We start from the raw sequence: 71542 nt of genomic DNA, 5'->3' as shown, positions 1-71542 counted from the left end.
CAAAAGTAAAATTGTGGTTCAAAAAATGTGCACGAATTTGAAAGGTGTTCACAAAATGAAAAATAAAAAGAAAAAAATTAAATTAAAATAAAGTATAATGAAAAAGAAAAGAAAAGATAAAACGAACATGAAAGAAAGAAGAAGAAAAAAGAAAAGAGAAAACGTAAAAGAACGAAAGGAAAAAAAACTGTCTAGTAATGTTCTAGAATATTCATAAAACAAAAAGAGGGAGCCTGCCCTACTTTGGCCGGCCCAAATTCAGGTATTGAAGGAGAGAGAGGTGCGTGTTTAGCCGACAACTGTGGACCTACACGATAAATAGGAGCCGCCGCGCACGAAGATCCGATCGCCGCCGCTGCCTAAGATCGCTGCCGGTTGCCGTCCTGGCGTCTTTGCTACCCTTGCATCGCCCTTGCCGGTTGGCATCGTTTCAATCCTGCTACACATACCACGAGTGCAGCCGTCGTAGGGAACCTGCCGCTCAGCTCTAGGGGACACAAGGTCAGACCTACGATTTATGCGATGCTTTTGTCACTCGGTAGCAGGGTGTTGGGATTTGCTGAATCGGTTGTGCTGCTAGCTGACGAGTCACTAATCACGTTTGGCTAGCATCTAGTATGGATCAGTACGTGCTGTTCTTAAGTTTGTAGTAGCTGCTAATTAGTCCTCATTATTTGAAAAGACTAGTTCTGTTCCTTGTAGCACTGCTGTGTGGTAATTGATCTATCTAGTGCTAAACACTTGAATTCATCCAATTGGTCAAGTCGCTGTTTTATTTGCTGAACGAAGTATGTCTAGCTAAGCTCTATTTCGGTATCAGTTTGAAGTAAAGCTGCGTACCTGTAGTTTCAGTTTTTTTTTTAACTAGCATGTTAGCACATCTCTTTTGCTCTGATTGCTGAAAGCATTATGTAATTAGCATTCATGTTTCACGCATCGACCTCTGTTTGCACTTGGGGAAGACGGCACGGTGGCATGGCGGCGAGAATACGTGTGATTTTGCATCAGGAAATGCGCAATGAAACTTATTTTTTTAAGCACCGCGAGTTTTTATATGAAATTAGATACATATGTGTATGTACATCTATATACAGTACATTATAGGTAGTCTTAAAGGCCCACATCGCGACTTTGCCTTAGGGCCCTAAAAGACATAGAGCCGGCCCTGATTGTTGTTGACAGAACTCTTCTTAATTTAAACTGGAAAGGTGGGAGTATCATGTATAGGGAACAATGCAGCTCCTTTTTTTGGTCTCCAATAATCGTCATTAATCAAACTGTTGTTAATTAAAGCTAGGCCATGTAGGGTGGAATAAGAACATAGATTTGACTTTTTTTTCTTCTCCAAATTTTCCCATATGATTGACATGTATCTGTTGTGGTGTGCCTCTTATCAGCAAGCATCACCTGCCATGAATTCTTCGAGGAAGAAAAGTGGGATTACTGATTCACACACTCCTACCACAGCGAAGCCGCAGAAAGCATAGGTACATATAAGCCCAATTTTCCTTTAGTACGATATGGACTTTCGTTGCCAAAGAAAAAAAAAGTAACGACCTTCCGCTAATGTTAGGATGCATCACCCGTCATGGCTTGTGTAAATAAAGGGCCAACGGCTAGAGAGAAGGTATGTATATATTATTTTATTGAAAAACAGCACATGCACGTAATAACAACTTGTCACACTACATTTTGCCTTTGCCTACTTTTTTGCAATTTATCTAATTATTATGATATATATTTTGCTATTAACAACTTGTCACACTACATGGTCTGCTATCAAGGTGCTATTTATGACCTTATTTGGGAAGCCTTGCATGGCAATCAGAGGAAAAATATTGCAAACCTAATCTTAAGGGGTTATTATTACATCTTTGCAATATTCAAATTCGTCCAGTAAAGAAACTAGCTTTCAATACAGAAGTTGAGGATGGTATTCCAAAAAACTGGATGCGTGGGTAGCATATGCAGCTTCATCAGGAGCTAGGCTTACTTTGCTAGGTTCTAGTTTGGATGGTATTCCATCGTATTTGATGTCCATGTTACTTTTCAACAAAACCTTTGTTGAAAAAATTAATAAACACCGCAGACGTTTCTTTTGGAGGAAGAAGAATAAGAAGCGAGCTTATCATATGGTCAAATGGACTAGGATCTGTCGATCTAAAAGAATTGGTGGCCTGGGTTTGAAAGATATTCACAGGCAGAATATTAGTCTCCTTGTGAAATGGTGGTGGAAGTTAGAAACTGGTGATGGGTTATGGCAACGTATTGTTCGAGCGAAGTATTTCAGAAATAAAACCGTTGCGAATATTCGCAGTCGTTTCTCTGACTCCCCTTGCTGGAAAGCTATCATGAAGGTCAAAGAGGTTTATATGGCTGGGAGGAAAGTCAACATTAATAAAGGGGATTTGGCCAGGCTTTGGCATGACCCGTGGATTGATAACTACATACTAAAGGACCAGTTCCCTGTCCTGTACGACATTTGTCAAAACCAAGAGTGCACCATTGCATCCTTCGTGGCCAATAATTATAAGCTGGCTTTTAGACGTAGGCTGTTTGGTGATTTAGAGGAACAATGGTCCTAGGTGGTGTGCGAGGCTTAGAAGAAGGTTATGAATGAAAACTCAGATACTATCTCCTGGTCTCTGAATAGTAGGGGCAAATTTACTACTAAATCGGTCTATGAGTGGCTGGAAAGAGATTTATCTGGACCTAGTTATAAAATGATTTGGAAAGCTGCGATCCCCTTGAAAATAAAGATTTTTCTATGGCAACTGTTTCAAAATGCTGTGCCTACGCGCGATAACATGCGGCGTAGAAATTGGCCAGGAAACCCTGTGTGCTCCTTCTGCACAAATGTGGAAACTGCTAATCACCTCTTTTTTACCTGTCCTCTCGCCCGTACGGTTTGGGGCGTATTGGGGTTGACAGCAGGAGCCTCTTGTGCCCCCGGATCTGTTTGGCAAAGTTTAGCTTGGCTATATAAATTCTTTCCAAGTGGAAAGAGATTTTATATGATGATTGTTGCAGCCGTGTGCTGGGGGGTGTGGTGTCTTCGTAACAAAACTACTTTTGACAATTATAATGCTCGCACTCCTTTGGAGGCTGTCTTCACCGCTTGTTCTTTTATGTTATACTGGGCAGGGTTGCTGAAGGATGATGACAAGACAAGATTTCAGGCTGGTGTGAAGAGACTTGCTCAGGTGGCGGCTGCCCTGGCGGACAGGCCATATACGCATGGCAGGCGGCTCCTGGGAGATGGGGATGGTATTCAGATTGGCTAACCTGCTCAGTGCTCGCTGTAGCTTAGGCCCTATATCCACTGGGGTCTGATGCCCGCTGGATCGGTCTTTTGGTGTTGTTGGTTCTGTTCACTGGAGTTTTATCCTCTAGACAGTTTCATCTGTGTCGTGTGGTGGTTATAGTGTCGTCAGGTTTTCGCCCCACAGCTGATAGTCCGTTTCAGGGTTGTCATGCAGTGGGTTTCCTGGCGATGCACCAACTCGCTACCCCCTTTTCAGTCTCCTTTGCTTAGTAGTTGTCCTATTTTGGCTGATGCCTAGCTTGTGATCTTCGAACAACGATACCTGACTGATGTATTTCCGTTGATTGCAAAATTAATGGAAAGGGGTGTGAGCCCGGTTGGAAAATACAGAAGTTGAGGCATTTGTTGTCAACAGAAAACAAATTTTGTTAGGAAAACAGAAAACAATTAACGATAAAGGTAGAGTATGTAGTAAATAACATGGGCCTGCCTTCAGAAGGTGAGGCACCTGAAATTAAACGAAGGCATGCACACAAGACGATCGAGTCCAAAAGAAAACAGAAAGAAGCCAAACTGTTCGCGGCATACAAAGACCTGAAAGAGCAAGCAATTACTTACAAAGGCCTGGTGCAACACATCAAAGAAAACAAAAGATCTACAGATGGACACTTCATGAGAAGGTTCACATTGTGCGCAAGGCGCCTACTATGTCCAACTACAAAGTCAGAAGTCAGTTTAGATTACATAAACCATAAATTGTACTCCCTCCGTCCGGAGGGAGTATAAATTGGGTAAACCTGACCCTTATAACCTCGCTGAGAGCATAAAGCAGTACAAGAGCAATAAATATAATCTTGTTGGTACCTCGCTCTGCACAATATAGACACAAATTACTCTCCTCTTTAGAAGCCTTTGATTTAGTTCTAGAACAAGGAGGAGGTGGCAAAGAGGGAGAAGGCCCGGTTTGCGGAGGGAGATGTATGTAAATGATTTGCTACATGTCCACGGCCACAACATTGAGATTTAATTTCTTTACCACGACATACTAACCATTCATCTTGTATTTTTCAAAATAGATTATTGAGCAGCTAATGAGTGATGTCGAGATTGTACTACACAGATTTTTGCGTGCCAGCAATCAAGTACGCACAATCTGAACCCTAGTTATTGCACGTATTAACTGTATTCATCGTTCTAAATGTAGGGCCGCATATTGCAATAAATTCATACAACTATGCAAGTAATAGAGCATAAAACCACCCAAAAAGAATACACGGACCAACATAAGTACTTCAAGCCACTTGTTGATGGTTTCTACTCTATTTAGAGGTAAAGCCATATTTACAAATGCACAATTTTATCTTGCAAAGTGTTGTGTGAAAGAGAACACCCTTATTTCCCATGCATGATAATAGATCCAAGATACCAGATTAAGAAATTAAAGTTATTTAAAAGATATTTACTTATCTATTAATGTGGCTTACTGCATGTTAAACACTCCGTTCTCTTTTGTCTACAAGCCTTTTTCTAGGAAGCGTGACAAGTGTACATGTCACAAGGGACCACACAGAAGACAAGATGAAGACGAAGAGAATCTAGCGAACATGACAACAACACCTGCCAAGCGGCAACGAGGGCCTTCAGAAATTAATTCGCCATCTGCAGAAGAATATACAACACATCTAGCTGATGAGGATACCACAAACATTAATGCCAATGGGACGTTGCGCCGCTCAGACAGGAAATCAACCTCTATTGTCAAGAAGGAAGATGAGTATTCCTGCTATGACCATGAAAAGAGGCAACTTTGTGGTATGTTGCACACATCGTGTTCTATCATCATGTTCTATCATCCAGTTATATAGCATTGCTCTTTTTATAATTGTAACATGGATAAATCAACATACTAAGTGCAGGTTTGAAAAATTAACCTAAGGCATTTTTATCATCTTGGCTGTTTACCCATTCTAGTGTTTTTTCAGACCCGCACTTAGTATGTGAATTTATCCATATTACAAACTATAGATAGAACAATGTTATATAATGGATGATTGGAAAGATGTGTACGACATACCATGAAGTTGCCTCTTTTCATGGTCATAGTAAGAATACCCATCTTCCTTAATGAGAACAGAGGTTGATTTGGTGGTTGACCAACGCAGTGTCCCATTAGCATTATTGTGTCATCCTCATCACCTATATGTGTTATATCTTCTTCTGTAGATGACGATTTAGTGCTTGAAGACCTCACTATTGCTTGGCAGGTGTGTCACCGTCATGTTCGGTAGATTCCCCTTCCTCTTCATCATGTCTTTTGTGTGCTCCCTTGTGCCATGCGCACTTGTCACCCTTCTTACAAAAGCTTGTACATAAAGGAGAACGAGTGCTTAACATGCATTGAGCCACACTACTAGATAAGTAGAATAACTTGAATTTCTTAATCTGTTATGTCGAGCAAAACAAACTTATTATCCTGCATTGGAAATAAGGGGTGCTTTATTTCACACGAAAATGTGCAAGATAAAACTGTGCAATTGTGAATATGACTTTACCTCTATTCACTTGACAACGCGGAGTAGTGTTCTGATGGTCAGGTTTGTATCGAGTTCAATGTCAGTTAAACCATCAACAAGTGGCTTGAAGTACTTATGTTCGTCTGTGTATTTTTGAGTTATTTTCATGTTCTATTACTTGCATAGTTTTTTGTTTTGCAATATGCGACCGTGCATATAGAAGGATGAATATAGTTAGAATACGTTTTGTAGTATGAAAATGCAATAAATATGGTTCAGATTGTGCGTACTTCATTGCTGGCATGGACAGGTCTGTGTACATACTCCACATCACTCATGAGGTGCTTAATAATCTACTCCGAAGAATACAAGATGAATGGTTAGTATGTTGGTAAAGAAAGTAAAACTCAATTTTGTGGCAGTGGAGATGTAGCAAAACATTTACATACATCTCACTCCGCAAAGTGGGCCTTCTCCCTCTTTGCCACCCTCTCCTTGTCCTAGAACCGAATCAAAGGCTTCTGACAAGGAGATTAATCTATGTATATACTGTGTTTAACTTTTTCCACATATAATTTCTCCTAGTACCACACCTGCATTCCAACACGGTCAAAATGATCGAGTTGCAAAACCACAACACAACTACATTGGAACGCAGTAGAAATAACTAGTCATTATGTATTACCTCTAAGAGAGCAAGGTTACCAACAAAATTTCTTTGTTTATTGATCTTGTGCTTCTTTAGGCTCTCAATGAGGGATCAAGTATCATGGTTGCCATTGCAATATGGACCATGTTGTGCTCACCCATTGGAACATGGGCCATGTTGCAGTCACCTCCAGGTTGCATGACATTGCAAAAACGCGGGCCTTTGATCACCAATTGCAACATGGATCATATTGCAAAGCCTTTTGCAACATGCCACATGTTGCAAATGCATCATCTATGGCTGCAGGGGAGGGAGGAGGAATTTTTTTAGTTTTGTTAGTGTAGAAACTCTCTACCAAGTGTTCGTCTTGATAACCTAATGGAAAGGACCATTGAGCTATGCTTTGTAGAAGAAAAATACGAGGGAAGAAGAATTTGGAAGAAGAGAAGAGAAATAAAAAGTCCGATATTATGAGTAAACATGGCAGAAGACGGCTGATGGTACGAGTCAGCCGCTCGTACTACCGGTCGTAGTACCAAGGCATCGAGGAGAAGCAGCAAACTTCTAGAGTGAATGACGGAGTAGAGTACAAGCGCTCACACTCGTACTCCTGCTCGTACCGCTTCATCGCCCAGAGTTACGGAAAGTCTAACTTTCTTAGATGGACCAAGGTATGCTTGCTCGTGCTCGTACCCTGGCTCGTACTGCGAAGCTGCCCTGACTAATAGAAAGTTCAATTATTCAAGGCGGACTATGGGTGATTGTGTGTGATTTACCATTTCTCTGTTTGAGCAATTGTGTGTGATTTAACATCTGTTTTCTAAGCCTTGTCAACAACCGCATCATGAAACAATGTAAAACTTAGCAACTTTAGATTACAATTAGTTCTCCTACAATTCACATGATCTATTGGCAATGACTTGAATCTTTTGCTGCTGGTTTTTGCTAGTTGCAAATGTATATGGATTGACAGTGCTTTTAACCCAAATGCTTTTTATTATTTTTTCAGTCTATGGTTTCCATCTCACAGCAATACTTCAGACAAGGGAGCATGTCCATCAGTATCATTCGAAGGGAGCCTGAGAGGTTAGAATATTACCATCTTTGTGTTTTATTCCTGAGCCTCCTAGCTATTGGCTCTTTGAATGTATATTGCTGCTGCTTCATCCTAGCTGCAGTTATATAAGGTTTATTACCTGGTGGTATATTGCTGCTGCTTCATCCTAGCTTCAAGATTGTCCCCTTGAAACTTTGTGTTGTCCTTTATTACCTGGTGGTAGTTTGTATATTCACTAAGAAAAAGTCTCATGAAATTACAGACTTACTCATCATAGAATTTACTTGAACAACAGTGGAGTGTGGTCACGCATCACGTGTACATTGTTAGAGTTATAATATAGGTCATGTACCCCTTTGTATTTATCCCAGTGTATAAGGGGTTTCCTGCATATGTTCCACACCTGTACATGTATATATATCGGCCTATGGCCTCATGGGAATACAAGTTGCTTATTCCTAACATCGTATTAGAGCTTTAGGTCTCTTTTTTCGCACGCGCAACTCGTGCTCCGATCCCATCCCGCCGCCGCCGCGTCTTCTCTTCGCCTTGCCGTCTTCTCTTCACTGCTGCATCTCCTGCCGGCGCCCCTCCCGCCCAGCGCCGCTCCCGCCCAGGCGCCGCTCCCGCCCAGCGCTGCTCCCGCCCAGCGCCGCTCCCGCCCCTCCCGCCAGGCGCCGCTCCCGCCCCTCCCGCCAGGCGCCGCTCCCGCCGCCCTCGCCCCTCCCGCCAGGCCGGTTTCGCCCCTCCCGCCGTCCGCCCCTCCAGCCAGGCTTGCGGTCGCGCAGCCGTGCCTCCTGTCTCAGGCGCCGTTGCTGTGCCTCCGATCCCAGCCACGCGAAGGCAGCGGCCGCGTCGGCTCCGTGCGCGGCTACCCGTGCGACTCCTTCTCGTTTTCTGCTTTCCCTCGCGCAAAAAAAATGTCTGCTGCATCGGGCTATGTTGCTGTCCCTCGCCGTCCGGTGATCTTCGATGGTACTAACTACACCGAGTTCGCTGGCTTCATGCGCATTCACATGCGTGGCATCCGTCTCTGGGGTGTTCTTTCTGGCAAGGTCTGCTGTCCGCCACGTCCGGTTCCTCCGGTGGCCCCTACTCCGCCGACTCCACTGGTTCTTCCTACAGATGCTAATCAGGCCGCCAAGGATGCGGCTAAGATTGCTGATGAGGCTGCTGATCGTGCCTATGATGAGAGGGTTTTGGCTTATGAGGAGGCTCTTCAGACGTATCATGGTGCTTTGTCCGTTTATACCCAGTGGCTTGATGATGATGCTCGTGCTGCAGCTGTTCTCACTGCTAGTGTTCTGCCTCAGTTTGCTTCTGAGTTTCTGGGTCTTCCTACCGTCTTCCAGATGTGGACCTGTCTTCGTCAGCGCTATGAGCCCTTTGGTGATGCCTTATACCTTTCTGTGGTTCGTCAGGAGCATGCTCTTCAGCAGGGTGACTCTACTGTTGATGATTTTTATGCACAGAGTTCTGCTATCTGGCGCCAGCTTGATTCTCTCCGCAGTGCTGGTTGTCGTACTTGCCCCTGCTGCCAGGCTGTCCAGGCCAATTTGGAGTTTCATCGCGTCTACGAGTTCCTGTCTCGGCTCCGTAAGGAGTTTGAGCCCCGGCGTGCTCAGTTGTTTGCTCATGGCCGTATTTCTCTCATGGAGGCGCTTTTAGAGATTCGTGCTGAGGAGACTCGCCTACGTGGTGCTGGTTTGCTGGAGGTTTCCTCTGTGCTCGCTACTCGGGCTTCTTCCACTCCACCTGTTGCACCGCCCCATTCTCGCTCGAGTGCTCCGCCGCTCTTGCCCACTCCTTCTGGAGGCTCAGGTCGCCCCCGTTCACATTGTGACTACTGCAACAATGATGGTCATATTGAGTCCCAGTGCTACACAAAGCGGAAACACCTGCGCAAGGCGCGATCCTCCTCCTCAGGGACTTCGTCATCTCCCTCGCCAGCTTCAGCCATTGCTTTGACTGAGCAGGATATTCTGAGACTTAAGCGTCTGCTCGCGGCTTCAGGTTCTTCCTCGACGGGTACTGCTGGTTCTGTGACTGATGCTTCCCGCACTGAGCACCCGCCCTCTACACAGTCAGGTACATCCCCATGGGTTCTGGACTCTGGAGCTTCTTTTCATATGTCTTCTCATTCTTCCGCTTTGTCCTCTCTTCGATCGCTGGATTCTCCTGTTCATGTCTTCACTGCTGATGGTACTCCACTTTCTGTTGCTAGTAGAGGCCATCTTTCCACTCCTTCTTATTCTGTTCCTGATGTTGCTCATGTTCCTCGACTTACCATGAATCTGTTTTCTGCCGGTCAACTTACTGATGCTGGTTGTCGTGTCATCCTTGACGTTGACTCTTGTTCTGTCCAGGATCGTCGCACGCACACTCTGGTTGGGGCTGGCCCTCGCCGCCGTGATTCTCAGGGTTTTTGGGAGTTGGACTGGCTTCATGTTCCTTCTGCTGCCACCACCATCGCCAGTCCCTCCGCTGCTGTCGCCTCTGTTACTGGTTCCTTCAAGCAGTGGCATCATCGACTTGGTCATCTGTGTGGTTCTCGGTTATCGTCTTTAGTTCGTCGAGGTCTTCTGGGGTCTGTCTCAGGAGATGTCTCTTTAGAGTGTCAGGGTTGTCGTCTTGGCAAGCAGATTCAGTTACCATATTCACATAGTGAGTCAGTGTCTAAGCGTCCTTTTGATTTAGTCCATTCTGATGTATGGGGTCCGGCTCCTTTCGCTTCGAAAGGTGGTCATAAATACTATATTATTTTCATCGATGATTTTTCTCGTTACACATGGCTTTTTTTCATGACTTCACGTAGTGAGGTGTTGTCTATTTATAAGCGTTTTGCTGCCATGGTTCATACTCAGTTCTCTTCACCCATTCGTGTTTTTCGTGCTGACTCCGCTGGCGAGTATATCTCTAAGATGTTGCGTGGTGTCCTTGCTGAGCAGGGTACTCTTGCCCAGTTCTCTTGTCCTGGTGCTCATGCTCAGAATGGCGTGTCTGAGCGCAAGCATCGTCACCTTCTTGAGACGGCTCGTGCTATGATGATCGCCGCCTCTCTTCCGCCTCATTTTTGGGCCGAGGCTATCTCCACTTCCGCCTATCTCATCAACCTTCAGCCGTCCGCTGCTTTGCAGGGTGGTGTTCCTTTTGAGCGTCTTTTTGATCGTTCTCCCGATTATTCGATGCTTCGCTTGTTTGGTTGTGTTTGCTATGTTCTTCTTGCCCCTCGCGAATGCACCAAACTGACCGCTCGGTCTGTTGAGTGTGTCTTCTTAGGCTACAGTGATGAGCATAAGGGCTATCGTTGTTGGGATCCTATCGGTCGTCAGATGCGTATCTCTCGAGACGTGACTTTTGATGAGTCTCGTCCTTTCTACCCACGCCCATCTTCCTCGTTGTTTTCAGTGGAGGATATCTCTTTCCTCACCTTTCCTGACTCACCTATCACCCCCGTCGCGCCTGTGCCCCTTCGTTCTACTCCCTCTGCTTCTCCACCCCTCGTCGATTCGCCGCCACCATCTTCCCCGGTCTCCTCACCTAGCATGTCACCGGATTCTACACCTTTATCTCCGGTGACTTCTTCGTCGCCACCCCCCGATTCTACCTTGGCGATTCCTCCTTCTCTTGTTCCATCTTTTCCTCAGCATTACACTCGTCGTTCACGACCTGTGGATGTTTCCTTGGATGAGTCGTCCTCTTCCTCTCAGCCTACTTATGGCTTGCGTTCTCGTCCTCGTCCGCCTATTGATCGCTTTGGATTTCCCACCGCTGGTGCTGCTGTTCTTGAGCCGACTTCTTACCGTCAGGCTGTTGTTCATCCTGAATGGCAGTTTGCGATGGCAGAGGAGATTGCTGCTCTTGAACGCACTGGTACCTGGGATCTTGTTTCTCTTCCTCCCGGAGTCCGTCCCATCACTTGTAAGTGGGTCTACAAGGTTAAGACTCGCTCTGATGGTTCTCTTGAGCGTCACAAAGCTCGTCTCATGGCTCGTGGTTTTCAGCAGGAGCATGGTCGTGATTATGACGAGACTTTTGCTCCTGTGGCCCATATGACCACTATTCGTACACTTCTTGCTGTTGCCTCTGCACGCCATTGGTCTATATCTCAGCTTGATGTTAAGAATGCCTTTCTTAATGGTGAGCTGCGTGAGGAGGTGTACATGCAGCCACCACCTGGGTATTCTGTTCCTGATGGCATGGTGTGTCGTCTTCGTCGCTCTCTCTATGGCCTTAAGCAAGCCCCTCGCGCCTGGTTTGAGCGTTTTGCCTCTGTGGTCACTACTGCTGGTTTTTCAGCCAGTGTTCATGATCCAGCATTGTTTATTCACCTTTCTCCTCGTGGCCGGACTCTTCTTCTTCTCTATGTTGATGATATGGTCATCACTGGGGATGACCCCGAGTATATTGCCTTTGTAAAGGCCCGTCTTAGTGAGCAGTTTCTTATGTCTGATCTTGGACCTCTTCGCTACTTTCTTGGGATTGAAGTCTCTTCTACCTCTGATGGCTTTTTTATATCCCAGGAAAAGTATATTCAGGATCTTCTTGCTCGTGCTGCTCTTTCTGACGAGCGCATTGTTGAGACTCCTATGGAGCTCAATGTTCACCTCCGTGCTACTGATGGTGATCCTCTCCCTGACCCGACGCGTTATCGTCATCTCGTTGGCAGTCTTGTCTATCTAGCTGTCACTCGTCCGGACATCTCTTATCCGGTTCATATTCTGAGTCAGTTTGTCTCTGCTCCCACATCGGTTCACTATAGTCATCTCCTTCGTGTTCTCCGATATCTTCGGGGCACGATCTCTCACCGTCTATTCTTTCCTAGCTCCAGTTCTTTACAGCTTCAGGCCTATGCGGATGCTACGTGGGCTAGTGATCCTTCTGATCGCCGTTCACTGTCTGCTTACTGTGTTTTTCTTGGCGGTTCTCTCATTGCCTGGAAGACGAAGAAACAGATTGCAGTTTCCCGTTCGAGTGCTGAGGCTGAGTTGCGAGCCATGGCTCTTTTGACGGCAGAGGTGACTTGGTTACGGTGGTTACTTCAGGATTTTGGTGTTTCTGTCACTACACCGACTCTGCTCTTGTCTGACAGTACAGGTGCTATTAGCATTGCGCGCGATCCTGTGAAGCATGAGCTCACCAAGCATATTGGTGTTGATGCTTTCTATGTGCGCGCTGCTGTGCAGGATCAGGTTATTGCTCTTCAGTATGTGCCTTCCGAGTTACAGTTGGCGGATTTCCTGACGAATGCCCAGACTAGAGCACAACATGGCTTTTATCTCTCCAAACTCAGTGTTGTTCCTCCACCATGAGTTTGAGGGGGGGGTGTTAGAGTTATAATATAGGTCATGTACCCCTTTGTATTTATCCCGGTGTATAAGGGGTTTCCTGCATATGTTCCACACCTGTACATGTATATATATCGGCCTATGGCCTCATGGGAATACAAGTTGCTTATTCCTAACATACATTACTCCACTGTTGTTCTAGTTTACTTAAATTCTAAACTTTATGTATGTTATCCTACTTAAATTCTAAACTTTATGCATGCATCTAATTTTCTTATAGATTTTTTATAACTTTTATCCATGATCTGTTGTATTATGTTTGTATGTTGCACGTGAGGTCGTCCCTCCCCTCTCGTTGCCATTTGGGCACCTGGGGTAGTGGGAACACCCCATCTGCACGGGATAATCTTTCCCTAGGGTTTATTGCCCTGGTTTTTCCCACCCCAACAACCAAATGAGCCCTTATCGTGGCTACCCGGCGTGCCCTTTAAGCGGCGTGGGCACGGAGAAACACTCTTAGTGCTGTAGTGCTTGCGTGTTCGGTTACCAATGGAAAACCAAACCGACCAAATTTAGTTCGGTTAAAAAAAGTAAAAACCGATTTTTTCATTCTAGAAACTAAAATGTTAGTTGTTTTTTTTTCAACTTCGGTTTGGTCCCAGCCTTAACTCCCTTAACTCTCATAAGTGTCCCTGATTAATAGGGGACAAATACTTGTTTGCTTGACCCTTACGCAAGCTTTTGATGTGAGTACATGCCAGGAGTGGGTGCTCACCTTAGATCAGATTAACCAGGCTAGGACCGATGCAACTGACAGTTTGTCGAGCCCGCGAGTGAACCCCAGTGGGAGACCGCCGCCGGTGCTGGTGCCGATTTCGACGATGGGCACAGTTGGGGCAGTGGTGGAGAGCACGGTTGGGAGGCGCCATTGACCGAAGTATCAGTAACTAGTGCAACATGTTGTGAGTGTCGAGATGACACTCTAGCGAGCCAATAACAACATATACTTGATTCCGCACAACCTCCAGGCCTTCACCACTCTTTGTCCATCCGCCGGGCAGCCCGGTGCTGCACCTTCCTCCTCTAGTGGACCACAACTAGCTTTTCAGTGGCCCCACTCACAGCACGACCATGGTGGTGGTGACGAGTAGACCTTTCTAGGCAAGAGCCTAAGCTTGGGGAAGCTCATTCCCCTAGTTACCTTTGCATGCATATTTTTTAATTATTTACTTTTTATGTTGTCACGTTTAATTCCAGTTTTGCGTAATAAAATTTAGAGAAAACTTTTGGTTCCATCTCTTGGTATTTTTTATGAGCTTATTACAGATTTGAACGCCGCTAGCAGTTTGGAAATGAGAAGAACGCTAGGACACATGACTTGAGAAAAGAGCAAGCAAGAAGGTATAATATATGTATATTCACTTTTCTTGTAAGTTTAATTAAGTTAATACTTTTATCTGGTTGGTTGCACCTAAGCTTCATTCCCTGCGTTAGTCAAATATCATTTAGTTCCGGTTCCCATTCAATGTCTTGCTAGTAAAACTTTGATGTCAAGCATGACTTTGAAAGAAAAATCTAGTCAGAAAGAATGAGAAAGTTTTAAAGAAAATTAGGGGCTCAAATTTTGAAGAGAACTAGCACATAAGACACTCAACTCCATATAACTTAATTTGATTGACTTGATGATACTTACTGATAGAGTTGTCTAGAGGAATGAAAATTTGAGGTGATTGTGATTATGCCAAAAAACTATTTTACAATACAAGGCGCTTCAGCTTCTTGTTGGTTCCATGGCCTTGTCGCTATATGTTGCTTAACGCGCGTAACTGTTACTTCATCATCGCTCTTGAGTTATGTTGAGGTCTCCGCTCGCAAATGAAAGATCCACTAGAGTTTCGGCTCGGATTTCGGCTATGAGAGTCTGTTAACGTCTGAAGTGGCAACGGAAACCCACCGTTTGCATGTATCATTTGTTTGGCATAATCCCGTCACCAAAAATAGAAGTTCCAATGGACAATGATTGAAGGAAGTATTTGAGAGGCATGATTAGACAGTACAAGTGAATGTTAATGTGATATTTGAGTAATATGTTTTGTTCTACGCAAAACCCATGGTCATGTTTATGTTTCGAAAAGCTCCAAAATGCAAATCCATTCTCTTGAGAGAATAATTTTTCGTTTGCTCCGCACCTAGTTAACTATCAAGGTTTAACGTGTGAACTTGAAGTACTGCTAAACCATTTGTGGCTACGCAGTGAGCTTAGGTGCAATCATTCAAATGCAAATCTTTTCTTAATTAAGACCGCAAGATTTTGAGAATTGATATATTCTGTCTTCATGATCCAGTAAACCCCTTGTACTCATTTGTCAAACTCCCTTTCGCTCTTTTATTTCTCAGTTGCTCGAGGACGAGCACGATTTATATAGAGAAGGTTTTGATGTGGTCTTCACAAGGGTTTTCGATTTTCTCACGCCTTTCTAATGCTATTCTTCGAGAAATAAGAAAATTTGTTTTTACTGTTGATGTGCAAATATATATTTGGAGCACCTTTCCCTTTTGGCGAAAATCTAACAGAGCAACCAGAGCGCAAGATGGCGCATGGTACGAGTGCTCCTGCTCGTACGGTGTGGCGCCCAAACCGCTCGACCACTACCCGAACCGCTCGCTCGACTTGTCTTCTTTGTGCTCGTTCCTGTCTGCTTCTTGAGGAAAAAATACTACCTCTACTTAGTGACCTAAAATGTCATCTAAAAGTTTACGGGGGGGAGCAGATATCAGTTTTTGGAAAAAATGGTGAAGTAAACAAAGTTCATGAATTTTAAAAATATTCATAAATTCTAAAAGTTCTCATGAATTTGAATTTGGTCCATATGTTTAAAAAAATTGCACTTTTAAAAAAAGTTTACTATTTTGAAAAATTCTTGCAAATTTTAAAAAGTTCACAAAATTCTAAAAGTACAAATTAAAAAATGTTTGGAAACATTTATTTATGAGAACTCCGCGAAGGTGAAGATCATCACCTCCTCTGGCGATGAGGAGGACTAGCCGCAACAGCCGCCGCCGCCATCACATAAGCCCGTTCTCTCGCAGGACACACTATATGCGGTGACGGACACCGACTACGAGCAGCAGATGGAGCTCATGTATTGTCGCTCGCTCCTCGGCATCCACGGTCCGCCAGCGTCACTGGAGACACTCCTCCACGTCAAGTTGGAGCCCACTTTCCCTCTGCACTCCCCCTCGCACAACCTCGGCATCCAAATCGGACACCGCGTGAAGGAGGAGCGACACTCACCGCCAACACGCCTGGCTGGTGGCAGCCTACCCTATGCGATCGCCGTGAGGCACGTAGTCGCATTTGTCACTACCTCGGCGGTGGCTCCTCCTCCCGAAGCACCATTACGTCGGAGGAGTACGCCGACAAGGAGTGGCACCAGCGGGAAAGGCGCAATGCCGCACGTCGGGCGGAGTTCGCGGACTCTAACGTCCTGCCAACACATCCTCGCGGAACCAGAGCTGGGGGCGGAGTCCCTCTATCAATTTCCCCTCCGGAATCCATTCGGGAGCTAGGGTTCTTCGTTCTGGACGAGTTTCTGGTGTCTAGGCGTCTCTGATTTGAGACCAAATAGCATGTGGGTAAGTAGTTGACCAGGCGGCGGCCACGACATGTGCGCATGCTCGTACCATGCGCTGTCGAGCGCTCTGGTGGCTTCTGCGCAACTCCTTTCTCTTCTCCAATGCTTTATTCTTTTGAGCTAATAATTCTTCACATTGATTGACATGATTTTACCACCCTTGCTTGACATTGTTTCCTTAAACTCCAATATACTTCCATAAGCGTTAACCTAGTGAAAACATATAAAAGAGGTCCAGGAAGGCAGGAACACAGTAAAATCCAAAGAATCTTATGACTACGGAACATAATAAGAGGCGAAAAACAACGCAAATATTGGACTCCCCCCGGGGGGCCTTGGGGGGGGGGGGGGGGGGCGAGTGGAGATGCTGTAAAAGAAGTAACACTTGTGGTCAGAGAATGTGTGGAGCAAGCTATAGGTTCTGCCCAAGGTGGGGATCTTCAAGAGTAATTCGTTGGCTCTTCAAGAGTAAATAGCATAGAACTACTAGTTTACATGTTAGGGTTGCAAAAAACTACCAATTTTTATTTTTTTCTCAAAAACTACCAAACGCGCTGTCGTGTGGAGCTCGCCGGCCAGCAGCCATGGCGCCACCACGGAGATCCCTTCCATCGCCCTTTGTCGTACAGCGCGCGCAATCGCAGAGCTTCCTTCCAGCCCCGCCCTGGATCTTCCTTTCGCCGCTCATCGTCGTCCAGTGCGGGCCACTACGAAGCTCCTTCCATCGTGCATGCCGGCCGCCGCCTCCTCTAGCCGGCGAGCCGCGCCCGTAACCGCTGTGAGCTCCCCGCCACACGACCTCTCTCCTTTCCCTCTTCCTCGCGCTGGCTCGAGGTGGGTGGAGCAGCTCGACCAGCTCGGTCCAGTGGCACCGGCTGGAGGTGGTGGCGGCGTGGCCGGCCTCGGCGCGGAGAGGCGGGGCTCGACGTGCTCTATCCAGCGGCGCTGAATGGAGGTGGTGGCAGCGTGGCCGTCCTCGACGTGGAGGCAAGGTCGACGTTCTCATTCCAGCGGCTCTGCCTGGTGGTGGTGGCGGCGTGGCCGGTCACAGTGCGGAAGGAGGCGATGGACATGGCTTTGCGCGGCGGCGTGGGCCGGCATGTGGACGACGACCATGGTCTCTGGTGTGTTTCTGCGTAGGGAGAGAGAGGAGAAGAAGAGTGCTAGAGAGGAGAAGAAAATGGGGAGAGACACTGACATGTGGGCCCCATATGTTAGTTAATGGTCAAACACACGGTCAAACATAAAGATTGTTTAGGTGCGGGCCCGACCTATCATAAATAGGCTTAATTTTTAAACAATGGTCATTTTGGGTTTTTTGAAATAGCCAACCACCCACTTGGTAGTTCTCTGAGAAAAATTAGAAACAGTTAGTTTTTTGAAACCCTATCATGTAAAGTAGTAGTTTTATGCTATTTACTCGCTCTTCAAGGCACCAGCCTTTTGTATCTCCATTACTAGTTGGATTGGCGTGCTCCACTGCTCCGGGTGAATCACCACAAGTAGGGGAGAAGTAAGAGAGCTCGTTGAAGATGCCCTTAGTGAGGGGGTATCCAGGACATTATGTGATGCGTAACTTTATGATTTTAACCGTGTTTGCAAATTGTTGTTTGGCGGCCGACCAGTAGTTGCTAGCGTAGATGTTGTCATGGGAGCTGGTGGAGACTCATCCTATTCCATGCTAGTTTTTTTTTGAGATATCATATTCCGTGCTAGTTCCGGGAATAGTTATGCAAATACCTAAAACAACATTACATGTGTCGGCCGTGGGCATGGCCCATTAAGAAAGTGTTTTTTAATCTTGAATTATTTTATTTACAAAACTCTTTTAACATGTTGTCAAAATCCAATTTTTGACGAAATGTAAAAATATGCCGAGGAAAATGATTTTTTTTTCATGTGCATAGGTTTGTTTTTGGTATATATAAAATGAAATTTGCATGCGTGCTTGAGAAGTGTTCATGTGTAGAAAATTTATGTTTCCGAATTCTAAAAGTCAATGTATTTTAAAAAACATGCCCATATTAACTTTTAGAAAATTTATATTTCCGTTCTAAAATTATTTCGGCTTGTAGTGGCAGAGCTGCCAGCGCGGCCCCACATGGCAGTTTTGGCCCACAACCACAATGCACTGCAGCCCGACACGTTTGGCTCCCCATCGCCCAACAGATAAGGTCGCTGTCTCTCTCACTCGCTCCCCTGAAGAAAACAAAGACCTCCCTTCCCACTCTCTCCCCTCCGTCGGCTCCTCCGATGGCGACCACGCCTCACGCGGTGACCACCCTCGGCGACGTGGAGGAGCTGCTGCAGGCCTCCAGGAGGTCCATGGAGAAGGGGGAGGAGGTCCCCTGCTGCCAACTCGAGCCGGACGCAGCCATCAACGCCGCCGTCAAGCTCAAGGCCATGGTCGACTCCGACGCCGTCCGCCTCGTCAACCCGCAGATGCTGGCCAACAAGCTGCAGGCCAAGGTCTCCGTGGAAGAAGGGTTCAAGGAGATCATCGACAGGATGCCCTTCTCTCCCCGAGAGATGCAGGCTCTGGACGAGAGCATCGCCATGCTCAAGAAGACAAGAACAGGCTCCAGAACCCCTACGCGGTCGCCTACCCGGAGTCCATGGTGAGACAGCTCCCCGTTTCCCCCCATCTTTTGCTGCTGCTACTTCTCCATCGATATTCTCTGTCGGTTGCAGATTGTTCTACGTAGATGATAGCTGTACACTGTTACGTATATCCGTTCTTTTGTTATTATTAACTTAAGTCAAGTGCTAAACTTCTGTATCTGCACACTGTGTTCTTGTGCTGAATTTTGAATCGGATCCAAGAATAGTAATTTGTTTTAAACCTGTAACTGCCGCTTCGCTGAAATTTCATTGGCATCAAACTACACTACCCAGATTGCTTCTTTGTTCTGCATTCCCCTGTTAGCACTTAGCACTGCTGAGAAATCAGTTCTGGATTAAGAAAGCATGTTCCTTTTCCACCCAAGTCTAGATGTTAGAAAAAAGAAGCAGTCACCCTTTCATATCTCACTACTGTGCTTTGTTGTGCAAGATGATAGAGCAACATCTTAATAAGCATGTAAATGGAGAGTTGTGTTGTGTTGTATAATCTGCTAGTGAGGTCACAGTGGTTCTGATATTCTTTGGTCAGCTCATGCCTTGCAAAGCTATCATCCAAACAGCATAAAGATTACATTTTCATGGTGCTATCTTGTGCTTGCACCTTGCAGTAGTAGTAGGTTTCAGGCAGCAGCTTGGAAATTTTGAGCTGGTCTTTGATTACCTATTTCATTTACCTTAAATCCAAGGTCATTCAGTTCCCATTTTACCATATTTTTATTGGTACTTCTTTATTATATATATTATCTGTAACTAGCAACTTTTTTTTGTGGCTAGAATTTGCTTGCTTGCCAAGAGTACCTGGTATCAGATTACAAGTACGCGGTAGCACCCGTATCAATGTAGCCACGCTATCATTAATCCACTGCAATTATTGATTATCGTATGTAATGATGCGCTCTTGCGGATACGGGACCTCCGTCTTGGTTGTTTTGCATTGGTTATGTGTTTCTTTCTTCACTTCCCCCAAGTTGTCACTTGTTTGTAGACTAGTCCATTATGGCTTCACTTTTGACTTAACTTGCAAGATTGTGCTATAGAGAGCTCCTTTCTAGAGGTACTCGAATGTTGCTTCTTCTCAAGGAAATCTGTTCAATTTTTTTGTTCTGGTTCTTGTTCTTCCCTTCTACTATTCCTTAGGTTAACGAATTTGGTCGGCTCTTCCACATGAACTCTTAGATGATAGATGTACACTGTTATATCTCTTTTTTTGTTATTAACTTAAGTGAAGTGCTAATTTTTCTATGTGCACACTGTTATATCTCTTATGATGAAATTTGAATGGGATCCAAAAATAGCAATTTGTTTCGAACCTGTAATTGCCGCTTCACTGAAATTTTATCGGCATGTGGGAGAGTGGCATCTGTCTTGAGTCTTTTCCTTTTTCAAACTACACTACGCAGTTTGCTTCATTTTCTGCATTCCCATGTTAGCACTGCTGAGAAATCACTTCTGGATTAAGATTTAAAAGATAGTGTTCTTTCTCCACATGTCGACAATGTTAGAGAACAATCGTTACCCTTTAATATCTGACTACCGTGCTATCAATACCGAGGCCTGCCGTGACTACCGTGTTACCGATGCTTTGTGCACGTCATGACTTTTCTTACAGCTCAAAGTTATTTTTTGTTGTTGTGAAAGATGATATATAGAGCAATATCTTCATAAGCACGTAAATGGAGAGGTTGTTGTGTTGTAGAATCTGCTCATGAGGTCATAGTGGTTCTCTGACATTATTTGGTTTGCTCACGCTTTGAGCATCAGCAGCGGCAACTCTTGCAAAGCTATCGCCAAAACAGCATAAAGACTACATTTTCATGGAGCTATCTTTAGCTTCCAGTAGGAGTGTGGCTGTTCTACACCCACGAACATTGCACCCCCGCTACACCATTCCAGGAGTAGTAGGTTTCAGGCAGCAGCTTGAGAATTTTGATCTTTAGTAGGAGCACAAGATTTCGATACATCAATTCTTTACATCCAAACAACCAGTTGGAGATTGGGGAGTGGGGATTGGGTGGAGGGAAGGGTTTCACCAAATCCCTTCCCATCTCCAATCCTCTTGGGGGTGGAAAACCGCTACCGCGAAACGAGCCCTTTGTTGTTCCATCTCATTGGTGCCAATTTATTGATGATATTCGCTGGTCTCTGCACAGGAGGAAGAAGCAATAATCTCTGAGGTGCAGTCTCAACGGGTGTCGTGGGCAATGGGTCTCATGGGGCTGGAGGTTAAGAAGAAGGTGCTGGAAGCGCAGGCACCGAAGGCACTGGAGACGTTCCATGGCCTGCTTGCCGATGCGCTGGAGACGCCTTCATTCATGGGCGTTGGGAGCACAGACTACAAGTTCATCACCCATTCTGGACAGCTCGAGCTAGATGACATGGAGTAAAATTATTGAGTTACTACTAGCTAGCTACTACCATATATGCTTTGCTCGAATGTCTGGTAGACCCTGCTGCCATTTTGGCGGCCAAACCATCTATCTATCTTGGGCCAGGAGTTACTTTTGTATGTAGGTTGGGTAATGAGAGTATGTCTCTCGTCTGATTGATCACCATTTGCAGAAAGAACGGCTGTAGTTAACCGACGTCGACGTCGTGAGAACCTTGAATGGATGATGCTTTGCGGTTGCAGAATTGGATATGGAACCTTCCTGGCTTCTGTGTATCTTTACTCCTAAATACGGAGTCTGCATTTTTCTAGATTTAATGCTTTCCGGTGATGTGCATGGAAGGAGACATTTCCGTTGACTACGAAGGCGTCTTTACAATTCAATCGATCTCAAAATGATGTGTCAACTCAGTCTCTTGGAGGTGCTCACAGGCATAAAATATGTGCGTGCATTCATATTCATTGGGGTGAGTGTATTTGCATATATACGAGTGCTTGCGTACGTACTATGTTTTAAAAACACAAGAATTACCGAGAACAAGCATTTGGACACGAGATAGAAAAGACAAAACACTGTTAGATTCCAAAAGTATGTGTTACTTGATAATAAAGTAAGGGCATTTTCAACGTTGACCTTCAAATCGCCCGCAATCGGCTAGACTGCACGGTCTAGATGTGTTGTGTCATCCAACGCCGGGGCTCGTGGAGACGGCGGATGGAAGACGCGGTCCTAGGAAGGGAACAACAAGGGCTTGGTTGCCAGGCGCAACCGTAGGATAGTTTTTTTTTGTTTTGAATATGATGAAAATCGCCGTGTTTTCATGAATGTCATCCGGTTTATATAAAACCAGCCGTGTTTACACGAATTTCATCCGGTTAGTTCCAATAGTTGTTGAAATGTATGCGTGCAGCGTTGGATGACGGCCTCCAGCATCGGTGTCTACGGACTGGTCATCCCCCTGTCCGCCGACAGATGCCGGAGCAAATTTGTGGGTCAACGTTGGAGATGCCCAGAGAAGAGGGATGCGCGGGGACTTCCAAAGAATTACCTATTTTATGAGTTTATAACTCAAATCTAGTGTTTCCCTAAAAAAATACCGAAAAGTCACTGGAACCGAAGCAAGCTGCTAAGTTCGCTTCTTCGTTCCGACGCATAGAATCTGCTCCGGGTAACTCAACCGGCTCCAAGAGAGCTTCGAATCGCTTTCCCCCTACGCCAGAGAATTAGAGATGGTCTTATATATGCGGCAAGGATCCGTCCACGACAAGCTTCATTGCAGCAAGAGATCGACCCCGTTTGCTCCGGCGGCAACGCATGCACGGCGATGTCGACGTGGGCGGTCATGGCCTTGCTGCTCTCTGTCACTGCGGCGGCGTCGCAGCTGCTGCCCGTGGGGCACGCGGCGGCGCTAGGGACCCTCGGCGCCGGCGTTACGCTGCACGAAGATCAGCATCAGGTGCGCTTGCTGCCTGCTGCTGGTTGGTCTTCTTGATTGTTTTCTCTTACCTGCGACTGCTTTTGTATGTACATTTTTATAAGAGTTTCTTAATGTACTTCTTCTGCAAACAAATATAAGACGTTTAGATCATAAAAGAATTAAATTTATCTATCATCATATTTTCCATGCAAACTACTTTATAGACCGGAAAAAGGAGAAATACTACAGATAGACAAATCAGAAGCCAAAATGCTAGTATTACAATTAGGAAGAACCCCTCCCTCTTCAATAAAAAATATGCTTATAACTTTTGTCCCAAGTCAAATGGTAAAGGTTGATCAATTTTGTAGGAAATTTTATCAACAACCACAATACTAAATAATTGATTTCGATTTTTTTACTAAATAGATACTGTAGTATAAAAATATATTTTATTGTGCATTAAGTGATATCAACTTTATCTTGTTTCTTGCTAGTTTTTTTATATAAACTTGGTCAAATATTACAACGTTCCATTTGAGGCAAAAATTATAGAATATTTTGTACAAAGGAGTACATAATTAACGGGGAGTTGATCTAAAAGTTACTATACTTCGCTTAGTTGTGTGTAATCCAAAGGCAGTTGGAACATCTTTACCCAATGGGGGTTGGTGGTTAGTGTGGATGTTACACACCCCTTCCCCCTCATGGCTGCCTGGACGCGCATATAGTCTCAGTCCAACAAAAAAAAGAACCATGTGCATCCTTTCCACGAATTTACCGGTGTCGACCCGCCTGAAATCTCGTGCCTTCCACCCTATTTTGGGTCTACCTCGTCGAAATTAGTTTCCAAATGTAATAAAAAGATGCATGCTAATTTCACAGCAAACATAAAAAAAATCATATGTGTGAATCTAGCACAGTTCTTTGCAGTCATCGGAATGATACAAATTTTCATATGCAGATAATGTAATGGTTGCATGATACAATAGGTGGTGGTAGACAATGGCATGGTGCAGGTGGCAGTGTCAAAACCGCAGGGCCAGATCATCGACGTCCGCTATGTCGACAAGAGTAACCTCCTCTACTTCAGCAACAATGAGATATCGGGCGGGTATGTCCTATCTATGAATATATATGCTTCGTCGTAGATAAAGAAAGAATAATTTTTAGGCGCCTTTGAGTCACGACGACACAAAATCACATGTTTATGTTTAATTGATTTTTTACCAGGTTTAATTTACTACCTCGTCGAGCAATGAAAAGAGGTAACAAATATTCATGCTTAGTTACGACTTACGAGGAGGAGTATATACTTTTCTAAAGAAAGGTCAATCTCCAGTCCCTTTTTTATTTTCGGATGCACACAAACTAGTTAAATTTTATTGCAAAAGATAACGTACATGAAGGACTAACAAAACCAGCTTACAAAATTGAAAGAAAAATCCAAAAGATTATTGCAAAAGATTATTTTTCTGTTTTATTGCTATCCTATGGGGGGGGGGGGGGGTTATAAAATCCACTGGACATACAACCCAACAAAGACCATGGTACTCCATGCTTCAAGATGAGGGGATCACGTCTTGTTTTTTTGGGATCACATCTTGTAAGACAGTGTTGCAATACCAACCAATAAACCAGGCTTAGAAATATCACCCTTCCCACCCCCACCAAAAAAGGGTTTGAGGCAACAACATCTTTGGCGAGGACACAAGTATGTCTATCAACATCGCCAATCCGAGTGCTCGACTGATAGTGAAGGACAGTTGACAAACTATAAGCGAAGAATGTGGATCATAGGCTTTCACTAGGAGAAGGGACACACATACTCGTCCTTGACTCTGCAAATACCAAAATTCGCGGAAAATCAGATTCTTCGCTTATAGTGAAGGACAGTTGACAAACTATTCAAATGCACAGCCTCCTGTGACACGGGCTGACTCAACTTGCGGGCTTTGGAACACAGAGGGCCGGCTGATCCTACCGATCTTTATTTAGATTTTAACGCTTCTTTTTTTCCTTTTTGTATTTTCCTTTCTATTTTATTATTTTTAAATATATGAACATTTGTAAAATTCATGCAAATTTTTAAAAACATCCGTGACCATTTAAAAAAATTAATGAACACTTTTTAAAAATTCATGAACATTTAAAAAAATAATGAACACTTTTTAAAAATTCATGAACCTTTTCTTAAGCCCGTAAACTATTTTTATAATCTAACACTTTTTCTATATTTTTCAAACGTCATCAATTTTTAAAGTCATATGAATTATATTATCACATCTTCAAAAATATTCACCAATATTTTGTTAAACTCCTGGCCATTTTTTAAAATTCATGAGTATTTTTAATTTTGTGAACTTTTTCTTGGAAACTTGTGAATATTTTTATATTCGTGAATATTTTTTGTTGTTCTATTAATATCATTTTAGATATGTCAAAATATACAGTAGACATTTTTCCAGAGCCCAATGCTACCGGCTTTTGAGCCAGCTCCAAGGGCCAGTTCTTTTGGGCTTATGGGTGTGTGCCAAAATCCACTGGACATACAACCCAACAAAGACCATGGTACTCCATGCTTCAAGATGAGGGGATCACGTCTTGTTTTTTTGGGATCACATCTTGTAAGACAGTGTTGCAATACCAACCAATAAACCAGGCTTAGAAATATCACCCTTCCCACCCCCACCAAAAAAGGGTTTGAGGCAACAACATCTTTGGCGAGGACACAAGTATGTCTATCAACATCGCCAATCCGAGTGCTCGACTGATAGTGAAGGACAGTTGACAAACTATAAGCGAAGAATGTGGATCATAGGCTTTCACTAGGAGAAGGGACACACATACTCGTCCTTGACTCTGCAAATACCAAAATTCGCGGAAAATCAGATTCTTCGCTTATAGTGAAGGACAGTTGACAAACTATTCAAATGCACAGCCTCCTGTGACACGGGCTGACTCAACTTGCGGGCTTTGGAACACAGAGGGCCGGCTGATCCTACCGATCTTTATTTAGATTTTAACGCTTCTTTTTTTCCTTTTTGTATTTTCCTTTCTATTTTATTATTTTTAAATATATGAACATTTGTAAAATTCATGCAAATTTTTAAAAACATCCGTGACCATTTAAAAAAATTAATGAACACTTTTTAAAAATTCATGAACATTTAAAAAATAATGAACACTTTTTAAAAATTCATGAACCTTTTCTTAAGCCCGTAAACTATTTTTATAATCTAACACTTTTTCTATATTTTTCAAACGTCATCAATTTTTAAAGTCATATGAATTATATTATCACATCTTCAAAATATTCACCAATATTTTGTTAAACTCCTGGCCATTTTTTAAAATTCATGAGTATTTTTAATTTTGTGAACTTTTTCTTGGAAACTTGTGAATATTTTTATATTCATGAATATTTTTTGTTGTTCTATTAATATCATTTTAGATATGTCAAAATATACAGTAGACATTTTTCCAGAGCCCAATGCTACCGGCTTTTGAGCCAGCTCCAAGGGCCAGTTCTTTTGGGCTTATGGGTGTGTGCCAAAATCCACTGGACATACAACCCAACAAAGACCATGGTACTCCATGCTTCAAGATGAGGGGATCACGTCTTGTTTTTTTGGGATCACATCTTGTAAGACAGTGTTGCAATACCAACCAATAAACCAGGCTTAGAAATATCACCCTTCCCACCCCCACCAAAAAAGGGTTTGAGGCAACAACATCTTTGGCGAGGACACAAGTATGTCTATCAACATCGCCAATCCGAGTGCTGGACTGATAGTGAAGGACAGTTGACAAACTATAAGCGAAGAATGTGGATCATAGGCTTTCACTAGGAGAAGGGACACACATACTCGTCCTTGACTCTGCAAATACCAAAATTCGCGGAAAATCAGATTCTTCGCTTATAGTGAAGGACAGTTGACAAACTATTCAAATGCACAGCCTCCTGTGACACGGGCTGACTCAACTTGCGGGCTTTGGAACACAGAGGGCCGGCTGATCCTACCGATCTTTATTTAGATTTTAACGCTTCTTTTTTTCCTTTTTGTATTTTCCTTTCTATTTTATTATTTTTAAATATATGAACATTTGTAAAATTCATGCAAATTTTTAAAAACATCCGTGAACATTTAAAAAAATTAATGAACACTTTTTAAAAATTCATGAACATTTAAAAAATAATGAACACTTTTTAAAAATTCATGAACCTTTTCTTAAGCCCGTAAACTATTTTTATAATCTAACACTTTTTCTATATTTTTCAAACGTCATCAATTTTTAAAGTCATATGAATTATATTATCACATCTTCAAAAATATTCACCAATATTTTGTTAAACTCCTGGCCATTTTTTAAAATTCATGAGTATTTTTAATTTTGTGAACTTTTTCTTGGAAACTTGTGAATATTTTTATATTCATGAATATTTTTTGTTGTTCTATTAATATCATTTTAGATATGTCAAAATATACAGTAGACATTTTTCCAGAGCCCAATGCTACCGGCTTTTGAGCCAGCTCCAAGGGCCAGTTCTTTTGGGCTTATGGGTGTGTGCCAAAATCCACTGGACATACAACCCAACAAAGACCATGGTACTCCATGCTTCAAGATGAGGGGATCACGTCTTGTTTTTTTGGGATCACATCTTGTAAGACAGTGTTGCAATACCAACCAATAAACCAGGCTTAGAAATATCACCCTTCCCACCCCCACCAAAAAAGGGTTTGAGGCAACAACATCTTTGGCGAGGACACAAGTATGTCTATCAACATCGCCAATCCGAGTGCTCGACTGATAGTGAAGGACAGTTGACAAACTATAAGCGAAGAATGTGGATCATAGGCTTTCACTAGGAGAAGGGACACACATACTCGTCCTTGACTCTGCAAATACCAAAATTCGCGGAAAATCAGATTCTTCGCTTATAGTGAAGGACAGTTGACAAACTATTCAAATGCACAGCCTCCTGTGACACGGGCTGACTCAACTTGCGGGCTTTGGAACACAGAGGGCCGGCTGATCCTACCGATCTTTATTTAGATTTTAACGCTTCTTTTTTTCCTTTTTGTATTTTCCTTTCTATTTTATTATTTTTAAATATATGAACATTTTTAAAATTCATGCAAATTTTTAAAAACATCCGTGAACATTTAAAAAAATTAATGAACACTTTTTAAAAATTCATGAACATTTAAAAAATAATGAACACTTTTTAAAAATTCATGAACCTTTTCTTAAGCCCGTAAACTATTTTTATAATCTAACACTTTTTCTATATTTTTCAAACGTCATCAATTTTTAAAGTCATATGAATTATATTATCACATCTTCAAAATATTCACCAATATTTTGTTAAACTCCTGGCCATTTTTTAAAATTCATGAGTATTTTTAATTTTGTGAACTTTTTCTTGGAAACTTGTGAATATTTTTATATTCATGAATATTTTTTGTTGTTCTATTAATATCATTTTAGATATGTCAAAATATACAATAGACATTTTTCCAGAGCCCAATGCTACCGGCTTTTGAGCCAGCTCCAAGGGCCAGTTCTTTTGGGCTTATGGGTGTGTGCCAAAATCCACTGGACATACAACCCAACAAAGACCATGGTACTCCATGCTTCAAGATGAGGGGATCACGTCTTGTTTTTTTGGGATCACATCTTGTAAGACAGTGTTGCAATACCAACCAATAAACCAGGCTTAGAAATATCACCCTTCCCACCCCCACCAAAAAAGGGTTTGAGGCAACAACATCTTTGGCGAGGACACAAGTATGTCTATCAACATCGCCAATCCGAGTGCTCGACTGATAGTGAAGGACAGTTGACAAACTATAAGCGAAGAATGTGGATCATAGGCTTTCACTAGGAGAAGGGACACACATACTCGTCCTTGACTCTGCAAATACCAAAATTCGCGGAAAATCAGATTCTTCGCTTATAGTGAAGGACAGTTGACAAACTATTCAAATGCACAGCCTCCTGTGACACGGGCTGACTCAACTTGCGGGCTTTGGAACACAGAGGGCCGGCTGATCCTACCGATCTTTATTTAGATTTTAACGCTTCTTTTTTTCCTTTTTGTATTTTCCTTTCTATTTTATTATTTTTAAATATATGAACATTTGTAAAATTCATGCAAATTTTTAAAAACATCCGTGAACATTTAAAAAAATTAATGAACACTTTTTAAAAATTCATGAACATTTAAAAAATAATGAACACTTTTTAAAAATTCATGAACCTTTTCTTAAGCCCGTAAACTATTTTTATAATCTAACACTTTTTCTATATTTTTCAAACGTCATCAATTTTTAAAGTCATATGAATTATATTATCACATCTTCAAAAATATTCACCAATATTTTGTTAAACTCCTGGCCATTTTTTAAAATTCATGAGTATTTTTAATTTTGTGAACTTTTTCTTGGAAACTTGTGAATATTTTTATATTCGTGAATATTTTTTGTTGTTCTATTAATATCATTTTAGATATGTCAAAATATACAGTAGACATTTTTCCAGAGCCCAATGCTACCGGCTTTTGAGCCAGCTCCAAGGGCCAGTTCTTTTGGGCTTATGGGTGTGTGCCAAAATCCACTGGACATACAACCCAACAAAGACCATGGTACTCCATGCTTCAAGATGAGGGGATCACGTCTTGTTTTTTTGGGATCACATCTTGTAAGACAGTGTTGCAATACCAACCAATAAACCAGGCTTAGAAATATCACCCTTCCCACCCCCACCAAAAAAGGGTTTGAGGCAACAACATCTTTGGCGAGGACACAAGTATGTCTATCAACATCGCCAATCCGAGTGCTCGACTGATAGTGAAGGACAGTTGACAAACTATAAGCGAAGAATGTGGATCATAGGCTTTCACTAGGAGAAGGGACACACATACTCGTCCTTGACTCTGCAAATACCAAAATTCGCGGAAAATCAGATTCTTCGCTTATAGTGAAGGACAGTTGACAAACTATTCAAATGCACAGCCTCCTGTGACACGGGCTGACTCAACTTGCGGGCTTTGGAACACAGAGGGCCGGCTGATCCTACCGATCTTTATTTAGATTTTAACGCTTCTTTTTTTCCTTTTTGTATTTTCCTTTCTATTTTATTATTTTTAAATATATGAACATTTGTAAAATTCATGCAAATTTTTAAAAACATCCGTGAACATTTAAAAAAATTAATGAACACTTTTTAAAAATTCATGAACATTTAAAAAATAATGAACACTTTTTAAAAATTCATGAACCTTTTCTTAAGCCCGTAAACTATTTTTATAATCTAACACTTTTTCTATATTTTTCAAACGTCATCAATTTTTAAAGTCATATGAATTATATTATCACATCTTCAAAAATATTCACCAATATTTTGTTAAACTCCTGGCCATTTTTTAAAATTCATGAGTATTTTTAATTTTGTGAACTTTTTCTTGGAAACTTGTGAATATTTTTATATTCATGAATATTTTTTGTTGTTCTATTAATATCATTTTAGATATGTCAAAATATACAGTAGACATTTTTCCAGAGCCCAATGCTACCGGCTTTTGAGCCAGCTCCAAGGGCCAGTTCTTTTGGGCTTATGGGTGTGTGCCAAAATCCACTGGACATACAACCCAACAAAGACCATGGTACTCCATGCTTCAAGATGAGGGGATCACGTCTTGTTTTTTTGGGATCACATCTTGTAAGACAGTGTTGCAATACCAACCAATAAACCAGGCTTAGAAATATCACCCTTCCCACCCCCACCAAAAAAGGGTTTGAGGCAACAACATCTTTGGCGAGGACACAAGTATGTCTATCAACATCGCCAATCCGAGTGCTCGACTGATAGTGAAGGACAGTTGACAAACTATAAGCGAAGAATGTGGATCATAGGCTTTCACTAGGAGAAGGGACACACATACTCGTCCTTGACTCTGCAAATACCAAAATTCGCGGAAAATCAGATTCTTCGCTTATAGTGAAGGACAGTTGACAAACTATTCAAATGCACAGCCTCCTGTGACACGGGCTGACTCAACTTGCGGGCTTTGGAACACAGAGGGCCGGCTGATCCTACCGATCTTTATTTAGATTTTAACGCTTCTTTTTTCCTTTTTGTATTTTCCTTTCTATTTTATTATTTTTAAATATATGAACATTTGTAAAATTCATGCAAATTTTTAAAAACATCCGTGAACATTTAAAAAAATTAATGAACACTTTTTAAAAATTCATGAACATTTAAAAAATAATGAACACTTTTTAAAAATTCATGAACCTTTTCTTAAGCCCGTAAACTATTTTTATAATCTAACACTTTTTCTATATTTTTCAAACGTCATCAATTTTTAAAGTCATATGAATTATATTATCACATCTTCAAAAATATTCACCAATATTTTGTTAAACTCCTGGCCATTTTTTAAAATTCATGAGTATTTTTAATTTTGTGAACTTTTTCTTGGAAACTTGTGAATATTTTTATATTCGTGAATATTTTTTGTTGTTCTATTAATATCATTTTAGATATGTCAAAATATACAGTAGACATTTTTCCAGAGCCCAATGCTACCGGCTTTTGAGCCAGCTCCAAGGGCCAGTTCTTTTGGGCTTATGGGTGTGTGCCAAAATAAGTTGCCCCTTACTAGGCTTATTCTGGCAGCCCAACCTGAAAATTTATTTTAGAAGCCTATTAATTAAGCAATAGAAGAAAGTATAGTTTTCCCCCTCAAATCTCCCCTGATGGATCAATATCCCCCTAAACTCTAAAACCAGATTATTTCCCCCCTGAACTCTATCAAACCGGATAAATATGCCCCTTGGTGGTTTTGGGAGGATTGAAGCTGGTTTTGGTCGTGATCATGCTGACTTGGCAAAAATCGGGGAGGGAGTTCTTGTTCCACGTGTCAGGGTAGCCGTCGCCGCTGGTGTCGCCACCGAGGAGCTCCTCCTCAACGGCAGCAGGGGTAGGGGCGCGCGGCTGGGCGGACTCGTGGTGAGCACCGCCCGGGCGACGCCGTGCGAGCGGTCCCGTGGCGTGTCACCGGCAAACTCGCGTTTTTGTCAGTGGGGCGCTCAACGTGGAGGAGTTCTTCTCGGAGTGCGCGCCCGGCATGGCTCTGGCAGACGACGACGCGGCTGCGGCTGCGAGAAGAAGACATGGTCCAGGAACTCTGGTTCGTCAGGCAACTCAACCTCGGCCGATAGCTCAAGGCCTTCAAAGCATACCTCAAGACGTTGTTCGCCGGGAAGCAAGAAGGAAAAGCAGACGACAAGAACGTTTTGGGCAGAGACGGCGTCCAAAATGAAGGTCGCTCGTGACAAAGAACCTCGGTGTGGCTGCCGCCAAGCGAGACGTCGTCTGGGTCGACCCGCACGTTCGGGCGGCCAACGGAAACCTCCCCGAGACGGCGGCCTCTCTGTTCTCGCACGTGCGCCCGCGTGCGGCTGCGTCGAGTCTGCTTCCCGAGCTGGTTGTCCCTTGGTTACTGACTGATGCTACTGCTGCTATGTTGGCTTTCGAGCGGATGATGATCTGGGTGACATTTCAGGGGGCTAGAACGATGAGCTTCTGCGTGATGACCGGCTGCAAAAGGAAGAGGCCCATCCCTGCATTCGCTCCCAGGCGCACGAGCACGAACAGTACCTTAACATGCGCATGCGAGGCAGCACTCCCAGCCAGGGGAAGAAAGCAGCGCTCGCCGCGGCACGGCCGGCGCGTCTGGCCAGGGAAGGGCGAGCGTGTGAGCGAGGCTGCGGGGCCGCTGCCGAGGGCACTTGTAGACTGGGTGCATGCACAGCGGATCTCGGCCATGGCCATGGCGGCGGAGTTCGAGCTCGAGCGAGGCGACGCTACAGGTGAAGGAATTGGACAAAGAAAAAGGACAAAGGTGCGCTCGCTCACCGGGAGCTCGTAGGCGATGTTAGTGCGGCCGGGAAGCAGCGGTGGTGACGAATTTAACGCCGGCGGCCGGCAAAGGGAGACAAAAAGACGATGGAGAAAATGGGGAAATTTCACCTGAAACCGTTCCTTGCCACTGCCTAGTCAGCGTCATTAACAGCCTAGTCAGCATCCTTGGTACGAAAACCACCTTCAATTCGATTCAAAACCACCCAAGGGTGACATTTATCCGGTTTTACAATGTTCAGGGGGTGATTTATGCGGATTTAGAGTTCAGGGGGAATTTGATCCATCGGGAGAGATTTGAGGGGAAAAAGTATACTTTCTTCTAAGCAATAATACTACACCTACGAAAGGTGCTACGTAGGCCTACTTAACCTTCCATAAAATTCCCTTCTCCCCCTTGATTTTAACCGGTGTGGGCCCCAGCTGCTAATCCTGGCCCAATTAACAAATCCCACATGTAATTTGAATCGTGATTTTATATCTGAAAATTTGCAGGTATTGGGATGTAGTGTGGAACTTTCCAGGATCGGGTTATCCCAAGGGCATGAACGACATGTACATATCCTCGGTTCCTCACTGCTAGCACCTTTGCAGGCAAATTTTACACCTTGTTTTTTTCTTTCTTGAGATAAAAATGGAACGGAGTGAGTATTTGAATTTGCGCTTTCAGGTTGGATGGTACCGAATTCAGGGTGGTGTCTGCCAGCGAGGAGCAAGTGGAGCTCTCCTTCATGAGCACCTACGACCCATCACGCCTCAACAGCGTCCCGCTCAACGTCGACAAGAGGTGCGCGCAGCACTCCATCATCCCAGTTCATGGACATCATGATCTCGAAGTCGATCTTGATGTCCATCATGCATGAACCATGATCAGGCTGGTGATGCTGAGAGGCGGCTCCGGGTTCTACTGCTACGCCATCTTCGAGCACGCCGGCGGTTGGCCGGCCATCGACGTCTCCGAGGCCCGGCTCGTCTTCAAGCTCGACCCCACGACGTTCAACTACATGGCCGTCTCGGACGGCATCCAGAGGTACATGCCGGGGGCGGCGGACCGGGACGCGCCCCGGGCTGTGCCGCTGGCGTACAAGGAGGCCGTGCTGCTCGTGCACCCGTCGGAGCCACAGTTCGCGGGGGAGGTGGACGACAAGTACCAGTACTCGATGGACAACAAGGACAACCGTGTCCACGGCTGGATCGCCGGTGCCGGTGGTGGCGACGGCGACCGGGTGCCTGTGGGGTTCTGGGTGGTCACCCCCAGCAACGAGATCAAGAGCGGCGGCCCCCTCAAGCGGGAGCTCACCTCCCACATCGGCCCCACCTCGTTGACTGTGAGTGCTCGTTCTTTCTTTCTTGTGTTCCAGGAAGACACAAACGTACCCAACTGGTTCATGTCATCATGTGAAATGGCAGATGTTCATGGGGACTCATTACATCGGGAGCGACATGGTGGCGAGGATCGAGGCCGGCGAGCACTGGAAGAAGGTCATGGGGCCGGTGTTCATCTACCTCAACTCCAACCCAGAGCGGGGAGACTTCCAGGCGCTGTGGGAGGACGCCAAGGCGCAGGCGGAGGCGGAGGCGAGCAAATGGCCGTACAGCTTCCCGGAGTCGCCGGACTTCCACAAGGCAGGCGAGAGGGGCTCGGTCACCGGTCGGTTGCTGGTAAGAGACAAGTACACGAGCGGCGGCGAGGACGTGCCCGCCCGGCTGGCCTACGTCGGCCTCGCCGCTCCGGGACAGCCCGGCTCCTGGGCGACGGAGAGCAAGGTACATAGGCACGCACATATTCCAGTGAAATTCCACGAGACATTTTGGATCTGATTGTCATGGATGGTTGCCAACTTGCCATATGCTTCAGGGCTACCAGTTTTGGACGAGGGCGTCGGCGACAAGCGGCAGCTTCGCCATGGACAACGTCCGGGCAGGGGAGTACAACCTCTACGCCTGGGTCCCCGGGGTCCTCGGCGACTACATGCGCACGGCTCCGGTAACGGTGGTGCCCGGCGTCGCCATTGCCCTCGGCGACCTCGTGTTCGAGCCGCCGCGATCGGGGCCGACGCTGTGGGAGATCGGCGTGCCAGACCGCAGCGCCGCCGAGTTCTTCGTCCCTGATCCCAACCCCAGGTACCTCAGCAAGCTCTTCGTCGCCAGGGACAAGTACAGGCAGTACGGGCTGTGGGAGCGGTACGACGAGCTGTACCCCGCCGGCGACCCCGTCTTCACCATCGGCGTGAGCAACCCCTTCAAGGACTGGTTCTTCGCTCATGTCACAAGGTGCCATTGATACTTAACTGAAACCTGAGCTGCCACGTTCCCTCTGTACCTTGCAAAACAGTCGGTAACTTTTGATGGTGCAGGAAGACGGGCAACGGCGAGAACGTGCCGACGACGCGGCGGATCCGGTTCGACGTGCCCCGCGTCGCCGCCGGCGGCACCTACACGCTGCGCATCGCCCTCGCGGCGGCGCACATGTGCAAGCTGAAGGTGCAGGTGAACGGGGCGACGGGGAGGGGGCCGGCGGGGGGAGTGTTGGTGACGCCCGAGTTCGGCGACGACAACGCGATCGCGCGGCACGGCGAGCACGGCAGGTGGTGGAGCTTCGAGTTCCCGATCGACGGGCGGCTGCTCGTGCAAGGGGAGAACACCATCAGCGTCACGCAGGCGAGGGCGTTCACCGTGTTCATGGGGGTCTTGTACGATTACGTCCGGCTGGAAGGGCCCTCCGGTTGGGATTCTGGCGTCACAAGTAGTGCTGGTCTAGGCGAAATCTTGCCTCTCGGTTTGCTATATGGGCTTGTCGTGCTACCAACATTGATATTTCTGCTAAGCAAGTGATACAGTCCAAGTCCATGGATCTTTTCTCTCCCTTTTTTTTTGTATTGCAATAGTACAAGAAGGAAAAGGACCCCCCAGAAAAAGGAAAAGGAATGCAGAATGTTTAGACCAGCGCTAGCGGTCGGCCAACCGATCTCAGACAGTTGTCCGGTGCGAGGAACTCGAGCCATTGGATTGATACCTAACTCGTCCCTCCTCCTCACATACCACTGATAAAACAATAGGGAGCTCGCCTTGCCCTACGCTTGTGCCCTACAACTCCCCCGCCTCCCACCTCGCCCGCGTAAGGAAACCATGAGCCACCGGCGCAACATCGTTGGTGTCTCTTGCAGTTCTCAATTCAACTTGCATGCCATGGAGACTACAGTCTAAACGATTAACAGTTCAATAGTGCCAAAAACAATTACAAAGACGGGGACACCACACACTAAAATACCAAAATTTTAATAGACCATGACAAGTAACTAATACATTTTCCACCATCATGCTTCTACCTGCTAGTGCGACTTGAAATTCTCTTGATGTTGTGGCCATACATGGTCCTGAGGACCAATGTTCCACTGTCTTGCGAGGGGCGAGTAGCAGCACCCAACATGCCACCTCTATTGGGATCTACAATCACGGGCGCCTGGGTCCGTCTGCTCCTGTTGCCTGCGATCGTAGAGAATGGGGGGAGGTGAGGTGCGATCAGGAGGGGCGTGAGAATCAGAGAACAAATCGGGAGAACAACCTTAAAGGGGTTCATGGTTTGACGAAAGCTAGCGGTAGAGGGCTTGCGGTGGGTGTCGGCTTCAATGGATGCGCTGTCTTGGAGGAGTCGTGGGAAGAGGCCGGGCCGGCCACCGATGGGGTAGTGGCAAGTCCGGCAAGACGCCATCATCGCTGGAGAAAACCAGGCGAAACGTGATGGGGGAGAGGCGGATGAAACGGACAAGACAACAACTGAACGTGGTAGGAGGCAGGAAAGTGAACGTTATTCTTTTTCTAAGAAGTATAAGAGATGTATGGTAATGACATCTTGAAAGGACAAAAAAATGGTTGAGAGAGAACCATTTTTTTCTCCAGAAATCCTGCACGTACGGACTGTTACTGGATCGTTACGGAGCCGCTCTTCATCGCCCCTAATTTTCACTTGGGTGGGGCCTGTCACCCTTAATCCAATTAAAACATGCCAGCTCAAGAATCAGCCTGTAAACTTAAGTACACGTCCGTAGGTAGCATTTCTCTTTTTTCTCACCAAAAATAGTTTTGTTTTTTAAGCTCTTGAATAAACAAAACATCTCCACACTATTACGGTAATGACGTTTTGAAGGGAGAAAAAAAAAGTTGAGAGAACCCATTTCTTCGCAACCCAAAAAGTTTGTTTTTTAAAGCTCTTGAAAGAAGGAAAAACATTTCAAAAGTCGACTCCGCTGGGGATCGAACCCAGAATCTCTGGTTTCGTAGACCAGCGCCTTATCCATTGGGCCACGGAGTCCGAATGAATGCAATGAAATGTTAAGCTTACTCCATCAGGCACCAGTGGCATGAGTCACCATGCGGATTAGTGGGTGCATCTGTGTGATCACTGACAATCAGACCTGACATTACAACAAACCAACAGTAACCTCAGAATACACGGCTGATGCCATGGCCACGACAATGCCACGTCAAGATGGATCTGACCAGGCATAGCGCACATCTAAACGTTTCACTTCACTGTTATTAGTAACAAACTGAACGATTGTTTCACCGCTGCTTCGATTTCACATCTTTATCCGTACACAGCATGTGCACGTATATTAACGTTACGTGTGGCCGTAGTAGTCAAGCACTTGGAGTTCACGGAAACAAGATACTGGATCTTAGCAAATTTCTTTTTGAGAATATTAGGATTATATATATATTTAGATGAATTTTAGCATTGTAATTGTTTTTAGAAGTGCCAAGCTTTATTACTCATAGTTTACATAGTTTGGGATACTAAAGAATCATGGGTTGGCCAAACCATACATGGCACCCTTGATCTATTGAACGAGAAAACTTAGCTAGCAAATGGGCTTCACGATTTGATGCCTGACCTTCAAAACGAAAAGTGCAATTAAATTATCTGCTCTTAACCTAATCTCAGCTATAATTTATGCATGGTTCCTCCTGCTTCCTTTGAGAATGTCACTTGCAACTTGCTTTGAATCTGCGGGTACCATAACATTGTGAAGAAGAAGATCATCCGCCGGAGCTAGTGCCTCAAGAGTTGCAACATCTCTGATACATCATATAATAGGCGATGAAGAAACGAGATAATTTCCCTTTGAGTCTCAGCATACTGCAGCCGCAGTCCCTCCGATACTTGATCTAGATAGACCAACATCAACATGAATCTTTGCAAAGCCCGCTGGAGGTGCTAACATGTGCCTTGGCACTGTCCTCATGATCCCGGTTGGTCGCTCATTGGTGCGTTTCTTAGATATTTCTCCCAACTCCAAGATGAACTGTTTGACGAACAAGTTGGTAGAAAGTGGACTCTGGAAGACCCTCTCATCTATAGTTTTCCTCCTCGCTCAGTAGATGGTCCATAAGGTCACCGACAATCTTACAAACACTTCATGGGATAGTGAGCCCATCATCACAAACATAGGAGTTCATGTTTTGTGTTGACCATCCCAACCGTCGCTTCTTGGGTCTTGCGCTTTTCGAATTTCTGTCATGTGAGAAGAGAAAGCAACAAACAAGGCACATAACCTTGCACGCTCAGCAATTTGCGACACACCAAGGTGTCATGTGTGGCTTAGCTAGCCGCCACAATCGTTTGTAACTTCTTAAACATGACATGACTGTATGTGAGCTCTCAAAAGAAGTAACACTTGCGGTTAGAGAACATGTGGAGCAAGCTATGAAAAAAACAAGGTTCTGTCCAAGGTGCGGATCTTTTGATCGTAGACACATGGGCACGCGCGTGCGCACGCACATACACATGCACACACGCGCGCGCGCACTCCAACGTACTTGAGAACTACCCGCTGAAAAAAGCAGCGAAAGATCCTATAGTCTTAGCCTTCGCGGACCATCTTCACTCGTTGGCTCTTCGAGGCACAAGCCGTTCGTATCTCCGTTACTAGGTTGATTGGTGCGCTCCGCGCCCGATGAACCACCACAAGTAAGGGAGCTCATTAAAGATGCCCTTAGTGAGGATGAATCCATGACATTATGTGATGTGTAACTTTATGATTTGAACCGTTTTGTAATTTTTGTTTGGTGACCGACCCAATAGTTGCTGGCATAGATGTTTTCATGGGTGCCAGTGGAGAGTCATTCTATTCCGTGCTAGTTGTGGAAATAGTCATGCAAACACCTAAAGCAACCTTACATGGGCCGGTCCCGTAGGGATTGTAGCCTTGGTCTTGGCCCTCGGCGTGGAAGGCCTGGCCATGGCCCTCGTAGATGACGTTCTCCATGAACGCGTTGTAGTCTGGGTCGTTGGCCATCGGTGTAGGGATTGGCATTTCGCCGAACAGGTTGCAGCCCTTGGGAAGGTTGGTCGTAGGAATTGACCGGGGCTGCTTCCTTTGCATCCCGGCGGACGACTGGCCGGCGTCATTGTACCCAGGCATCCCGTTGAGGTAGATGTCAGGTGCGGCGCCGGGGGTGGACGGCACGATCACGCTGCCGTCCGGCGATGTGGAGAGCCGAGTCTGGGCATCATACCTAGGCGGATGAAAATGGGTTGTCTCCGGTCTTATGGAGGAGCTGGGTGACGGGCACTGTGGAGGGTGAACGACCGACGAGCCTATGTTAGTTGCGGCCATGGCAGTGACCGAGAGAATGGCTGGCAAGGGTCGACACAACCCTAGCATGAGGAGGGTGTGCGGCTTGACGACGATGGCCTCCTTGTCCTCGACGGCGGCCTTTTGTTGCGCGGCTTGCAGCTCGGCTGCCTCGACGGCGTAGTCGGCAACGGCTTTCTTCTCTGCTGCAGCGGTCCCGCATGCCCTCCTCTTGGCCGATTCATGGTCGAGTTGTGCGAGCTCCGCAGGCGTGAGCTCCGACCGCGGCTTCTTCGGTCCCTTCTTCTTCGCCGTGGGGCGCCCGGTGGATGCTGAGTCGCCGTGTTTCTTCGGGGTGCCGGCCATGGAGGAGCAATGGGAGTGAGGAGCGTGGGAGGATTTTGGGGAAATGAGGGGAAAGTGGGCACGTTGTGTCCCCGACGGACGGGCCAAGAGAGGACAAGGTCGCACGTCCCGTCCGTTCGTGCGATGTCCGCTTCGATGCAAACACGACCCAAATTGAAGCCAGAAATGAACAGTGGTGAACAAAAAACGGACGTTTATCCGTTTATTGCTGTGCATTGGGCCGCATTTTGTGTACATTTACTCCAATGAACGCGGCCGGACTATGCGGGGACGTGAGTTGGAGAAGCCCGACGAGGCCGCGGACTAGGAGATGTGGTCGCCGGGAGCGTGTTTCTGGCCCACAAGGACAATGCACTGCGGCCCGCCCGACACGTTTGGTTGGTTCCCGATCGCCCAACAGATAAGGTCGCTGTCTCTCTCACTCCTCTCTCACTCTCACTCGCTCCCCTGAAGAAAACAAAGACCAACTCCCAAAGAACTAGATCCCCTCCTCCCTTCCCACCTCTCTCCCCTCCGGCTCCTCCGATGGCGGCTACACCTCACTCGGTGACAGGGGCGGACGCATGTTGTGGCGAGTGGGGGCCCAGGACCCCACTCGATTCATCGTCCTCTTCGTACTACGTCCCGATGCTAGCGAGCAGCCCCCAGTCGGGCTATAGCAGGTTTGTAGCTCCTCCTCATCTTCTTATCCCAAACTACTAAACTCCCCTAGGTACAGACTACAGAGATACTTCTTAGTTCTTTATTTTGCTTGCTGTTGCCTGACTACACTCTGGTCCTTATTTTTCAGTTGATTCCTTGGTTTATCTCATATCAAATCAAATGAAAACTTGCAGTTCGTACTAGTACAGTAGTACTACTCTATCAGACATGTAGCCATGTACTGTTGGTTCTACCAAAAAATTATAGGATTAGTGTGACACACTACTTGTACTTGGAATTCAATCTGGCATGCCATTCTACTACTAGTACTTTTGCTGGCCTGCTAGTCTGCTCCACTAGAATGTTTTGTATCTCAACTTTTACAATCTATGCTTCCATTATTTGATAGGGAAGAAGAAGGAAGATAATGGAGAAGTATTTGATAAAGAAATCAGCAAATGCCAACACCACCACCCAGCCCCAGGGGGCTATCACCAGCAACAATTCAAGTGGCAGAAGTAATGCATCAAGACCTGCAGCAAAACATAATTCTGCTGTGCCTGAACTAGTTGATTTGAATAAGCTCCCTCGGGATCCAGCTAAAAGGAAGCGAATGGCAGATTATCACCCCAACCAACGTGACGAGATAAGAAGGAAGTATTTGATTTGGGGACCTAATCAGCCCCGCAAATTGGAATTTCCATACAGGGAGATTGGGAAGAAGAAAAAGAAGAGGAGATTCAATCCGGATTGGTATGATGATTATGCTTATTGGCTAGAGTACAGCGAGAAGGAGCACAAAGCCTATTGCTTATGCTGCTATTTGTTTAGGGACAACATTAAAGACAGCCACCATGGGCACGATGCATTTGTAGTAGAAGGTTTCAACTGTTGGAACAAGACAGAGGGATTTGTAACTCACGTCGGTGATCGTAACAGCTTTCACAACAGAGCACTCAAGGATTGCGAGGATCTATTAAAGCAAGATCAATCAATCCATGCAGCCTGGAATAGACAAAGCCAAACTGAAAAGAATGAGCATCTCATCAGGTTAAATGCCGCAATTGATGTTTGTCGATACTTGTTGCATCAGGGACAACCTTTCCGTGGCCATGATGAGTCTAAAGATTCTGAAAATAAAGGAAATTACCTTGAGTTGATGGACTACACTATTAAGCAAAATGATGTTGTTGCTAAGGCATTCAAGAATGCTCCAAATAATAATCAAATGTTGTCTCCCAAAATTCAGAGAGATATTACCGAGTGCTTTGCAAAAGAAGTACTAGGCCATGTGATGAAAGAAATTGGTGATGGTGTGTTCAACTTATTAGTTGATGAGTGTAGGGATGTTTCTAACAAAGAACAAATGGCGGTTGTTCTCTGATATCTTGATAAGTGGGGTTGTTCATGTGGAGGAGACAACAACTTCTTATCTCAAGTCTTGCATAGATTTATTATTTTCACAACTTGGGCTGAATATTGAACAAGTTAGAGGCCAAGGTTACGATGGAGCAAGTAATATGTCCGGTGAGTTTAATGGTTTGCAAGCTAAAATTATGAATGAGAACAAATCAGCATATTATGTACATTGTTTTGCTCATAAACTCAACTTGGTTGTTGTGGCTATTGCAAAGAAGATATTCGAGGTCGGAGATTTCTTTGATATGGTTTCAGTTTTGCTGAATGTCGTGGGCGCGTCTTGCAAGAGAAAAGAACAACTTCGTGAGCATCACCAAGAAGAAGTGAGAAAAGCAATAGGATGTGGAGAGATTGCTACGGGGACTGGACTGAATCAAGAATTATCTCTTCAAAGACCAGGCGACACTCGATGGAACTCCCATTATAAAACACTGTTGGGTTTGTCCAAGATGTTCTCATCTGTGGTCAAAGTACTAGAATATGTCGAGAAAGATGGCACAGATACCGGAAAGAGGCGGCAAGCTAGAGGTCTTCTAAAATATTTCCAGACCTTTGATTCTGCATTTTTCTTACACATGATGATGATGATATTAGCTTTAACAAATGAGCTGTCAAAAACCTTACAGAGAAAGAATAAAGACATTGTAAATGCTATTCAGATGTGGAATCAATGAAACGAGAGTTAGAAAAGCTCAGAACCAATGAGGGGGTGGGATTCCCTTATGGAGAAGGTATGTTGTTTTTGTGAGAAGCATGACATTCCAGTGCTTGACATGGAAGATGCCTATGTTAACCCAAAGAAGCCAAGACAAAAGACTGGCATTAGCAATGAACATTATTATCGTGTTGATTGTTTCTTTGCTGTGCTCGATCTGTTAGGAGAAGAGTTTAATGACAGATTTAATGAGGTAAATTCTGAGTTGCTTCTATGCATGTCTGCTTTGAGCCCAAGTGATTTATTTTGTCATTTTGACAAGGAGAAGTTGCTGAAATTAGCAAAGTTTTATCCTGATGACTTCAATCACAAAGATATGGTGACTCTTGAGCATGAACGTGGACTCTATATAGATAATATACTCCATGATACAAGGTTTTCTAGCTTGGACAGAATAAGTGATTTGGCTAAACTGATGGTGGATACTAGGAAGAATCTCTCATATCCTTTGGTATATCGGCTTTTGAAGCTAGCTCTAACTCTGCCAGTTGCCACTATACGTTTATACGATTGTGTAAACATGTTCATGTGTTTTACATAGACGAGCGCCCCCAGTCAGTTTTTATCCTAGGTCCGCCCCTGCTCGGTGACCACCCTCGACGACGTGGAGGAGCTGCTGCGGTCCTCTAAGGAGAAGGGGGAGGAGGCCCCCTGCTGCCAACTCGAGGCGGACGCGGCCATCAATGCCGCCGTCAAGCTCAAGGCCATGGTCGACTCCGGCGCCGTCCGCCTCGTCAACCCGCAGATGATGGCCAACCAGCTGCAGGCCAAGGCCTCCGTGGAAGAAGGGATCCAGGAGGCGATCGACCGGACGTTGTTCTCGCCCCGGGAGATGCAGGCGCTGGACGAGAGCATCGCCGTGCTCAAGAACAGGCTGCAGACCCCATGGTGAGCCAGTTCCCCGTTTCCCCCCTTTCTTTCTTGCTGCTAATTATTTACTGATATTCTCTAGAAAAAACTGCTAAAATTTGGTTGCTTGGTAGAGTACGTTGTATCAGGTTACTCACTGACCATGTCGAGAGTATGTTGCTTGTCGGTAGCATTCACATCCAATGTAGCTACGCTATCATTTATCCGTTGTGATTTGGTTGTAGTTTATCCTATGCAGCAATGCGTTCCTTCTGATACATGAGTGACAGCCATCTAATGCTCTGGTTGTTTTTGGAATAGTTATGTGTTTCTTTTTCTTGTCCCAAATTATCGCTTGTGTGTAGACTAGTCCATTATGGCTTATTTTTTGCCATAGCGTGCAAGATTGTGCTTTGGACACCCGCAAAAAACGTGCTTTGGAAAGGTCCCCTCCAGAGCTGGTCTTTGATTATTCCATTTACTCTGAATCCATGGCCAGTCAGTTAAGGCAAAAAAAAAAGAGCTGGCCTTTGATTATTTCATTTACCCCGAATCCAAGGTCAGTCAGTTCCCCGTTTCCCATTTTTCTTATTGGAACTAATTCTATATTATATTCTCCCTCGGTGCATCTTTTTTGGCTAGAATTTGGTTGCTTGTCAAGAGTGTGTGGCATCAGATTGCACATATGCGGGGCTACACTATCATTTTATCCTATGTAATGATGCGTTCTTGCGGATACATGACGTCCGTCTTGGTTGTTTTGTGATGGCTAAGTGTTTCTTCTCTTCCCCCAAATTGTCACTTGTGTGTAGACTAGCCCATTATGGTGTCATTTTTTACTTAAATTGCAAGATTGTGCTATGGAGAGCTCCTGACCAGAGGTGCTCGTACGTTGCCTCTTCTCAAGGCAATATGTTCCAATCTTTTGTTCTGGTTCTTGTTTCTTCCCTTCTACTATTCTTTAGGTAAGCGAGTTTAGTTGGTGCTTCCACATGAACCTTTAGATTATAGCTGTACACTGTTATATTTTTCTTTTGTTATTAACTGAAGTCAAATGCTAAAGTTCTGTATCTTCGCACTGTTATATCTGTTATTGTGCTGAAATTTCGATGGGGCCCAAGAATAGCAACTTGTTTCGAACCTGTAATTGCTGCTACACCGAAACTTCATTGGCATCAAACTCTACTACTCAGTCTGCTTCTTTGTTCTGCATTCCCATGTTATCACTGCCAAGAAATCAGTTCTGGACTAAGGGAGCATATTCTTTTCCCACACATGTCTATGATGTTAGAGAATAATAGTCACCCTTTTGTGCCCGAGTCATCTGACTACTGTGCTACCAATACTGAGGCCCTGCCGTGACTACTTTGTTACCGATGCTTTGTGTATGAAATGACTTTTGTTGCAACTCAAAGTTCTTTTTTGTTGCTGTGCAAGATGATAGAGCAATATCTTCATAAGCATGTAAATTGAGAGGTTGTTGTGTTGTAGAATCTGCTATGAGGTCACAGTGGTTCTGACATTCTTTGGTCGGCTCACGCTTTGAGCATCAGCAGGCAGCAGCGGCAACTCTTGCAAAGCTATCGCCAAAACAGCATAAATATTACATTTCCATGGTCATGGTGCTATCTTTTGCTTCCGGTAGTAGTAGGTTTCAGGCAGCAGCTTGAGAATTTTGGCCTTTAGTACGAGTACAAGACTTCGTTACATCTATTCTTGACATCCAAACAACCAGTTGGAGATTGGGGAGTGGGGATTGGGTGGAGGGAAAGGTTCGCCAAATCCCTTTCCCATCCCCAATCCTCTTGCGGTTGGAAAACCGCTACTAGGAAACGAGCCCTTTGTTTCCTTTTCTTTTTCCATTTCATTGGTGCTAATTTATTGATGATATTCTCTGGTCACTGCACAGGAGGAAGAAGCAATAATCTCTGAGGTACAGTCTCAACGGGTGGCGTGGGCTATGGGTCTCATGGGGCTGGAGGTTGAGAAGAAGGTGCTGGAAGCGCAGGCACCTAAGGCACTGGAGAAGTTCCATGGTCTGCTTGCCGATATGCTGGAGACGCCTTCATTCATGGGGGCCGGGAGCACAGACTACAAGTTCATCACCCATTCTGGGCAGCTCGAGCTACATGACATGGAGTAAAACCATTGAGTTACTACTAGCTAGCTACCATATGCTTTGCTGGAACATGGAACCATTTGCAGAATGGATGATGCTTTTTGCGGTTGCAGAACTGAAAATGGAACCTAGCTGGCTTCTGTTTATTAGTGTTGTTGCTTGATTGCTAGTACAGATGTTGCTCCTTGTGCATGTTTTGTTATGTTTTTTTTTGCGGGGACATGTTTTGTTATGTTGTGCATACAGTCGATCTGATTCAGTCCCTCGACATTCGGTTTATCTTTTGTATCGCATTCGCTTGCCGAATTCAGCTGGACTTGTTTCCACGCGCTGATCGAATCCGCCTCTTGCCGCTGTTTATGGCTGCAAACAAGTGTTTTCTGTCGATGGAGTCCCATTGTATTGCAAGCAAAAAAGAAACGCAGTGTGTGTTTTCGTGTCTTCAGTATTTCTCTGAGAGCCCAGGAAGTCCACACCGTCTTTACTTTGGAAGTGAATTAAGGTCTTGTTGAAGTAGCGGTGCAAATCAAGGGATGAGAGCTTTGCATGTGTGAACTGCAGAAGCAGTGCCCACGGCCCATGGTGGAGGCAGTAGTCAGGGCGAAACCAACGTTGCAGGTGACACTCGCTGGTTCGACCGATCAGGGATGCAGAGCAAAGTTGACAAGCACAGGAGCGATCCAGTTTCAATTCATAGCAGAGCAGCATCGAGCACAGTAGCTAGCGATCCAGGAGCAGAGCAACTGTTTTTCCCCTTGCCAGATTCGATTGATCATTCCCTTCTCTGAAACAGAATTTTCAAAGTCACAGCTGCAAAGTTTGTTGCATCCTCCCTTTTAATTAGATCGGCGTTCTCTCTCACAATCCAGGAGGGCGGCACGGTCTCAAAATCACGTCCAGCAGGGAGTGGCGTTTCCAAGCCCTGATATATTTAGCGGCCATAGGTACGCAGATGGATGCCTGCTTTAGTTGTAGAATTGCTTCAAATGGAAGAGAAAGATTACCATCCATCTTTTTTTTTTCAAACGTCGCGTGTAGGTGCGCACGATTACATCCTAACTTAAACCGGTGGAGAGAGCCCACACCAGATAATCTAGTCTAGGTAGGTTTGTAGCGATTCTCAAAAAAAAAAAGGTAGGTTGGTAGCGGTTCTCAAAAAAAAAAAGTAGGTTGGTAGCGACACCGGCCACAGTACAACGAGCTGGTCCAAGTGGCACCAGCAGGCGCACATAGACCAAGAACGGGAGGTGAAATGAGCGGGATTTGATTTGATCTTTCAGAGAAGGGAGACCAAATATACTTCCTCCATTTTTATATACAAGGCCACAAACTCATATTACAGGTACCAAGGTAAAATTTAATGTCTTGCTTTGTAAACCGGCTTTTCTTTTCGTTTAGCGGGATCATTAGTACACCGCATGTATGCATAGAAGGGATAGAAAGCTGATTGGAGTGCCATTATAACTGTGTGCATGCAAGTATTAAATAGGTTGCTAGTTCGAGGAATTATCATTAACTTTTGTCTCGATTACTGTTGGTGGTCTTGTATAGATGCAATGTGTATTTTTCATAATGGCCTTGTATAAGTAAATGGAGGGAGTATTTGATTTGATTTGATCTGGTCTCTGTGGCACCTGTCGCACACGACACGTGGCCAAGCGCAACCCGGCCGTCGAATCCCTCACAGCTGCAAGTCAAAGTCAAATCAGATTTATTTTGTTGCAGGTCAAACTCAATTTTTTTTTGGGTAAAGGGTCAAACTCAATTATTATTTTTTGCGGGTGAAAAAAAACTCAATTAGATTGTACGTACTTGTATATCTTACGCAACTGCACGCGGAACGTATACAAACGGCAGCGACTTGTCTCACAGTAATACACAGGTGCACAGAGCGCTGCGCACGTCCAGATGCCATGCATCCATCATGCGACGATCGTGCCTAGCAAGTAAGTACGTACTCCTACGTGGTATGCTGCGTATAAAAGGCCCCCCTGCTCGTACGTGAATGGACGATCGATCGAGATTCGAGAACGTGCATGCATGCGCTCCAACAATGGCTTGACTGATTAGCCCTGAGATATCATCACATGTATGCATGTACTCATGTTATCGACGGCGCGCACCGGCCTCCGGAAGAACATTTAAGAGAAAAAGTTTCCTACAAAGTCCATCTTTCTCCTTCATAAAGTCGATATTTACACGCTCCTTTTGCTTTCATTGTTTTTGCGGTGTTTTGCTCTTCTCTTTTTGAATGCCTCCTCCATGGCTCAAAAAGCTTGCTTTGTTACGTACTGCTCCCTCCTTTCCAAAATATAAGGCGTGGTTTGACTTTTCTGGTCTTCGTTGCAAAACTTTCACTACTATAATTTTCGTGTATTGTATGTCTCTAAAATTAGTATACATACATATGAAGTAAACTGGTTTTGCAAGAAAGATACCATGATGCCATTTATACAAGTTCAGTCAATATACTTTGATATATATTAGTGGTTAAAGTCGTGCATCAAAGACCGTAAAAAGTGAATCACGCCTTATATTTCGGGAAGGAGGGATGGGAATACACGCGAAGCACAAAGATGACAATTTTACCCATGGATATAGACATGGACACATGGATATCCATGCGTACCCCATCCATATGAGCTGGCCTTGAATACGTTTTTGCACCTCTATTAGGATTTTTTTAGCAACTGCACCTGTATTAGGTGTAAGTGTATGTTGTTTAGCTCTTTTTTTTTTTGAGAATTTGTGTATGTTGTTTAGCTGGGACAGGAGCTTGTATATATGGGCTGTTGGGCCGGGGCGATCGAGGACCGTTGGCTGGCCACTGGCATCTGCGACTTCCGAGTGGAGAAGAGAGCAGCACCGAGCAAAATGCTGTTTATGCGCATTGTATAATCTGACACTAAAGATGATTTCTTTTTTGAAAAATGATCAGATCTATCATAAAAATCCACTGAAACAATACATAATAAAAATTACATAGAAATTTTGAGACCACCGAACGACCACTATTGTCGACAGAACGAGCAGCAGACGCTTCCCCACTGGAGCCGGTATGACCTTGTCGATGACAGTCAGGAAGTCTTCATACACATGCCCCTAAGGGACAACGCCCTAGAGCCGCAGTTGTCTCCATTGAACCCTTGCATAGATCAGAAGCACCTGAGGCCAAATCTCGCTACATGACGAGAAATCATAACCTCACTGCCCCAAGGAGACGGCATGAATCTTCATCGACTATGTGCAGATAAACAAACTCAAGGAGGATTAGAGCCCGCAAGCACCGCCATCTGCTCGAGTGGCGCGACTTCAAGGACTAAAGAAATTCCTAACCTGAAGTACTAACCGGATCAAAGTCATTGGGATTCCTCTCCCCACCATCGGCCACTAGAGTGGTAGGCTGAGGGGAGGCAGATCCTCGGGCTCGCCAATGAAGGCTGGAGAGAAGAGTTTGCCCTACTTGCCTATGGTTAGGGGAGGAAACAAGAGAAGAGGCTAGGGTTGCGGAGGTCGTCCCTTTGACTTGATTAATTTGCCGTGCTCTATATAGCAAAGATGTTTTGGTAAATACAGTGTACCATTTTTTTGTGTGAAAATAAATTCAATAATGTACCATGATAGCAACTTCTTACGAACTTGTTGTTCACAATAAAAGCTAGCTAGTGCTACCTGTAAAAATCTTTGTTAAAAACTACTGTATGTCCATATCGAGAAGATGATATGAGGTTTTCCCCCGCAAAATAGAAGAAGATGACGACGCAAGGTTAGGTTGCGATTAGCTGGGCCGGGCATCCGTGCATGCAACACCAGACAATCAGTCTAGATAGGTAGGTCCAGACAACACCAGACACCGGCCACAGTACAACGCGTTGGTCCAAGTGGCACCAGCAGGCGCACACAGACACACATCAGTCAGGTAGTAAGAACGGGAGGTGAAATGAGAGGGATTTGATCTGATCTTTCGGGGAACGGAGACCAAAGATATTTGATTTGATCTGATCTGGTCTTTGTGGCACATGTCGCACACGACTCCACCGCAACCCGGCCGTCGAATTTTTCTCACAGCTGCCAAGTCAAAGTCAATGAGATTGTATATCTTACGCAACTACACATACGTGGATCGTATATACAGTATGATTGTATACATACATACAAACAACAGCGACTTGTCTCCCAGTAATACACGGCCGGAGAGCGTACGTCCAGATGCCATGCATTGATCATTCGACCGACCGTCGAGGTTCGACGATCGTGCCTAGCACTCGTACTACTACGTCTACGTACCTTGCGTATAATGCATGCCTACGTGCATGGACGATCGATCGAGAAGGTGCATGCGCTCCAACTATGGGCCTGACGTAGTAATATGCACTCATGACACCGACGGCGCGCGCTGCCTTCGGAAGAAGACCAACTTTCGTCCTTCATACAAAGTCGATACACATCTGCATGCTCCTTTTCCGTTGCTCAACAAAAAAAAAAAGCTCCTTTTCCTTTCATCCCTTTTGTGGTGTTTTGCTCTATTCCTTTGAACGATGCCGCAAAAAAACAAAAAGCTTTCTTTTCACATGCTATCTCCGGGCCGGCATATAGACACCACCCTGATTTCTTATTTGTGATTAAACTTCTAGATCTATTTTTTTGGTTTTTTTTACGAGGTGAAAGGGAGTTTTATTCCGAAATTATTGGATTACAATCCCGAACTAAGTGCTCCTCACAACACGGAGGACTTGAGTTCAACCATACCGCGATACAACACTCGGTACGGCATATAGACACCACCCTGATTTCTTAGTTGTGATTAAACTTTTAGATCCAATTTTTTTGGTATTTCTGTTCAGACAACATTTTTGTTTTGGTTGCGAAATGTTCAGACAACACGTTACCATGGAGGGGTCTAGGAAACACACTAATTGAATTTCCATTGGCTTGCATATATACAAGCGAGAGCAAATCAGGCATGCATTATGCCTTTTCAAAAAAAGAAAGCCACCATATTTGACATTCAATCGATTAAAGCTGAGATTGCTATATATAAATTGCTTGTATTTTGAATTCAAGTCATTCGATTTGCGAGAGAAGAGGAGCCGTAGCTCCGAGGCAGAGACGGGGCTCTGTTGCAAGCATGACGAGGCGTCGATTGGGCCGTCGGCGAGGCTGAGCTAGGAGCGACTCGGAGACGGGGATGATGTGGTAGTGGTGTCGTCGATGGAGGGGAGTCAGTAATTCACGGTAGTCCCGCTAATTGATTGTGGAGGCATGCTTAAGACCAAGCTTACATCAAGGTTTTGGTCATGAAATTGACAATTTTTGTTGTTGTCAGGATTTGTGATTGCCGCTCGAAAGTTTCAAATAAATTTTGAATTCATAAATTTTAGACATGGATAATTAGCTCTTGAATTTAAAAGTAGGCATGGGAATCAATTTGGTAACTTTGAGAAGGGACGAGAATAGAGTGGCATGCAACATCTCCATGTGTTGTTAATATGGAAAGACGGGCTTATTTAGTTTAATAGAGCATTTTAATCTAGAATTTTTGGTATTCTTTTCTCGGTAACCACATTTGCCGTGTGTGTGTGTTGGGGGGGGGGGGGGGGGGGGTGTAAACACGCTAACCGAGTTCAGGGGAGAGAAGAGGAGGTGTAGCTCCAACCTCCAAAGTCAGAGACCAAAACGCCGCAGGCCGCAGGCGGTTTGTGGGTGGGGGCATAGGAGGAGGAACATGAAGGTAAGGGAAATAAGAAGATGGAGGTCATCCGTTGGATTTCAATCTAGCGGCCAGAAAAATTGACTAGTGCTATTATTTTTCAGGTGACTGACACCCGTTATTAAAGTAAAGATATGTGGATGGATGGTTAGAAGGAGTGTGGTATCGCCAGCCCAACAGGATTCAAGTCTTGGTGCTCGCATTTAACCTGGATTTATTTTAGCATTTTCGGAGATGCGTGTTCAGTGCGAGGAGACGTTTCCGTAGTCTATGAGGCGCCTACAGTGACTTTGTAAAATATATGCCGGCTTAGTCTCTCGGAGGGTGTGCATGCGTGCGTTTACAGGGGTGAGTGTATGCGCGTTTATATGAGCGTTTGCGTTTGTACCTTGTTAAAAAAAAGCAAAGCAAATTGTAGTAGGAGTATTTGAAAAAGAAACGTGGTAGGAGAGGAAGTTGCGCGTGAGTCCGGCCTGGAGAGGGCCAATATGTAGTACGAGCGGCACCGAAGCCAAGCACCAAACCGCCGTGACCCACGACCCCTCGCTCCATCGACCAAAGGAGTTCGCTCACGCCATCGGCCATCCTCCCGCCCCCGCCCCCGCCCGCGCGCGGCTTCCGATCTCGCGACCAGCCGAGACGAGAGACCCTCCACCAACGCACCAGCACCGGCAGTACGCACGCACGCCTTTGCCCCGCGCCACCCACCACCACCACCCTCCCGCCCACCGCGCCTCGCCATGATCTTCTAGCTCCGTCGGCACGTACGGCAGCCGCTCGAGCTCCTTCTCGCCAGCCATGAAGCCGGCAGGCATGGCCGAGTACCACCCCCACCCGTCCTCGCCGCGCGCGGCCCAGCGCCGGCGCCTCGTCTTCGTGCTGGCCCCGCTGCTGCTCTTCCTCGCCGCCGCGCTCTCCTTCCCCTCCGCGCTCCGCCTCCCCGCGCTGCGCTTCCCGCCGCGCGCGCCCCCGGCGGCGTCCCATCACCGTCGCTCCCCGGCGCATGGCCGAGGGCGCGTGGCGGTGTGCCTGGTGGGCGGGGCGCGGCGGTTCGAGCTGACGGGCCCGTCCATCGCGCGGCACGTCCTGGGCGCGCCGGCGCTCGACGGCCGCGCGGTCGACGTGTTCCTGCACAGCCCGCTCGACGCCGACGCCTACAAGTTGTCCCTCCTCGCGCGCGCCGTCGGCAAGGAGACGAAGCTGGCGGCCGTGCGGGTGTTCCGGCCGGAGCCCGTGGAGGAGACCCCCGACCGCGCCCGCGTGCTCACCGCCGCCAACTCCCCCAACGGCATCCAGGTCCGTACCACAACGATTCTATACCTGGCTTCTTTCACTGCTTGCTTCCATGCTCTTCAACCTCAAAACTATTCCTGATCAATCGCTCTCGCTCGCTTGCTTCGCCTTCCTGCAAACTGTTTTCGTTGATTGATTTGATTGCCGCGCATTGCATCTATCTAACCAGAGAATCTCCCCAGTAGTTACTTCCCTTTCAATCAAAAAACAGAGGAAAAAACTACCACCAGAATAAATTATCGCCTGGGTTTTGGCCGCGCGCCAGATTGGATCGATCGGTCCGATAAACATATTTAAAACGACGAGAGGATCGATCTCGAACTCTCGATGATCATGCCCGCGTGCGATCGGTGGGACGGAGACGATTAACCAGACTAGTAACTGCTGCCTAATTCGGGTGGGAATCGTAATTGAGACGGTTACTTCCTTCTCTCTCTGTCTCTCTGAGAATAATAATAATCCGGTTGAGTTTCAAAAGTCTCCTTTTCGGTCCAAGCGCGGTTTCAACGTCTCGACTCTTCCTAGCAGTACTATCATAGGAAAATGGCAACTGCCAAACCTGACACGATCCCTCTGATCTGATATAAATGTAGGAATAGATTGCTTCAGATGGAAGAGAGAGAGAGAGAGAGAGAGGAGATTACCGTACGTCCCCGTCCCGTGATCCCATCTAACTTCCCTGCTTAAAATATGGAAACCAGCAGGCGTCCGCGCGCGCGTTCACGTCGTAACTGAAACCCGGTGGGTCGGGTCGGACCTAAAAAGGTCGCGGGGCCCCGCCGGCCTTGTCCTCCTGCCCGCCCACCCGCCGGAAAAACTGACGCCATGGCCCAACAAGACTCATATTGATTAATCTTTCAAAAATTCACATAATATTCTAGGAAAAGGGGCTTTCGCGATGGATGCGCCAGGCGGCAGCGGCAGCCATACAGAAATTCTGTGTGGTACGTAGCACGTAAGAAGGAAGCGTCAATCGGAACCGATAAGATGCTGCCCGGCGGCAAGGAAAAGAGAGGTCGATTTGGTTCGGTTGCGATGACAGCGCCGCGCCCGTTTCATTTTCGGTTTCACTGTCTGCTTTTCAAAGCCGACCGTGACATATTCTCAACTCAGCTGGAAGGGTGTGGTTTTGGGATACTTGTTTGCCGTCGACGCATGCGACCAATTGGTAGAGGCCGATCGGTCGATGGATGGATAGTTTGGACGGATGGAGCAGCGTCAACGCGCCCGCACCAAACACGTAGCTGCCAGGCTCATCCAAGTGGCAGCCACTCACGGGCCAATGGGTCAGGACGGTGCCGCGTTTGGTTTGTTAACTAGGAGTAACATTGTGTGTGACCTGTCACGTAGCACGACGGCGCGCGACCCGCCGCGTTTTGTGTGGTTCACCGCGCGTCCCACGCCGCCGAGTCAAAGTCAATTCCATCAGCAGTTGTGTATGTACATGTTATTTTTTACCTTGGCGAAACGACACGTATGCATATGCATATATAAATATACAGACGGCGACGACTTGTCAGAAAACGACCCAGCTACAGCTAGTACTTACAGTAGTACTGTAGTAGTACTAGGTGTAGTACGTACGCATGATTTTTTTTAACAAAATGAGCAACCTAGTACTGCACTTGCATGGTAGCAGAGGCACAAATCGATCGATTCGGTCGGTCGTGGCCAGCATGCCCGCAGCACGTACGCATTTACCTGCACGATCATCCTCGGGTCGGGAGTACGACGTGGGCGTGCTCAACACCAACGTGCATGCATGTCACGGGCGGGCGGACTCCGATCCACCTCGACCGCGCTCCCAAGTCCAACAATGGCTTAATTCCGAGGAAATATATTACTAGCGTAATGCACACCGATGATGTATATCCACGGCGCTTTCGGTCCAAAAAAGCCTACTACCTACCTTCATCACAAAACAAAAGTAAGTTGATATGTGTACGGGCTCCTCTTCACATCTCATCCATCTTTTCATGTTGCACGCCTCGCTTCTTTTCCATGCATGCGTGTATCCTCAAAATTCAAAAGGCCTCCTTTCTACACTCCTTTTTTTATATATAAAAAAGGCCTCCCTTGTTGGATAGTGTCATTGATTGAGTAGAAGTATTTTATTTGAAGGCAAGAGCAAAACAACAACTAGCAGCCTGATTGCAAACGCCTTGTGCAAAAAAGGCAAACATTTGCAGACAAAATGCACTTTGTGTGCCCAGGCACTCCAGACATCAGATTAGAAAAGGCACCAAAAAAAAAGAAAAGATTAGAAAAAGCAGCAAATAGGCGAGTGGCACTACTTAATCCGGCTGCCCATCTGCCGAACATGCATGTAAGACCGACTGATCACCGAAAGATTAATTAGTGATCGATCATGGTTATCCCTGACCAAATTAATCAACATATTTCTTGCAGAACGAACATGCATTCCTACTCGTACTCCACTGTAGTATCGTCAAGAGCCAAACTGGCATCTTACCTTACGGCTGCTTAGCCTAAGCTAGTGGGTTACGCATAACACACATGGGTTAGCGTGCCGTGTCAGTCAATGTTCCACTGTCATGTCAATGCTTAAGCAAGGCATATGCGCCACACATGGAGTGCTCTTCACGAATCACTACACTGATTGCGCTACAGCGACACAGACGATTAATAATACACTAATCTTGCAGCAGCAGCAGCAGCACATGCATGACAGCCAAGCTGTGGGCTCTCTTAATCCACTATGGTTAACCTGCAACCTGATTAGTTTTATCATGTGTATGCATGCATGCAGGGCCTGCTCCAGTACTTCGCCCTGGTGGAGGGCTGCCTGGACCTCATCCGGGAGCGCGAGTCCCGAGGCAACTTCACGTACGCCTGGGTCCTGCGCACCCGCGTCGACGGCTACTGGACGGCGCCGCTGGCCGCCGCCGACGCCCTCCCGCGCTCCGACGCCGTCTACGTCGTCCCGGAGGGCTCCTCGTTCGGCGGCCTCAACGACCGGCTCGGCGCCGGGCGCCGGCAGGCATCGGCGGCGGCCCTGTCCCGCGTCTCCATGCTGCCCCGCCTCGACGCGGCCGGGTACAGGGACCTCAACTCGGAGGCGTCGTTCAAGGCGCAGCTGGAGGTGGCCGGGGTGAAGCCGCGGGAGCGGCGGATGCCCTTCTGCGTGCTCAGCGACCGCCGGTACGACTTCCCGCCGGCCGGGTTCGGCGTGCCCGTGGCGTCCATCGGGAGCCCCGGCCCGCTCAGCGGCGCCAAGTGCCGGCCGTGCCGCCGCCCCGTGGCCTGCGGCCCCGGGGACGAGGAGGAGGAGGAGGAGTGCGCGGTGGCGCGGCTGGACCGCGCGTGGAGCTGGACGGAGTGGCGGAACGGGACGCTGGAGCTGTGCGACGCGAGCGGGCCGTGGGAGCACGGGTGGGAGGAGGTGTTTGACAAGGCCGCCGGCCGGGAGGCGGCCGCGGAGCGGCGGAGGGTCGCCGGGATGAGGCTCGAGGAGTGCAAGGCGGAGATGGAGGCGCTCAGGGCGCGGACCGAACACTGGGACGCGCCGAGCTCCGACGAGATCTGCCGCCTCGGGCTCGCGCCGGCGAGCCGCTCCGCCTCCTCCTCTTCTCATTCCTCCGCAGACAGAGACAGTAAACAACAGCTAATCGAACAGCCTTAGACTTCTTTCTTCTACTTGGCGAATATTTGTACAAAATCTACAGAAAATCAGAAATTCATTAGCGACCGGCAACGAATGCACAAGATATAGAATCGCTCGAAAGTCCTTGTCTGTAATTTGTAACGGCAGGAATTTCGCGGCCATTTTGCATGTAAATAGTTTCATTTGACGCGAAAAAATAATAATTCAATCGAAGCTAACTCGAGGTGTGCCATGGAAGCACACCAAAAGTTCGTGAAAAAAACAGAACTCTTTAATTTTTCCGTTGATTGAAGATAATACTTTTAAAAGAATGTGAAAATCCCAGTTATGATTACATTTACACATCAACAACGAAAAGACAAATTCAACCATGAACAGAAGGTACCATTTTGAGTTTTGGTGCAAATAAGGTTCTATTCACTCCCGCCGCAAAAAAACAGAGGTTCTATTCACTCGCTGAATTTGTCATTTTCCTTCTGGTGTCTGGCCAACCTCTTTGGGGTTGAGGAGTTCGGCCTGTGTCCAGCAGCGGAGCTTAGTGGTGACCAACATGGGCCATCACTCCCGCTAGCCCATGATATTTCCGCATGTCAATCCTCAATAAAAATGGTCAGGAAATTAGTCAAATCTGGCCCAAGCCTGTTTTAAGTCACCCCCAACCCATTTGCCCCTCCTATGGTTTGGCCCAAGCTCTGTCACTACCAGTGACAGCAACACCTGGGTGCTGCTACCTCTTTGGAGGGGTTGCCGTGATGGCGCACCCTCATCCTCCCAAGCGCTATGAGAAAACCTCATATTTGTAACTTGTGACGATCTGTTACTAAAACATAAATGTTTTCTACAACGGTTTGGTTGTGTTTTCGTGACCAGACCAATTTTATGGGCGGTTCTTTCTAGAGAACTCAAAATTTCTTCATGGCTTAACTTTCTAGCCACACCGGGCTTTGAGTGGAAAAATGCCAGCTTTCCGAGCTTCTAACATTAAGTGAAAGCAATGATCTCTGCGAATAACTTCAAAACATACTGTTATTACGCCGAAACTACAACTCCACCAATCGATAGAAGACATATTCGGCTCAAGTGAAACACAAGGATTCTGATATTTAAAGTAGGGCCCGGAGATGATTAAGTAAACGCATGGTTAATCAGATGTGTATAATTGACACATACATAGTTCCCTACTCAATTAATTCCAAGTTCAAATCCATCTTTGCTCCTCAAACGGATATAGAGATGCCACAATTAGTACCCGCAGCTTATGAGCAGGTAACAATCTCGGTTTCAATTTGAAATTAGCTGCTAAAGGATAATAATAATAAACAACAGCTGATGTTCCCCAAATTCAGAATAGTGTATCTACTGTTTTGGGGTCTAGGAACTGAAATATAAGTCATCACCAGCCATTGTCCTACAAATTAAATTCAGGCATTACATTATTTTTAAGTATCAACATCAATGCCCTAAAAACTTCAGGTAGTTCTAATTGAATATTGGAACCCATATTGTGCTCTGCTATGCAAGGAGTCTGTGTTGAGTTGTGTAAATGTGTGTATATGTAACAGTTGGGGGGCTAAGATGTAAAAGACCATATCTATATAGAATACAGAGAAAGAGGAGGCTGGATAAGGCGCTCCAGATTTTTCCCCATTCTAGTTCTTCCTTCTACCATCTTCTAATCCAGATTTGTTGAATATTTCTCTGATTTACAACATGGCATCGGAGCAAGACGATCCTAGTGCGTCTCTCGCTCTGCCGTAACGCCGCATCGTTGAGGTGTTGCCGACGTGTGGCGGCTGGAGCTCGTCTTCGCTCAGATCCTTTGCGATTTGGTGGAGCCAAGCAAGATCGAGGGTTCGGCAGAGAAGAACGACGAATACGGTGCGGTGCTGGTCTCACTTTAAGTTGCTGAGATTCCGGTCAGTTTGAGTCCTTTGTGATTCAGTTCTCTTTTCTGATTTGGTAGTGGTGAGTTTGGCTGATACAAACTTGTGACCTGTGAGTCTTGTTTGTGGTCTGTTGCCGTAGAGTTCTCTTGCGAGTTAGCGACCATGGGAGACAAAGACAAGGACAAGGGTGCGGATTCAAGTGTTGAGAAATTATGTGAAAGTATGCAGCGAATGCTTGCTCAGCTGATGGAGCAAGCACAGGTTAAGTCTAGTAGCTCGACTGAAATTCAGAAGTCTGTCCTCGAACCAAATCCAGTAAAATTAACTGGTCCGGGTGACTATTTTACTTGGGCTCGCAATGCATCGTTAATTCTGGAAGCGCATGGTCTGCATAAGTACCTAAATGAAGATGAGAAAAATCCATGAGAGGTAATGCAGGAACAATGGGAGCAGAATCAGAAGCGAGTCATGGTTTGGCTGTTGGGCTCAATGGAAAAAACTGTTCGGGAACAAGTTGAAAGTTTTCAAACTGCTGCTGAAGTCTGGACAAGTATTGAAAAACAATTTTCTGGTAAATCAAACAAAATGCAGGTTAGCAGAATACTACATGAGATGTGGCACTTTAGACAAGACCAGAAATCAGTTACAGAGTATGCAGGGGAATTGTAGAAACTTTACAGGGATCTAGAGTTTTTAGATCATTCAAGCCACATGATCCTAGAGATTTGACTCTCCTCAGAGAATGGTCCGAACCATTGTTGGTGCAGGTTTTCCTGGAAGGTTTGAATCATGAGTTCAAACTTCACTCTCAGATGATATGACTGGCCTACCTTGGATGAAACTATTGCCAGTACTCTTGAAGAAGAGACTCGTTTGGCTAATCAGGAAGCAATGCCACAGATGCATGGTGATAATCGTGCTGCACTGACAATCCCAAGTCTTTCATTTGTGGGGTCAGGCGATGGGCGACAGCTTGGGCGACGCGCCGGCTGCGGCGTGGCAGCCAGCCGTGGCGGAGACGGCGGGCTGGTCCGTGGTCCGACGCAACGCGAGCGTACTACAGGTGAGCGGCGGGGAGGGCCGTGCCGGCTCACCTGTAGTGGGGGACGACGGTCGCCACAATCGCTTCTGGGCGCTGGCGGCGGAGGACGAAGGCGGGGAGCTGGATCCGGAGCGGGGCCTGTGCGCGGCGCCGGCAGGGCCGTCGATTGGAGATTTCGTGGCTTTGGCTGCGAAGCAGAGCGGTGTTGCTTCGCGCTCGGGGCGTGGGAGACGCTTCGCGCCGGGCGGCCGTGGCTCCAGATCCATGGCTTCACGCATCTGGCTGCCGTCGCGGGAGTTCGGCTCGGGCTCGGGTGCTGGCGGCTCGTCGGGGGCGGCGACGTGTATTCGAGCCAAGGCGGCGGCGAGCCTGACGGCGACGCAGACGGAGCTGTCCAGGGAGGACTGGCCGTGCCTGCCGGCGCCCCTTGCGGTGGCGGCGGCGGGGGCGCCGTGCGGTCCGGTGTCGATGCGCTCGGCACCAGGCCCTAGGGTTGGGCCGGATGGGCCGTTGGTGGGCGCCCCTCCTGGGCTGGGGTCGGGCGTGGGGCTGGAAGAGGGTTCTGGGCCTGGGCTGAGGGGACAGGCTGGGGCGTTTTCCGACCCTCCAGTGGGTCTAGGACCGGAGACGACCTCGGACCCGCGGCCTCAAGTAACCCAACGGCCCAACGCGTCGCGGCCCGGCACTGGCCCGCTCACTGGATATAAGTGGGTGAGGAGGGGCTGCCTGGATCCCCGTTTAGGGTTTCCAGCCACCACTCGTGAGGTGCGGCGCCTTGCTCACTCCGCCCGCACGATCCAGATCTGCCCCCCTCCTCCCCCCTTCTCCAGTCTTTCGCGACGGTGGTGATGGGAGATAGGCGTGCGGACAAGCGGCCGATGGAGGTGTCAGATCCGGAGGCGGAACGGCGTAGGGAGCGGGAACTGCGTGACAAGGCGAAGCGTGTGATGCGCGAGCGTTCGGGTGGCCGCGAGGCCAGAGAAGAGCGAGGCGGATCCCGCGACCAGGGCGGGCGCGAGGGGGATTGGGGTCCTCCTCCCCCGTGGTGGATCCAGCAGCAGGAGCGCAAGAAGAAAAAGAAGGTTCAGCAGCGGCGTCGAGAGCTTGAGAGGAAGCATGAGCCGCTCCCCAGCGGTGGTGGGGGCCACGGGGACCCTATGGCCAAGAAGCCGCGTGCAGCCCCACTGGCAGTGGCGCTGCCCTCTGCACCAAAGGGTACGGCGGAGGAACCCATCCCAGTGGAGGTGGCTCCGGACGTGGAGTGCTTCAAGTGCGGGCGCCCCGGCCACTTCCAATCCCAGTGCAAGTTCTTGCCCCTTTGTGTGCTCTGCAAGGAAGAAGGGCACGCGTCCGCTCACTGTCCGACGAGGGGCCGGCAGCTTCACCTTCAAATCATGGGAAGCGCCATATCTGGGGAAGGATTTTTCTGCCTAGAGTTCGAGGACGCGGACGAGACCGAAGCCCCCATCGATGCTCGCATCAAGAACGCGGCCATCCTATTTGCGGAGCCGGGGAAGCTGAACCTTCGGATTCTCAAACAAGAACTGAAGCACATGGTGACAGGAGACTGGGATTGGCAGGTAACTCAAGTGGGTGATGATGACTTCGTGGTGGTCTTTCCTTCTGCAGATCTGTTACACATGGCGAAGTCTAGTGGTAAGTTGTTTCTGTCCATCAATGACATCACTGCGCGGGTGCGCGACATGTTACACGAGGAGGTCCAGCCCATGGTGATGCCGGAGACTTGGGTGTGGCTCCATGGCATCCCAAAGAAACATAGGCGTGAAGATCGCATCAGGGAAGGGTTCCGGATGCTGGGCCGGCCAATTGTGGTCGATGAACTTTCTCTGATCAGGTTGGGGCCTGTCCGGATGAAGCTTGCGTGCAAAGCCCCGGAGAAGCTAAATGGTGTCGTCGAGGTGTGGTTCAACCACGAGGGATACCAAATCAAGGTGGAGCGCGAGACCCTTCCCAAAAGGGGTGGTGAGCGGACCGTGCTGGGAGCGGGCCCTGCCAACCCTCCTGACAAGGACGCGAATCCGGGCGCTCGGACGCTGGGCAATGAAAAACACAGCAGGGCCGAACCAGGCAAGGAGCCGCAAGGGTGCGAGGGCGGCCCTCGTGGTGCGGAGAACCAGGATACCAAGATGCCAGACAGGGGAGAGGAGCAAGACGACAGCATCCAGGACACTTCCATTGACACGGAAACTTGGGACAAGCTGGGTGCGCTGTCGGCTGAGATTGGTGCCATGGGGGTGGCGACTCAGGACACCGCGGTCAGCGGGCCCCCGCTAGCCAGGTCGCTGGAGCTTTCCTTCAACGAGTACGGGTCCAACCTTGGCCCGTCCCAGGTGGCGGCGACTCTGACTGGCGCGGTCGGGGTCTCCTCTGCTGCCTCTCCCTCTCTTCCGACCTCTTCCTCTCCAGTGGCCGTGGGGGCGGACTCTGGTTGCATGGCGATCGAGCCTGCTGACCTTACGCCTGCTCCGCGTCGGGGTTCCAACAGCGGGGGCAGGCAACCTAAGAAAACGGCGGGGAGGAAACCGGCGAACAAGCAGGCGACGGTGGTGACGGAGATGGAGAGTTCTGACCTTGGTGGTGAGTTGGGCGCAGCGCTAGGGACGACGGGGACTAACAACAAGGCCAGGCGCACCAAGGCGATCCCGGTGGTGCAGCGCGCCCCTAGCGTTCGGGCCAAGGCCAAGCTCGGCGATCTCTCTTCCTTGGAGAGCGCCAAACTCCGCATCGCTGACAAGAACATGGACGCCGCAGGTAACCCCTTGCCATCTTTTCGCATTCTTAATGCTTTCTCGGATGAGCACCTGGTGAGCATTCTAGATGACTGCGGGGTGGAGACCCGTGGGTCGCAGTCCGAAATTCTATCTCTTGTGCACGCTAGGGAAGAGGCGCAGGCTGCGCTGGCGGCCGCTGCCGTGCGCTGTGCTAGCAACAACGAGTTAGCCATTGTGCCAGTAGAGGCTGGTGACGAGAGAGTGCCCGACGAGGTGACGCTAGCTAGGGAAGCTGGTGTCCTTCCTTCTAATGGCCGAGCGACGGCTAGGAAGAGAGTGGCGAAGGCGGTGACCTCTCGAGGTGTGGCCTACGTAACAGGGTGATTTAGATGCGTTACATGTTCTGGAACATCCGTGGTTGTGGCCACGGTGGTCGGCGCACGCAGCTTAGAGAATACATGGCCAAAGAACATATTGACGTGGTTGCGCTACAAGAGACGATTAAATCTGATTTTACTTTCAGAGAATTGCTTGCTTATGATCCTCTTCAACGTTTTGATTGGCATTGGGTTCCCTCTATCGGTCATTCTGGTGGCATTCTGTTGGGTTGTAATAAGGATGTATGTGATGTTCTGCATTGGGATGTTGGTGTTTTCCTTTTATCTGCTACTATTAAACATTGTGTTTCTGGTTTGTCGTGGGTGGTCGTTTGTGTCTATGGGCTGGCCGATCACTCCAGATCGCCAGCTGGTCCTGCTAGAACTAACCAACCTGGTCGGGGCCAAAAGGGCAATCAACCTCCCTGTGGTGGTAGGGGGAGACTTTAACTTAATTCGCTCGGGGGCGGATAAGAATAATGCTAATATTGACTGGACGAGGGTGTCCTTATTCAATAATGCCATTGCGGCAGCAGCATTGCGGGAAGCAGCACGGACTGGTGCCAGATTTACCTGGACTAACAAGCAATTGCAGCCGGTCCGTAGCGTGTTGGATAGGGTCTTTTTTACACCGGAATGGGAGGTTCTGTTCCCCATGTGCTCCCTAGTGGCGGAGACGCGCATCGGATCAGACCACGTTCCGCTCATATTTTCCTCAGGGGAGGAGCTCATCCACCGTAGCCCTAGGTTCTACTTCAAAACGGCGTGGTTCGAAGCAGAGGGATTTGCCCAGATGGTGGTTGAGCGTTGGGGCGCGATTTGTGCTCATCTGGGGCCCCAACGCGGTCCAGCAGAGAGCTGGGTCGCGGCTGCTGGCAAGCTGCGTGCCTTCCTGCGTGGATGGGGCGCTAATCATGGTAGTGAGTCCAAGAAAGAGCGAGCGCGCATAGTTGAGACTATTTCGTTGTTAGATTTGGAGGCAGATCGCCGGCCCTTCTCGGAGGCCGAGTGGGCGCATAGGTACGCATTAGAAAATCAAGTAACAGCGATTTTGCGCGCGGAAGAGGAATATTGGCGACGCAGGGGCGGAGTCAAATGGGTCACGAAAGGAGACGCTAACACTGGATATTTCCATGCCTATGCAAACGGGAGGAAAAGGAAATGCACCATTCTACGTCTCCAATCAGACCAAGGTGTCCTGTTGGCGCAGGACCAAATCGTGGCTCATATCTACGAGTTTTTCATAGGCCTTTTGGGGACGGCCGTTGAAAAACCTTTACGCCTTCGCGGTGATTTGTGGGATACCGCGGAGCGTGTCTCGCAGGAAGAGAACGATAGGTTAGCCCTTGCTTTCCTTCCTGAGGAAATAGACCAGGCCTTACACGGCATGAAAACGAGCACGGCGCCTGGGCCGGACGGTTGGCCGGTGGAGTTCTTTAAGAAGTTTTGGCCCTACCTTAAGCACTTGTTTTACGATATTGTCAACGGCTTCGCTTTAGGCACGGTGGACCTCTCCCGGTTGAACTATGGAGCCATTAGCCTTATTCCTAAGGTGAAAGGGGCGGATAACATGAAGCTTTTTAGACCCATTACCTTGATCAACGTCCCGTTCAAAATTTGTGCGAAAGCGTATGCCTCGCGCTTGGCTCCGGTCGCTCAACGAGTGATTAGCTCTAGTCAAACGGGTTTCCTCAAACACCGCAACATCCTCGAGGGACCAATTGCGTTACAAGAGATCGTTCACGAGTTGAAAAGGACCAAGGCACAGGGAGTGCTACTCAAATTAGATTTCGAGAAAGCGTACGATCGCGTTAACTGGGAGTTCGTGCGAGAAGTCCTCCTCAAAAAGGGTTTTGAGGCAGGATTCGTACATCGCATCATGCACCTCGTGTGTAGTGGGCACACGGCGGTCAATATCAACGGCACAATGGGCAAGTTCTTTCGTAACAAGCGTGGTCTCCGTCAGGGAGACCCAAGCTCCCCGCTCATCTTTAACTTTGTTGCGGATGCCCTGGCGGCCATGATTAATAAAGCAAGGGCAGCGGGACACATTAAAGGACTCGTAGCTCATCTGATTCCGGGTGGGGTCACACATTTGCAATGCGCAGACGATACGATGCTCTTATTCGAACCCGACGACCACAGCATAGCTACCACCAAGCTACTTCTGCTTGCGTTCGAGATCTTATCAGGGCTTAAGATCAACTTTCTAAAGAGCGAAGTGATCACCATTGGGATGGATGATCTAGCTAGCTCGCGGGTTGCGAATCTCCTTAATTGCAAGCTAGGGAGCTTTCCGATTAAATACTTGGGCCTCCCGATATCGACCAAGAAACTTACCATAGCGGAATGGGAACCGCTGTATGGGAAGGTCGCTAACAGAGTGAGCCCTTGGAGGGGTAGGTTTATGTCCTCGGCGGCGAGGCTCATCCTAACCAACTCGAGCTTATCTTCCCTCCCTATATTCACTATGGGATGTTCCTACTGGCGGATGGGGTTCACACAAGACTCGATACTCCTCGTTCCCGGTTCTTTTGGGAAGGAGCTGGGACCAAGCGCAAGTACCACTTAGTGAAATGGGCAGCAGCGTGTAGGCCAAAAAAATTTGGGGGCCTAGGTATTACGAATTCTAAACTCATGAACGTGGCCCTGCTAACTAAGTGGTGGTGGCGTCTTGCCCAAAACGAGTCGGGGCTCTGGGCAGACATCCTCCGAGCTAAATATTTCCCGGAGGGGAATTTGTTCAAGGCTAAAATCAACGGCTCGGCCTTTTGGAATGGGATCCAAGCGGTTCGACCGGCGTTTTCAGTAGGTGCGCAGTTCCGGGTAAACAACGGCAAGTCCACACGGTTCTGGCTCGACCACTGGTGGGGTCAGGGGCCGTTATGGCAATCTCATCCGGAACTGTACCAATTGGCAACGGACACTAACATTATGGTGGCCGATGCTTTGCGCGTCCAACCTCCAGCCATCTCTTTCATTAGGAATCTAGAGACCTGGGAGGCCGCTAGCTGGGACGCTTTGTCGGCTGACTTGGGAGGACTGACCCGTAGTAATGGGGCGGACACGATCTCGTGGAAGTTGACCGCATATTTACGGTCAAGTCCCTATATGACAAGCTATCTGAGGGTACTACGCTAGATATAGCTAGGGGGCCATGGAAGGCTGACATTCCGCTCAAAATCAAGATCTTCTTATGGCAAATGTTTCGCAACCGCTTACCTACGTCGGACAACGTTGCCAAACGAAATGGGTCGGCGGACGGCACGTGCACCACTTGCGGTTTAGGGGAAAACGCGAATCACGTGTTCTTTGGTTGTGTGCTCGCTAGATTTGCGTGGAGTGCGGTGAGAGACGCCTTCAATCAAAATTGGAACCCACAATCTAGCCACGACATGCTGTCTATCTTAACGTCGCAAAGAGGGGCCAATGCTAGGATTGTTTGGAGATGCGTTGGGGCGCTACTTTGGTCCCTCTGGACGGTTCGTAACAAAATTACGATTGAACACAAGTTCCCGGCCCACCCCGCTGATATTATCTTCAAATGCCATATTTTCCTTCAGGTTTGGGCTCCACTGGGGAAGAAGCGTGACATCGAGCGCATGAAAGAGACTATGGAGCTGATCAAGACAACCATAGTGAAGGCGCGGCATGGGATGATGGCTGCACCATGAACCTCCTCGTTTTGCTAGCTTTGGCCTTGATGTTTCGCATTTGTGATACCGAACTTGTGGCTGCGATCTACTTAGCTATATCTTGAGCCATGTGCTCGTTTGACTGTCTTTATTTGGCTTGTAAGACTCTATGTGTGGATTCTGCCTGGTGGCTTTATTAAGTTAAAGCCGGACGCTGCTAGCGTCTATGTTCCAAAATAAAATAAAATCGTGCTGCACTTACTCACACACTATCCTCTATGAGTTTTAGAAGTGGTCAAGCAAATACTACTAAGTTTGACCATAAACGGAGAAACAAAGTTGTGTGTGATCATTGTAAGAGACCTGGCCATATGAAAAAGGATTGTTTCGAGTTGGTTGGTTATCCTCTAGGATGGCAGCAGAGAAAAATAAACGTTCAATGGCAGCGGTAACAGCTTCGAGAAGAAACAAGACCGAGTTCATCTTGCATCATCCACAGGAGAGTTACCTGCAATTGCTGCTCAGGCTCTAGAAGAGTTCAAGGCAAAATTGATGGCTGTTACTGCTGAAGGATCTAGTGAAGCTGCCAGCTCTCGGAGTGCAGAAGGTGAGAACCATTTACTTGTGCCCTCGATAATTGATTCGGATGCCACAAATCATATGACGGGTTCACAAAAATATTTTTCATCATACATACCTCGTTCAGGAAAGGATAAGGTTCGTATAGCTGATGGATCTTCGTCTTCCATAATGGGATGTGGAACCATTAGTTGTACACCTTCCTTACCTTTAAGTCTTGTCTTACATGTTCCCGATTTTCCTATGAGCTTTCTATCTGTCAGTTCAATCACAAAGTCACTTAATTGCAGAGCTTTGTTTGAGCCCCGGTTCTGTGTATTTCAGGACCTGAAGTCAGGAAAAATACTTGGGACTGGAACTGAGCGTGATGGCCTGTACTATCTTGACAATGTTGCAGCTCCACTTGCATTTGCTACAACATGTACCTCATCCACCTCATCCACAGATGAGTTGTTATTGCTCCATTGTAGACTAGGGCATTTATCTTTCCAAGTCCTAAGTCGTATGTTTCCATCACTTTTTGCTTCAACAGACCCCAATGCAGTCTGACAACCCAGGAAGTTTTCACACAAGGAGATGAATGCAGCAAGATATGTGATTGTATTGGGAGAAAAATGATGAAGTTGAGCACCGAAGAAGTTTAAGAAACCCTGGAAAAAAGGATGAGGAGGCAGAGAGAAGCCGCGGTCGACATGAGTTGCGAGGAGGACACACTCACCCTCCTGCGGCTGGGGCTCGATCTCGTCCCCCGGCAGCCTCCAAGACTTGTGGGCAATCAAGCCCCCATCGACCAGATCCTCCAGGTCTTCTTGCTGGATCGTGGACCGGATCCAGTCCCCCTGGATCCAACCGGGTGGCAATCCTGACCTCGACGACGACCCCCGACTCGCCTTCTTGCCCTTCGCCTTCGCCGTCGCCTTCTTCGCGCGCTCCAGGGTCGCCGTCTTGTCCTTCACCATCATGGTGGACTGCTCACAGACGGGGCGGCGGCGCAAGAGTGGAGGAGGGCGCAGTGGGGAAGCAGAGGAAGAAGAAGAGGAATAGGGCGCACTGTGCAAACACATCGGCTTCGACGCTTTATATAAGCCTGCTTCCGAGAGTGGCTGACTTGCGGGCCCGAGCGATCCTGTCAAATCCCACAACAGTCGCACACCCATTACGTGGCGAAAAAGGCGGCGCGAGAATCGAGGCGCCCCTGTCTATCCGCTCCGATTACTCTGGCACGCCCCGTCCCGCGCGCTTCTCCAAAATTTGAATCCCGTGGGATCTGGGAACCGCGGCGTAACCAATCGCGCCGAAGATTTCGTACCATATCAACACTCGAGTGTTATCAATATAGTTCACTCGATGACCTCTGAATAGATCAAGGCGACTGAAATTAAGTTGAGGTTTCAGCATGATTCCAAAACTCAGGTGAAAATGCCTCAGAGGCATAAAAATCAAGTCGAAATCAACTTCAGCTCTTTCTTCACTCGGACCTTGATCCATTCGAGGGCTAATGACGATGACATGTATCTAGGGTAGGGTAATGAGCCTGACCTAGACACCCTTCCCAAGGACACTGCCCTGGAGTCAAAGGCATTCAAAGAACAACATCATTTACCGACTGAAATCACATTGGAGTGCAATCCACTCGACTCTCTATCCCACTCGGATATCCCAAAGCCATTCGACCAGAATGAAGTCACTCGACCATACAAGAAACCACTCGGCGTACAGAAAACCTAAAGTCACTCAGGATGGCAACGGTCAGGCGTTCACTCTATGGTCTTAATGGTCATTTATAGCTCTTTATAACTAGCGTTACTAGTAACGCTCTGTCTTAATGTACATTGAACCCTGTGTAACGTGGGATGGCTGGGGTCCTGGCGCACTCAATATAAGCCACCCCCTCCTCTGACTTAAGGGTTCGCACCCCCTGTAATTCTCACGCATAATCCAGTTGACCAAGCCTCCGGGCATAGAGACGTAGGGCTTTTACTTCCTCCGAGAAGGGCCTGAACTCGTACACCTCGCGTGCACAATCTCACCGTAGCTAGGGCCTTGCCTCCTCCTACGTACCCCCTATTCTTACTGTCAGACTTACTCCCACGACAGCCCTGTGAGAACAAAAAACCTACCTTTCTACTAGTAGGAGCCTTGGGAGAGAGGAAAGAAAAGCATTATCTTCAAAATTTTGTAAGCAATTGGAATTTCACGGTAAATAAATTGAATTTAATGTTAAACATCATTTTTTCCTCAAATTATACGTCAGTTGTAGCTGAACATTTATTGAAAATTTCCGCTTGCAGCTTGAATTTTGAACACTAAATTTGAATTGAAACTAAAAGGGCAAGTTTCTATCAAACCGATTCAATTATTTATGAAACTTTATCAGGTTGGTCACTGATTATGCACGATTTGATGTAATTTTTCCAATTTTATGTACGTTTTTTAACCAAAGGGGTCGCCCCCACCTCATTTTATTAAAACGAGGCAACAAAACAAAACAAACTGTTCAGAACGCTCGGGCCACGACCAAAGTAGCAGAGCCAGAAGTCTACTAACATTTTTATCAGCCCCAACACAGCATGCAGGCTAGGGGTAAATTTAACGAGGAATAAACGGAGGAAGGAAACAGTGCAACAGACAGTTCTACATAAAAGCATGTCCTTCTCGCTTGCACCTCTCTTCTTCACCAGGCGATCCGTAGAAGCTCTCCTCTTCGCCAATCCAAGAGCTGCAAACGTCTATGTAGAAGCACTGATTGATCGCCCACACACAAAATCTTCCATCGATGCATCTTGGTACTCACTCTTTCCCAAAAGGGCCTGGGTGCTCGTCCAAAATGCTGCCTGAAAACAAAGATCATTGCGCAACGTCCATAGACTCAAGATCACTAGAACACAAGATATAGCAACCATTGCTTCCTTGTTACCAGCACACCACAAGGCAGCTAGATCCGACATGTTGCAAGGAATTGTAAAGTTAAAGATATCATCAATGACAATCCAGATCTCTTTTGCCACAAGGCAGTAAAAAAAAAAGAGAAACAGATTCATTTCCTGTGCAAAAGAGGCAGGTTGTTCTATATCATCAACTACATGTCTTTAACTCAGGTTGTCTTTTTGTCCATCGATATACCAACTATCATGAACATCCCGCCGTGTACCAAGAATGAACTCGACTTCTGGGCTTGGAGTCAGGAAGACAACATGATTTTTTGGCCAGGTCCGCGTATAGAATTCTTATCAGCACGAGACAACGAAGGGAAGCATGGCTGGAGAACACAGCATGATAATCTACTACCGAGAATGATGCTGGGTCCTAGAAGCGGCTCTCGAACACCCAAGTACGAGCGAAGATTCGCATGTTTCTCTGGCACCTTTCAGAACACTCTCTACCCACAAACGATATAAGAGCACATAGACACATGGTGGACTCCAAATACTTGTGGACTATGCGGAGTGGGGAACTCGTGGTGACACTCGTTACTTGATGCCGGAGTCTCAAATTCAAACCGTCGTGGCTTGGCGGCAGCGATTGCACGGGAAGAGTACAATAAATAAAGATATAGTAAAGAAGGCAATGCTTTCTTTTCTTTTTCATTTTTGATATGTGGAGTTGTTAATGAATATGCTTCATTCGCTGACTCTATTCCATTCCCTAACTCTATATGATGGGCAGTTCATCACTTTCGATCAAAGACCTGACCCAACAATCTGGAGGTGATAGCACGCCGTGAGGGGATTTCTCTTGCATAATACCTAGGTCTTCAGAGATGTATTATCGTATGTGATGCCAAGCAGGTGATTTAGGACATTGCGAGTAACAGCAGAGGCCGCTATGGACAGATTATCTCAGATGTCAACCCGAGAGCTGGAAATATTACTTGTAACTTCATCTTTGAAGGTTGGGCAGCAAATATAGAAGCACATAACTTAGCAAAAAAAATTGTATTCTCTGATAGCGGTCGCCTCACGTGGCTTATTCACCCCCATGACCAAAATGTATCCCACTATGTGTGGATTATTCTGAAAAATGTTTGGTTTACCCCTCAAAAAACTACCAGTGGAAAATCATGTTGCCCCCGACTGGTACTTTTGGCTCACGGCTAACTTGGGTCCAGGAAACCTGTGGTGGTCCTTGGGCAGAATCTCAGTGGTGGGCCCATTTTTGCACCCGTCAATGGTATCTAGCCGAAATAGCAGCGGTGGGGCCCATAGTCAGCCCGCCAATAATATTACCCCACCTATGAAAAGTTTCCTAGTAGGGCCCATTCAATATACTGTGTACTTTGGCTTTCAAGAAGAGTACGGCAAGGGAGTCAAAGACACAAGACCATTGTTTCCGGAGTGATTCAGTTTCACAGAAAATAGTGCAGATTCAGTTCCAAGTGGGCTAACAATGGCTCATGTGCAGAACGTTTATATTGTTCGTCATAAACTGGAACTTTTGTTTTCAATCAAGTTTCAAGAAAATTCGATGAGTGGAACATTTAATAATTGACTAAGAAACCGAGAGTAGTATTCCCACTAAAACTTCCTCGTGAGAAAACAAAGAACTGAAACCAGAAAGCATCGGCGCTGCATCATAATGGACGCGTGATTTGTCTTCGTTCTAAAAATAATAATGGACGTGTGGAACTGGTCAACAAAACGGAAACCCTGGAGGAGCACCAGGACTGCGAAATGTTGGATCTGCCGATTTATAGATGGTTTGTCGAAGATCACCGAGGACCCACAGGTGCCGGCAGCATGCCTCTAGCACCGGCTGAAAATAAAACAATAAAAAGCTTGTAATCGTAGTATTATATGCCAGCTATCAAACTTACATGGAACCACATACGGAATCTAAAGGTTGGCAGTTTTGTGTTTTTGTTCTGATATTCAGACTGGCGAGAACAAATGTGAAAACAGGACAATAGATGTGGTTCTCATTTGGGGTAGATAAACAACCTCCTAGCCTTGTGGATGTGTATCCAATGTCTTGACCAAATATAGTTGTAGATGCTTTTCTTAGGGCTAAATCGAATGCAACGTTACTTATCGAACATTTTGTATTTCTTCTGCCCTAACTGAAGTATTACTAGCTAGTATAGATCGCTTACATTCGCTGGAAGACTTACTAACAAGTGCCGAAGGTTTACATTGCATTTAGAGTGTTATATTCAGATGGGCCATACAAATGTTAAAACAACACACTAGACTAACAATTTCCTACACATGCA

The 71542-nt window shown here is 46.8% G+C and overlaps 3 protein-coding genes, 1 long non-coding RNA gene, 1 other non-coding gene and 1 pseudogene across 5 annotated transcripts; 5 read left to right on the top strand and 1 right to left on the bottom strand.

Annotated features, from left to right (window-relative positions):
- Positions 1 to 18510: 18510 nt before the first annotated feature.
- Positions 18511 to 21683, top strand: LOC109781631 (uncharacterized; annotated as a pseudogene).
- Positions 21684 to 33522: 11839 nt separating this feature from the next.
- LOC109781635 (uncharacterized) lies at positions 33523 to 35629 on the top strand. Its single transcript, XM_073500609.1, has 4 exons — positions 33523 to 34094; positions 34177 to 34533; positions 34625 to 35040; positions 35124 to 35629. The coding sequence occupies exons 1-4, from the start codon at positions 33633 to 33635 to the stop codon at positions 35599 to 35601; spliced, it is 1713 nt and encodes a 570-aa protein (XP_073356710.1). The 5' UTR covers positions 33523 to 33632; the 3' UTR covers positions 35602 to 35629.
- A 1376-nt stretch (positions 35630 to 37005) lies between these two features.
- Positions 37006 to 37078, bottom strand: TRNAR-ACG (transfer RNA arginine (anticodon ACG)). Its single transcript has one exon. It is a non-coding gene; the product is annotated as a tRNA-Arg (tRNA).
- A 3699-nt stretch (positions 37079 to 40777) lies between these two features.
- On the top strand, positions 40778 to 46555 carry LOC109781636 (uncharacterized). The gene is given in 5 exon segments (XM_073501685.1): positions 40778 to 41338; positions 41438 to 41727; positions 41768 to 42679; positions 43058 to 43374; positions 45226 to 46555. Coding segments are annotated over 5 exon segments (2331 nt in total). The 5' UTR covers positions 40778 to 40779; the 3' UTR covers positions 45479 to 46555.
- A 5058-nt stretch (positions 46556 to 51613) lies between these two features.
- LOC109781649 (uncharacterized) lies at positions 51614 to 56202 on the top strand. Its single transcript, XM_020340233.4, has 2 exons — positions 51614 to 52460; positions 55228 to 56202. Exons 1-2 carry the CDS (start codon positions 51963 to 51965, stop codon positions 56098 to 56100), a joined length of 1371 nt encoding a protein of 456 aa, XP_020195822.1. The 5' UTR covers positions 51614 to 51962; the 3' UTR covers positions 56101 to 56202.
- Positions 56203 to 57133: 931 nt separating this feature from the next.
- Positions 57134 to 58865, top strand: LOC120966118 (uncharacterized). The gene is made up of 2 exons (XR_005759209.3): positions 57134 to 57998; positions 58108 to 58865. It is a non-coding gene; the product is annotated as an uncharacterized lncRNA (long non-coding RNA).
- The last annotated feature ends 12677 nt before the right edge of the window (positions 58866 to 71542 follow it).

This window comes from Aegilops tauschii, chromosome 6 (assembly GCF_002575655.3).
Source record: "Aegilops tauschii subsp. strangulata cultivar AL8/78 chromosome 6, Aet v6.0, whole genome shotgun sequence".
In the NCBI taxonomy this organism is placed as follows: Eukaryota; Viridiplantae; Streptophyta; class Magnoliopsida; order Poales; family Poaceae; genus Aegilops; species Aegilops tauschii.
This window is presented reverse-complemented; position numbering and strand designations above follow the sequence as displayed.

Coding starts and splice junctions, on each gene's coding strand:
- LOC109781635 (XM_073500609.1), top strand. CDS start 33,633: ATGATCAGGCTGGTGATGCTGAGAGGCGGCTCCGGGTTCTACTGCTAC. Junction 34,095..34,176: donor TCGGCCCCACCTCGTTGACT/GTGAGTGCTCGT, acceptor GTGAAATGGCAG/ATGTTCATGGGGACTCATTA. Junction 35,041..35,123: donor TTCTTCGCTCATGTCACAAG/GTGCCATTGATA, acceptor TTGATGGTGCAG/GAAGACGGGCAACGGCGAGA.
- LOC109781649 (XM_020340233.4), top strand. CDS start 51,963: ATGAAGCCGGCAGGCATGGCCGAGTACCACCCCCACCCGTCCTCGCCG. Junction 52,461..55,227: donor ACTCCCCCAACGGCATCCAG/GTCCGTACCACA, acceptor GCATGCATGCAG/GGCCTGCTCCAGTACTTCGC.